At 36.6% G+C, this 72,089-nt stretch overlaps 2 protein-coding genes, 1 long non-coding RNA gene and 1 pseudogene across 3 annotated transcripts; 3 read left to right on the forward strand and 1 right to left on the reverse strand.

Annotated features, from left to right (window-relative positions):
• The first annotated feature begins 1,833 nt into the window (after positions 1–1,833).
• LOC137398126 (uncharacterized) lies at positions 1,834–6,607 on the forward strand (annotated as a pseudogene).
• A 67-nt stretch (positions 6,608–6,674) lies between these two features.
• On the forward strand, positions 6,675–7,187 carry LOC137398127 (uncharacterized). Its single transcript, XM_068084236.1, has one exon. It carries the CDS (start codon positions 6,675–6,677, stop codon positions 7,185–7,187), a length of 513 nt encoding a protein of 170 aa, XP_067940337.1.
• Positions 7,188–23,568: 16,381 nt separating this feature from the next.
• On the forward strand, positions 23,569–27,329 carry LOC137398843 (uncharacterized). Its single transcript, XR_010979024.1, has 2 exons — positions 23,569–23,658; positions 27,025–27,329. It is a non-coding gene; the product is annotated as an uncharacterized lncRNA (long non-coding RNA).
• A 36,732-nt stretch (positions 27,330–64,061) lies between these two features.
• LOC137398128 (general transcription factor II-I repeat domain-containing protein 2A-like) lies at positions 64,062–65,831 on the reverse strand. Its single transcript, XM_068084237.1, has one exon. It carries the CDS (start codon positions 65,829–65,831, stop codon positions 64,062–64,064), a length of 1,770 nt encoding a protein of 589 aa, XP_067940338.1.
• Positions 65,832–72,089: the final 6,258 nt, after the last annotated feature.

Consider the following 72,089-nt stretch of genomic DNA (forward strand, 5'->3'; position numbering starts at 1 on the left):
CGCCGATTACACTTCCCTGATAAGATCAAAACTTCACAGGCTCATCATATTTGGTCATGTTTAGTTCAGCATGATATTAGTCTATTTACCTAGCCAGGGTCTAGCTCTTTGGGTGGGTGGGCTATTTGCCTCCTCCTTTTCCCCTTTTCTCTTTTCCCCTTCTCACTTCTTCATGGAAAAAGGGGGAAGGGGAAAAAATAGAGGGGGGCAAATAAAGCCCTGATGGCTCATGATTTGTGTGCAACATTTCAAAGCTATTATAGTTTTAATCTATGGTGGTTATCAGATTGTAAAGTTTGCAAAATACGAAATCAACAAAAATAAACCAGTTCATACGATTTATACGTACCGCACTTATTATTGCTTGTATTAAAAATGACTGTAGAACAGCTTGATTGACCTGTTTACGAAGAAAATAAAACAGCCGCCTTTGCTTACGAGTCACCAAACAATTAACGGGTTTTCCAGGCCTTTACACTTGCCATGGTGATCGTTCGATAATCATCTTCTACTCATTTCTCCTATAAACTGTCATCAGACATTACTTCGAAACAACTACACAAAAGACTGTCTGACACCTGGCTCGATCAAGTCAGTTGCGTGTGTGCCATTGACGAACTAACATTATTCTAATGATATTATGTGGACAAGAAACTTAAATACATATTCTGGAGTATGGCAGAAGTATGTTTTGTGTTTAATTGTCTTTTATCTAATTTTTCTGGTGATAACATCTGATATCATGTAATTAACGTAACATTTTCTTATTCAGACAGCAATTTTGCCTTAAAGATTGTGAATCAATTTGTCTTTAAAAACATATCAGGTTTCACGGTTGGTAGGAAATAAAGTCAGTCAACAAAGATCTAACCATCGTTGTACTTTGGGAAGTACTCTAAATACGAATATACATCAAACGCATGATAAATAACTTCTAAAGTTCAAAGAACTTTAGAGTGAAACCTTAAACATACAACATACTGAGGTGTTCACATCATACAATTCTACGGAGCCTAAGCGCTATTCTATGGACGATACTGTTTATCGAAACTTATCACAGAAGTTATCGAAATACGGAACCTAAGTGCTATTTATGGACGATAACCCTCATCCAAAGCCACGGAAGTTATTGAATTCAATACTGAGCCTCAAACAAAACGCCTCAAAGTCTGAAGATTGAGTCTTGCTACACAACTGGTGACAATCGACGAACCGAGTTTGCGTTATAAATACGGACATCATCTGTCAACCAATCAAGGATAAGGAACAGACAGTTGATACAGATTTGGCTATGCAATACTTCACTCACGTTAATCATCAGCACCGCAAGACATCATAACACTTCGAGGCCGAAAGCCTGTCGCTTAAAAAGATTAACCCACACAACAAATATTGCTTGTCACTGTTCGCAAATAACAAACCAAGCAAGAGCGATACCTCTTAGCCGTCAAGCCGCATATCAGATAGTCAGCAACGAGGAAGTCATCACATTGCATCAGTCAGCTAAGTATACGTACTGTGTTGAAAGGTTTGCTTACTCAATCTAACTGACATTTCCTTGCTCGAACCAGGTGTGCGTTATAGTTAAACACTATTATAGTAAAGTAAATTTGGAGTTGTCACACATTTTGGATTTTTCTTTTGCAAACGATTATCATCATAATTTTGTTTAAAAATCAAAATGTTGTGTAAAACTGAACCGCGATCGAGCCAACTTAGCCAGAAAGCCTTGTGGTTTAAATCATTGTACTCATATTAAGAGTGTAGCAACAATATGGGCAAAAAGGCCTAAACAAGATTAGTAGCAATTATCAGTGGTTTAAATAGGTCACCATGGAAAGCGAAAGCCTTGAGGTACATGTAAATTCCAATTCCGATTTGAGCGAAAGTAGAGTAGAGGAAGAGCAGTTACAGTTAGATGAGGTAACTGAATCAAACGACCCTAGAACACAACGAGCGCTCACAAGAAGTCAAAAACTGACTGAGCACACTATTTTACAACTAGGCAGTGATTTTATCAATGAAATGGGTGGACAGTCTGAGAGTATGATAGACTTCCTAGACAAGTTCACAACAGCCGTTGAAAATGCCACCCATGTCATTGATATACCTGCTGTTGATGCCTTTGTTCACAACCTTGATTTGAAAGTCAAAGATATAGGCAATTTATATAATAAAATTATTAAAACAAATAAAAATGAAAAGATCCCCATCCATGAGCGACTCTTAAATGAATTTCAAGCGAATGTCAAGTCATTCAAAACCCAGATCCAGGAACAGTGCCAAGAGAGTGAAATCCTAGATGAAGAGAGGGCACTCGAAGATGCTAAAAAGAAAATGGAAGAAGAAATGCGAGCTTCTACAGTGAAAAGACAAAATCTCCTGGGAAAGATGGAATCATCATCAGTAAGAGTAAGTCGTTTGAGCAGTCCAAATCTCAGGGCTACAGCATCTTTGACTCCAAACACAGATAGATACGAATCGTCATCAGCACCAAGCGAAATCGACAGCATCAACCTGAGGGTAGCACAAGCCGAGCAATCACAAGATCAACAACCACAAGCTGAGCAATCACAAGCTCAACAACCACAAGCTCAACAACCACAAGCCGAGCAACCACCAACTGAGGAACCGCAAGTTGGAATTGGCACCAACCACATTCTCAAAACCTTCACCGATAACCTAGCAGAATCGTTCAATGCCAAAATAATCTCAATGACAGCTAGTGTGTCGGAGCCAAACAGGAAGTTCATTGAACCGAGCATCTTTTCTGGCAATACCCTCGAATTTGCAGATTGGGAGGTGGATATGGATGCCTTCGTTTCCGAGGAAGGACCAACAGACAAGGAGGCCTTGCGACACCTGAAGAAATTTGTTGCAGGCGAGGCTAAAAAGGCCATAATCGGTTTATTAACATACAGTAGCGATAACTCCTATCATGGAAGCTCGTAAAAATCTGCGAGCCCAATACAGTATAGAAGGCGGCATCGCAAGGATACTGTTGAAGAACCTGAAAAACTGGCCAAGCATACGCTTCGGAGACGGAAAAAAGATGAGAGTTTGGTGACTTTTTGGATCAAGTCAGAAGAAGCATGAACTCCACTGAAGGCCTACAGATCCTCAACACTGAGCTATACAACGAATGCATTTGCCAAAAGCTACCCGACAGTTCCAAGTTCTCTTGGACGCAGAGAGTATATAGAGCTAAGCGAACGAGAACAGGAAACTTGTCATTTTCTGATTTCACAGAGTTTGTTCTCGAGCAAGCGGACTGCTCCATGAGCAACATCATGCAATCACAGAGTAAGGATCAAAAGCAAGATCAGCCTAAAAGTAAGGACAGATATGAAGAGAGGACAAACAGAAGGGCTGCATCATATCGAACTGAACGAACAAAAAGAGAACCATTTTGCTACTTCTGCAATGGCATCGGCAAAGAACACTACACAAGGGACTGCAGAAAACTGGCCGAAAAATCACTAAAGGAAAGAAAAGACTTAGTACACAGGAAGGGATTGTGCTTCTCTTGTCTGAATGGTAAACATAGATCAAGCATCTGTAACCACAAGCAGACATGTTCTAAATGCCAGAGAATGCACCTGACTATGTTACATGATTTCGGCAGGAAGCCCACAGAAAAATTGGACTCACAACGAAACGCCAGCCAACAACCTACTACCAGCAACCAAGGCAAAGAACAAACAAAGACTAAGACATGCAATTCAACTGAAGTCTACGAACAATCTAGCTTCAGTATGATGGTACCAGTATATGTATCCGCTGGAAACAATGAAAAACTAGTGTATGCTCTCCTCGATACACTGTCCGACATCACCTTCATTGACAAGCAAACTGCAACGGAGATAGGAGCAAGTGGCATCCCCGACACCCTAGACCTAGAAACCATGTATGCCATAAGCCGATCATCGACATCGACGGATGAAAAACTGCAAATCAGAAGATACCTGACTGATGAAATTTCAACAATTGACGCAGTTGAACGACTAAAAAGAAAGGGCCACCCAGACAACATATCGACAGACGAGAAGTGCCGCAAGATACCACACTTAAGATCCCTTGCAAGGCATCTCCCACCAAAGCTGGATATCCTGATCAAACTGATGATAGGTAAAGACAGTCCAGAAATCATCACACCACTCCTGACAAAAATAGAAGCTGGGGAGACATCAGCTTGTAGGACGATGTTTGCATGGACACTATGCGGGGGTAAACTCAAAACCAAACTGGCAACAAGTTTTAAGACGGATGCCACACTCTTTCCCATAGTGGAAAAAGACTTTGAAGACCCTGGAGGTAAGCCCCTATCACAACAAGACATGCAATCTCTCAAAATCCTTGACGAAGGATTTCACCAAGATCTGGACGGGAGCTACGTCATGCCTCTGCCCTTCAAGTCATCATCAACACCAACACTGCCAAACAACAGGCATCAAGCAGAGCAGAGACTCAGACTGCTCAAAAACAAACTCTCGAAGGACTCTGCATATGAAGCAGACTACCGAAAATTTATGAACACACTATTCGAAAAGGGATTTGCGGAGGAAGTCCAAGTCTCGGAGATGGCAAGAGAAGATGGCAGGTGCTGGTATATACTACATTTTGGAGTGCTTCATCCAAAGAAGAGGAAATTACGTGTTGTTTTCGACGGGAGTGCAAAATACGTCAACACATGCCTCAACCATCACCTTCTCACTGGCCCAGATCAGCTCAATGACTTACTTGGTATCTTATGCAGATTTCGCACAAGGAAGGTCGCAGTAACGTGTGACGTAGAATCCATGTTTTATAATTTTCGGGTAAGTTAAAACTATAGGAACTTTCTAAGATTCGTATGTTATAGCGATGACTTATCGACAGTAAAAACCTTTCGCATGAGAGTCCATATATTTGGCGCAACCTCTTCACCAGGGATAGCCACCTTTGGTCTGAGGCGTCTGGCTGAAGACAACGTAGAAATATCTAAGAGTGCGGCAGAATTCCTCAAGGACAACTTCCACGTGAATGACGGAATATTCAGCGTGGAGGACATCACAACTGCCAAAGACTGTGAATTCAGCGAGGGAAATTTGCTCTAAAGGCAACCTTCGCCTACACAAGTACGTCAGTAATGAGCCCGCAGCTCTTGCCAATTTGCCAGAATCCGAGAAAGAGAAGGAAGCTATCTCATTTAACAGCATCATGCCAACACAAAGAACACTTGGAGTTAGTTGGTGTCTACAATGTGACCAGCTCTGCTTCACCAGCAATATCGATGCAAGACCATTCTCAAGACGCGGTATTCTCTCAACCGTAGCCCAGGTATATGATCCGATTGGTCTGGTTTTACCCTTTACCCTAATGGGAAAGAATGTGCTACAAGATGTCTGTTGCAAAGGGCTCGACTGGAATGAACAGATCGATCTAGATACTACTTCGTCATAGAAAGCCTGGACGCGACAACTCGCCACTATTCAGGATATTAGAGTTGATCGCTGCATAAAGCCAAAAGATTTCGGAACTATCGAACGCGCTGAATTTCATCACTTTGCGGACGCGAGTGAAGATGGTTATGGCGCATGCTCATACATCCGTCTTATCGATACCACAGATCGCATCCACTGCGCACTTGTCCTCTCAAAGGCTAGAGTGGCCCCCTGTACCGAATGACCATACCTCGTATGGAGCTTCAAGGTGCGGTGCTAGCTACCAAGCTTCAAGGGAAACTGCACAAAGAACTGAGGATGCCAATAGATACAGTGTTCTTCTGGACAGACAGCATGATTGTACTGGGCTATATCAGAAATGAAACATCAAGATTTACTCCATTTGTAGAAACAGAGCAACCCAAATTAGACACAGAACAAAGCCGACACTAAATCAACTGACAAACTCTCGCTGGTTTTCAGGCCCAGACTTCCTATGGAAAGAAAATCTTGACGACATCTTGCTCAATCAACCTACGCGCTTCAATGTTCCTGCATCAGATCCAGAACTGAGGAAAACTATTAGGGTGGATATGAACCAGGTTACCTACCCCATCAAAGTCGAAAACTTTTCAAAATGGGACAATCTCATCAGGGCAACAGCACAACTACACGCAGTCGCTAAACGAGCCAAGGATAAGCTGAAGCCAATCTCGAAACTTGAAAAAATGTCTAGAGAACATTACCAAAATGCAGAGGCTCTTCTCATCAGGCTTGATCAACAGAAGTACTTCCATTCAGAAATACTGGACATCCAACCACACGGAAAGGTAAGCAAAGGAAGTTGTCTCAGACAGCTGTCACCCTACTTACACGACCTAGAAATCCTAAGGATAGGCAGTAGAGCAAAATCCTCAACTATTCTCACAGACAAAGAGCTTCGACCCGCAATCATACATAAGAGCAGTCACCCAGCCACAGTACTGATAAGACACTTCCATGAGAAGGTCCACCATCAAGGGAGGATGTTTACAATCTGCAATCAGACAATCGGGTTTCTACAATATAGGTGCACAAGGCCTCATCATATTATTATTCAGAACCTGTGTAGGCTGCAAACGCCTAAGAGGTGCCCCCTTGCGTCAACAGATGGGATCCTTACCCAAAGAAAGAGTGGAACATAGCCCTCAATTCACCCATGTAGGGGTAGATACATTTTGACACTTCCTCGTCAAAGAAGGCAGGAAGGAGATGAAACGCTGGTGTATCATCTTCACCTGTATGTATTCCAGAGCGATCCACACCGAAGTCGTAAGTGACTTATCCACAGAGAGTTTCCTACAAGTGCTAAGGTGTCTTGAAAGCATACAAGGGCCTGTAGTTACAATTTTCTCTGATAACGGAACTATTTTCATGGGTTCTAAGACTATGCTCCAACCAAGAGTAACCTGCAAGACAAACACTCCCGGTGCTAGCCACCAGGGCGGCGTATGGGAACGGGGAATAAGAATGATTAGGAATGTATTTAACCAAATGAAAGGCAAGTTTTCCGCAAGGATGGACACCGCCGGACTACAGACCGCCATGAACGAAATCTGCAGCATAATCAACGGGAAACCACTGACCTGTTCAAATCTGAACAATCCCGATGAAGGAGTTATAACCCCGCATCATCTGATCCCCATGAAGCCTGTGTCAGTACCTACACATCAGGAGATATGTGAAGTGCCAGACAGCAAGGTCTACGGAAAAAAACATGTTTAAAAAGACGCAACGTTTCGCCGATGAATTCTGGCGCCACTGGCAGGACTACCTGACAAGGGTAGAGACCCGACAAAAATTGAGAATATCCATGCCAAAACCTTAAGGTGGGAGACGTTGTCACATTTGTTGATGAAAACACTTGGCATAGTCAGTGGAAGGTGGGAGCTGTCGACTCCGTGAACACAGGTAGAGATGGGTTGGTAAGATCCACTACTGTCAGAATCTCAAATTTAGAACAGATAACGCGTTCCGGCAAGCGGAAAGGGGAACCTAACATGCTTTACAGGCCCATACAGAAACTACTGCTATTGGTCAGGGTAAACTCCAAGTACTAACGTGCAGTGTTCTTAACCAAACGTAGGTTATTCTCTTCCTGGACAAATATTATCATAGTAGTACCAAACATCAATTATTTAGGCATACACAAATGCACTCAGTACAATTACATTATACTAGATTTAGATTTAACTTTAGATAGAACTAGTAAATTAAAAAAAAAATTTAGGTGGGAGAGTGTAAAGTTTGCAAAATACGAAATCAACAAAAATAAACCAGTTCATAGGATTCATGTGTACAGCACTTATTATTGCTTGTAATAAAAATGACTGTAGAACAGCTTGATTGACCTGTTTACAAAGACAATAAAACAGCTGCCTTTTCTCACAAGTCACCAAACATTTAATGGGTTTTCCAGGCCTTTACACTTGCCATGGTGGTCGTTCAATAATCATCTTCTACTCAATTCTCCTATAAACTGTCATCAGACATTATTTCGAAACAACTACACAAAAGACTGTCTGACACCTAGCTCGATCAAGTCAGTTGCGTGTGTGCCATTGACGAACTAGCATTATTCTAACGATATTACGTGGACAAGAAACTTAAATATATATTCATGGGTATGGCAGAGGTATTTTTGGTGTTTACCTGTCTTTTATCTAATTTTTCTGGTTATAATGTCCGACATCACGTAATTTACGTAACATTTTCTGATTCAGACAGCAATTTTGCCTTAAAGATTGTGAATCAAATTGTCTTCAAAAACATTTCAGGTTTCACGGTTGGTTGGAAATAAAATCACAGTCAACAAAGATCTAACCACTGTTGTACTTTGGGAAGTACTCTAAATACTAATATACACAAACGCATGATAAATAACTTTTAAAGTTCAAAGAACTTTATACGGATGTTATCTCATAATTGCTTTAGTTTACTGGATTATGTATCTAAACAGGATTTAATGTGGACATAAATGTGATTTTGTCACCTTCTTTTCGTTAGCTCCATTGTTAACAACAGTGCAGTCAAACTTAGGTACAATTCAATGACGTAACGTCATGCTATTCAAGTTTGACCAGGCAACAAATGGGAATAGCTATTATTGGCCAATCTAGGTTTATATACCCTATGACATTTGTGTATTCGCCTAATCTAACTTTCGCGTTTTCGCGGTGTCATCCTCTCGCAAAAATTTTATGTGCGAAACTAAATTATCGACCTTGCTCACACCATTCTACCGACGGTTCACATTTACGAGCTAGTCCCAAAGTGAAATTTTTTTATTATCGGTGAATCAGGCCCGAATTCCCTGGGGCAGCTGGCCATCTGAGCCGTCCCAACGTTTTAGGAACTTTCCGCGCCTAAGTACTGTCATACTCGGATAACTTCCCCTCGGATAAAATGTAACATTTCGTCTCAAACACACGGTTAACTCAAACAGATTTGCTTGGTCCGTTCCAACGCAATGATAAATTGCTTCAGATAACTCGACTTCAACATCTTTTATCCGAAAAGTTACTTGCCCAACGTCTATGGAAGCGGTTTTCATCGCTGTAGAATATCACTTATTCGAAGCCATAGAGACAAACATCAACTTTTAGTAGTTCTTAGGCGTCATTACTATCATCATCATTGGCAAAAGATTCTCGTTAACGACCTTTATAAAGGTTTGCAAAGTATCAAGTTTTACCAAACTTTGGCCATGTCCCATCGAAAGCGTGGAAACTTTCGTATGAACTTAAAATAAAATTGGCAAAATTGATCTTTGTTAAAACGCTCAAAAGAAAAAGATCTCTTTTTTCTGAGTTTTTTTAGCTGCGGTCAAGTTTTGCCTAATTTAATTTAAAAACGTCTTATCAGTAACATCACCTAAAACAAAACAAATCTCAATACATAGAAAAATGTTGATAAAATATGTTCTTAAATATACTTATCAAATTATTATGAGATTTAATGTTAAGATTATTATTCAATTTTGCAAAAATCTTTTTATTATTGTAAGATTTAATTAGAAGAATCATTGTTCGACTTTATAAGGTCAAAGTTTATAGTTTGCTACGGTGTGCGATATGCTACTGTTATTATCTTAAAGATTTTGTTGGTGGTACGATGACTGTGCTCAAAATCGCGATACTGCCAAGCCATTTTTAACATCTGCAAAATTAAGAATAAGTAACACACTCTGTAATAGATATACAGCTATTCACATGACAGCCATTGAAATCTCTTTGGATATTCCAATTCAACAGTTTTTGTATCTAAAACAAAATCTAGATAAATATTACAATTCTTTGGTATTGGATGCTATGAAACTTTAAAATGTAAACGAAATTAAGCATTGATTTTCATTTCGCAAACTTGAACACCAGTTTTTTCAGAACAATGTTTTAGCATTAAAAGATAGTGAACATGATGAACGTTAAGTATACTCGGTTTATCAACCATAAAATTTGCTGTCAACAAGCTAGAATTAAATCTTTTTGTGCAAAATAACTTTAGAATTTTTTACTTCTGCTAGTGTAGATACATGTAACTCCAAAACCTCATACACCCTACCCAACTCTTTCAATACTGCATTGAAATCTGACCGATTGATTATTCTGCCTGAAATAACTCAAACAAATTTTTTGAAAAACCGATATACTGCTAGTATTACCCCGAGTAGCAATATGCTAGCAATATCTCGAGAATAAAAACAGATATAGTTTTACTGTATAATGCATCTTATTCAGAACAAAATTTTCTACAAGATAAGCGGGGTGTTTCTTATCGCCATGACGATAACGATCTGGTTTTACCAATTTGAGAAAATAGAAATGTAAATGTTGAACCAAAAAACTATTTTTTAGTTGCATGTGACTGGCAACAAGGTTGTTTCATCAGAGACAAAATTTTATTAGCCTAGCTCAGGGTTGGCAACATTTTCAACTCAAAGAGCCATCTGGACCCGTCATCCACAGGACAGAACACAGTGGGAGCCACAAACCCCTTAAATAATTTTAAATATAAAATAAATAAATACTACATGTAACTTTTCTGTTTAGCTTATAATGATTTTATACGATGTTTACAGCACAAAACAAAAATTTGTGACATGTATAATGATTTACCTGCTGAGAAAACAAAATTACAGTGTTGCAAAAAGCAATAAAATAATTTTGGCAGTTTTATTGGCACCTAAATTGTTATAAGGTGTACTACTTGCATTAGTGTTGTTGTTTGTAAGTAGTTTTGTTGACGGCATTGAAGACTTAAGTGGCTGGCCAGCCTTACTAATTGTTTAACCCAGATCGTTGACATTATATCAGCAGGTATCTCGTAGCGATCAGGAACTCTGTTGCAATCTGGAACTCCGCGCAAATCCGATATTATGTTTGTCTATACTTTTATGTTCAAGTTAAAAGCATGTGACAATCGTGATAAAGTACTGTTAATTATAATAATAGAACATAAATAGTGACACATAACAAGCGACAATGTTTGATTTATCACCATAACTATGTGTATTTAAAACTATATCACAAAATCTAGTGAAGAAACTTCTATACTCTTATTAATTGCTTGGCATATAGTAGAAGGGGAAAAATTCCAAAGTCAGAGGGAGTCGCAGAAAGGGATGAAATAGCTATAGCTGTGCAATATGGGCTTTCTGCATATCGATATGATACGCGATAAAGATCGACGATACCGATATTCGATACGAGATTTCCATTACTAAAGAATAATGTTAGGTTTTGCAGTGACATAAATGAAGAGTGTATTGTAATAAAACCCATAGTTAAAAAACAACTAAATGTCATTGGAAATGGAAACAATCTACTCCAAACTGAAAACACCAAAACAAACTATAGCTTAACACAAATGACTACAACAAACTGAAAATCCAACTACAAATTTCTACCAATACGAAAAAGAATTTCGCGAGGGACAGTCGTAGCCGATTTCTAGCATTGCAGTGTAAAGCCCCAGTTCCAATGCTGACCTCAGCCTCAATGAAAAACTTTGCCACATCTGACGACTGTCTTGCTGCCACTTCTGGCTGTCCATCTAATTAGTTTTGACACCACAAGCAATAAATCATGCATAAACTGTGGTCAATATTTATTATATAATTATGAATAGTGGTTTATTAACATCATAAACAAATTGGTCATAAATATGCTGTATATCGATAAAAGCTTAACAATAAAATAAATAATAATCAATAATCGATAAAAGCTTGGCCATGTCGATATGGCATTAACATCCACCCGAATCGACAAGTCGATATACCGCTCAGGTATTGAAAGAGCTGCATGCGACTCCGGAGCCACAGGTTGCCAATCCCTTGTCTAACTAATGTGTAGGCTTTGTAATGAAGAGAAAAGTGAAACGCTATTGATAAGCCAAGATATCGGCTTATGGTCAGTACTTATATTACCATGAAAGCCGAAAGAGTTAACCATGGTTTCTGAGATCATGACCCATATACATATATTGTGTGATATGCAACATTTACAAGCTACCATATAGGCTATTCACAGATTTAGTATCCAGAATATTACCTCTTGTACCAGAGAATGCTGAGAAGGTGGTAAGCACATAGACTGAAAAAAAACTATTGTGTTACCATAAATGTGGCTACTGCATAGACAAAACCGACTAAACAGAGTTATCTCTTCTAGTGCACTATACTTGTTACATAAAACGCTGGGTCATGCACTAACTAGTGAATCCCTGCTCTACTATCAGGAAAATCATTAGCAGTAACTGTGATTCACATAATAATTAAAAGTAAACAACGCTCTTTCATAGTAAACCTCTAGGGTCAACTATATAACTTAATTGAAACTACATAAACTGAGTGCAAATTTTCTCCATCTAAATGATAAGCGGCTAGCAGCGTCACCCCCTAATAATCTAATGTTATATATGAGCTGGTGGCTAAAAAAATATCTAGATAGAGAGAGAGACACTTCAGCTGATTAATGCAAGTACACAACTGGACTATTATATTTATATCTAAGGAATAACAGAGATAACAACAGCAACTATGCTGCCCTGTAAAATGACCTGCATGTGACCAGCTGAAATCTGAAGGTATGAATTACAATAGAAAGGATCCTAATATACTACATGTGCACATGTTACATACCTCAAGGTGCTCTGTGCAAATTCTGGAGCAATCTGTGCAATATGACACGGCGTGGCGCTTGTTGAGCCCCTTCTTGACACAAGAGTCACAGAACTGCGCATCACCAAGATCTGGGAGCAAATCAGGAGACATTTTATACACTTTTCTAAAAATCAAAGTTGGCATATAACTTGAAATTCCTAAAATAATCTCATAAAATAATATTATATATATTAATGCAACAATCATGGATTGTTATGCATTACATTATATGTTTATTGAAGGTTGACTTGCAACAAAATTCACATTACAGTTATTTGGTATCAAAAGATTCACCATGTCATAAACTGTTGTGTTGTAAGTGCCAAATATGTAGAAATGTGATTACAAGCTCTTGAAAGCTTAAAAACTAAAAGCAGCCGTAGATTGGACTCTCTTTGCTTCTCTGACGTAGTCATGAGATTTGGTTATTGTCTTATCACATGATGTTCTTATGTGAATTGAAAGGCCAATAAAAAACTCAATATAAAGCTTATCGTAGTACTAGTTTATGACAAACACTTCGGGTTTTACCGAAGACCCCGTATCAAATATAGACGCTCACTACTTTACAGTTTTGTTGCGGCATTATTCAATCGTCAAGTCGTAATCTGATCATGTGACCCAATACTTCGCAAATAATTTTGCAGCACTTTTCGACTATCACAGGTGACTAACAGGCTCGTCATGATTATCAGACAATGATATGTACTCCTTCGAGGTAAGGTTAAAAAAATTAAACGAATTTTTACAGTAAGTTATAAGATATCACTGCTAAAAGTGACAGCGTTTTAATGACGATAATACAGACACGTAAGAACAATAGACATGGTTTTATTGAATGCATGAAGTACAGTCAAACATGGATAACTCACCCACGGAGAGCTCGATTACATGGTTAACTCGAACGGTTTCTTTGGTCCGTTCCCATGTAATGATAAATTGCTATAGATAACTCGACCTCAACTCTGTTAACTCGAACTGTTTTTTGCCCAACGCCTACCGAAACGGTTGTTATTGCTTTAGAAAATCACTTTATTCCAAGCCATAGAGGTAAACCTCAACTTTTCGTAATTTATAAGCGTCGTTATTACCACCATCGCCAAAATATTTTTGTCAACGACTTATGTAAAGGTTTGGTGAAATTTGATTTATACCAAACATCCGCTTAGCGAACGCCCTTCGGAAGCGAGGTAAAGTGAGGTAATCTTTACATGAACTTCAGAAAAGTCGGCAAAATTGATTGTGGGTAAAACGCTCAAAAGAAAAAGATGTCTTTTCTTTTGAGAATTTCAACATTGATCATTGATTTTCCAATGTCAATCTAAAAAACGTCCTGACAATAACATCACCTCAAACGACAAACCAGTCTCAAGTGATAGAAAACTCTCTATACTTTTTGATAAAAATGTTTTAAACTTTACATTAGAAGCATTTAATTAAAAACAAGCCATTTGTGCTTTTGATTTATATTATAGTTTGTATATGTACATGTATCTACTAATAAATAAGTAAATACATGGACTTGTGACAGTGCTCTGATAACTTGAACGCTCTGATAATTCGAACACTTTCGCTCGGTCCCGTGAAGTTCGAGTTATCCATGTTTGACTGTATATTTGTGAAAATATTTCGACGAATAAGGTTGAATGAAAGTGTAAACAGAAACCATCTTTCACAGCTACGTCACATTTGAGCCATTTTTTAAAGACAATCCAAACTACAGCGGTGGCTGCAATTAACTGTTCGTTTTTAGCTTTTAAGAGCTTGTCATCACATTTTCTCATATTTCGCACATACAACACAACAGAGTAAGATATGGTGAATATTTTGATATCAAATAACTGTAATGTGAATTTTGTTGCAAGTCAACATTTAAAGTACTTGCTCAAACAGATACGATAATAGAATAAAACTATTATGGGCAGTCAATTAATTTTTTAATTGACTTTAAATTTAAATTAATCAGATTAATTTGCCAAATAAATACTCTCGATTACCTATAATATATTCAGTAACCATCTTTCTTCCATCTGTTGACTATTACTGTAACAAAGCAATATGTATTGCCCGAATCATTCAATTAATTAAAGAATTGGTAAACAGCTAATTAGCTCAGTAGGTTAGAGTGCGAGTCTGATAATCTGAATGCCAGGTACTCAAACCCCATGTTGACTAACATTTTAGTCAACTCATCACTTAGGTGTACAAAATATAGAGTTTTATTGAAAGCTGGTATAACTAAAACAACTACGAAACCGAAATAACATGGTTTGACATTCAAAATGCACATAATTTCTGACAATTTAAGACGTTGCTTCAAAAGTCCGTTTAGTAGCGACGAATCTGTGAGACCTCTTCAACGCATGCCATATGAAACTGGTTTCAGATTGAAGTTGTAATGGAACTTGTAGACTGTCTAAATAAATTATAAAAATTAACTCAATTAAAAAAATTAAATCTGCATGAACCATTTATGAATCGTCCATTAAAAAGTGGGGAAATTCTCAATTATCCAAACAAAAAGTATACAATGCTGCAGGACAGGTGTCATTCAGCTTTTTTTTTATGAACTTTCAACACATCGCAATTGTTTCTATTGTCAGTTGTTTGGGGTAATTCAAACAAAGTAAATGCTAACTTACTATAAACATGTGACGTACCGAACAACCTGTCCTACCAGCTATTTTCCCTGAAGAGTGAAATTATTGGGAGAAAAACTTCAACAAGAATAGCCATTTAATGTGTTAACAGGACCAACAGAAAAATGTTGATTTTTCCAGTTGAGTCTAACATGTTAAATATTATCAATGTTAACATGACAGTATTGTTGAGTATTACTTACCTGCAACTATGCAGACCACATCGGAAAATTCTAGTCTCTTTGTAGTGTGACGTAAGGCATGGCATGCAGTTTATGTGTCCACATGGCAGCTTCTTCGGATCGACTATTTTATCATTCATTAAACCACAAAACTCGCATTCGGTGTCATCTGATGCAGAAGCCATTGCTTCAATGAAACATTTACTTAATGAAACACCAGAATACAAGATAATTTAAAAGTAGAAACATTTTTAACTTTTATTCCTCAAAATTAAATCTGTAATGTAATGTTATAATAAAAATATATGCACACAAATGAACAGTGGATCCATGCAGAAAACTGGCACACTTCAATACTACTGTCTGAGCGTATTCAAAAGTTCCTGCTAAATGCACTAGAAAACTATTTTATGTTTCACAGAAAGGAGCCAGAATTGAAACAATTCAAACTGGTTTTCAAACACTTGAAGGTTGACTGGCAACACATTTAACATTACAGGTGTTTGGTATCAAAAGGTTCATCATGTATGACTCTGCTGTGTTGTGAGCTTGTGAAAATATGTGGAAAAATGCACAGTTAATCGTAGCCACCACAAAAACGCCGTAGATTGAAATCCCTCTCAAATACAGCTCAAATGGGACGTAGTTGAACACGAATTGCTTCTGTTTGCACTTTCATCGAACCTCATTCATCTAAATATTTTCACAAATATGGTTTACGCATTCAATAAAACAGTGTCTATTGTCCTTACACGTCTATTTCATCTTCATTTTAATCCAGTCACTTTGAGCACTGATATCTCAAAGCCTCGCCTGAAAATTAGTTTAATTTTTTAACCTTAGCTCGAAAGAGCGCATATCATCCTCTGATAAACATGAGGAGCCTGTTGGTCACCTGTGACAGTCAAAAAATGATGCAGAAATTGTTTACGCCAGTTGGCAGGAAGTATGGGTCACATGATCAGATTACAACAAGATATATATATATATTCGAATCTGTCCAATACGCCCGAGGGCATTATATGAACATAAAATTTGAGATAAAATGATTGATAAGAACGCTAAAACCTAATTTGTTGCAACACCAAGATCGTATTAAAAACTGAGGGAGTCGTCAACGCCCTGACCCACAACATTCGGTGCCATTCTATTATAAAAAGAGTGCTTATATTGGTCTATCCTAAAATGTGGGTGGACTACTCCATGACGGGTTTGGTGGGATGGGTTAAAAGAGATATAGTTATTGAGGTCTAGTTCGTATAGACCAAACTCAATTCTTTTTAAAAATTTCAAATCCAAATCTTCTCTTCTATCTTTTAGTTCCTGGATGTTATTTACACGCATGCACTCTGTGACACTATCCATAGGTCCGAGTCTGAAAATCCATCGAACCCCCCCCCCCCCCCCCCCCCCCCCCCCCGTCTTTGAATTGTTTCTAATTTGTCAGTTAAGCCTTTTCCGTGCGGTGACCATACCTGACAGGCATATTCGAGTAATGGTCGAACAATTGTGTTATAGGCGACAATTTTTGTTGATATTGTTGTATGGAAATACTTCGAAAACAAGATACCAGCAGGGAATGTAAAGAGACATTAAAAGATTAAACATCAATCTTGGAAACTGCTGCGTCAACACCACGTCAAGACCGCCAAAGGAATTTGGGATACAATTACATCTACCAACCATGACAAAGCACAACCAAAGATAACTGAGCTTACCCTGAGTCAGCACTTTTCCATTACATAACACAGCGCCAATCAATGTTATGCAATCCCAGTTTCAAGACACAGATATAGCGCTAATCAGATGACGGCTCAGAGACAGCGTTCCCTCCAGTAGACTTACTCCTACAACACAAAGATATAATACGAACATTATACGTACCGTCCTCAGGCTATCCTGATGCCTATAAAAGCTAACAATTTTTAGTAGCTCATCCTCTTTTGACAGTGACAACTTGTAGACGTACAAGCCGAGCTTAAGGGCAGATACAGCTGTTGGCGTAAGAGATTATTTCACTTAGTTTCATTGATTGCTATCTATCTTATATTTTAGAATTTTGCTACTTGTGTATTAGGCTTTGGTTCATAATAATAAAAGATATTTTGATTGCTATACCAAACATCTGAGAGTTAACATAGTTGAGGCTTGTACAAAGATCTGGGTCAAGTTCCATACTCATACTATTAGCAACCATTGAATAAACAATTAGGTTTACCTAGCCTAATTAACCACAACAAGCATAGTCTAGATTGAAGTAGAACTTGTGGTTATTAATCATTGATGTTAGTGTGGTATTCAAGTAAGTCAAATTACCTGAAAAACCATATAACATTTTTGGTGGAGGTGCCTTATCGGTCACCAACCTTTCGCATAGCTAAGTGGGTATCCCTCAAACGCTTTTAAATCTTTCGTAACACTTTCATAATATTTCGTAGCGCTTACCATAGATCTAACATCTCCATCTCTATTCATATCTGGTTGCTTGACTATCTAGAATATTTTATTTTGGTCACTATATTCTACTGGGCAGGTAGATAATTAACATATCTATTGTGGGACTAATTACAAAGTCCATGTTAGCTGAGGTTTGGTGACTAATCTAGGTATATCTTTTAGCCAAAGCATAACCTTTCGTAACACCTTCATTATACTTGCGCAGCGCTTAATTACAGCCTATATTGGGATTGGCCACCTACTTACATACTACTCATAGGCTTGAGGATCCTAATCTATTTTAAAGAAAATCTGAGGTCAGATTTACATTTGCCTAGGAGAAAACAACTAATTCATAATTTCTGACTGTTTCGGTTTGCAGGGAAATTACAATTACATATACGCGTTCATTTTATAATTTCTGACTGTTTCGGTTTGCAGGGGAATTATACATACCTTTATCTACCTTTCTGACTGTTTCGGTTTGCAGGGAAAGCATAGATCTGTTTAAACAATTTAATAAGCCGCGCGCCTTCACTTTACATTGCCATAGTGTCCATAATTTCTGACTGTTTCGGTTTGCAGGGAAATTACAATTACATAGCCGCGTGCCTTTCATAATTTCTGACTGTTTCGGTTTGCAGGGAAATTATAGCCGCGTGCCTATAACTTCTGACTGTTTCGGTTTGCAGGGAAGTTATACATACATAGTTCACAGCTGAGCACTGTTATCACTATACTATATGCTTCTGACTGTTTCGCTCCAGGGCAAACATAGATCAGAACTTCATACACGTACAATTTCACACATTTCTTAGGACACTCACTACCTTATCTACCTTTCTGACTGTTTCGGTTTGCAGGGAAAGCATAGATCTATTTATACATTGGCAACTTCTTATGTACGTGCAATTCTGCAGATTCATCCAGTCACACGCTCACACTCATTCTACCTATAACTTCTGACTGTTTCGGTTTGCAGGGAAGTTATACATATTAGTGACTGTAGATACACAAGAGCTCTAGGTTATTACACCTAACATTTACATACGTATAAGGCCTAACAATAATAATACACCGGTTATAAATAATTTACACCAGCTTGACTTATAGACAAGCACACTACCATCAGAAACTTAAAACTCGAGTATAAACTTTCAGTTAAATAATAATATAGTGCACAAACTACACAACTCTAGACATATTTCAGACAAGATACTGAACTGACAACTGCTAACTTATAACAGCGATTGACTGCATTTATATGCTTACAGTACTAATCCTGTACATTTTATTACGCTGTTTACTTTTATATAAACGTGACAGACTCATACTTGCGGTTGAGCTCCAACCATTTGGAAAACAACCCTCTCTATATAGAATAACTTTCTTGTTGACAGACATAATAGACTATCTTTTCTTCGTTACTTACTCGATACTTGTCTTAACATAAACACGATTTAATAATTAAACCCCTGTCAACTACTTACATATGAGAGTAACTATAAAATATAGAGCTTATTACTCGTAGGTTGCATGTTAACTAAGTTTGTTGTAGCAGACTAGAACCTACACAACCCAGCACATACACACACCTCTCACTACAACCAGGAGCCAAACCAGCAGCAACGAGAAAATATCCAAAAGGAGCAGCCAAAGCCGGCATTGAACTACTCCTACAGTTTGGATACGCTAGCCCAAGGCACAACAGCCAGGCCATAAGATGCCGAAAAAGAAAGCAACATCTCCTAAGATGGACAGGGCACCAAGGATGGCTGATGGGCAGCTGCTATTCCCACCACCTCGAACAGGACCACCTGTCATCAGTGTAGTACCTAACACTGATAGCATAGAGCCATACAAGGAAGGAGATAATTTTGAAGATTACCTCGATCGATGGGAAATATTGATGGCTCAATACAACTACGACAACAGACAGCTAGCACAAGCCCTACCTGCTAAACTCGTTGGACCAGCATGGGAGTCCTATAGGAACGTCATAAAGCTTAAGCCAGCTTACGCGATAGATTACAACTCCTTGAAGAAGGAGCTGATATCTGCTTTTCAAGTCGATCAACCACTCCGAGAGAAGCACTTATGGAACATCACCCAAGGGAAGAAGTCAATTAACAATTTCTATTCCGAGATTGTGGCTGCAGGTCGATCAGTATTTAAAGATTTACCGGAAGTGAATCGTGACCAGGTAATAAAATCCGCATTCATAGGAGGCCTGAAGGAAAGCTATCAGAGATCGATCCTGAAACAAGAAAACATCACTTTACAAGAAGCTCTAAAGAAAGCAAGAAACCTGGAAGCCATAGATATAGCAGTGACAAGAAATAAGACGATGAGTGTTAACCAAGTAGACACTGACTCCCTCGCACCATTAACAAGACAATTACAAGGATTAACCATGATAGTGAACGATCAGGCAAGACAAATAGAAGAAAATGAAGCAGAACTTTCGAGAAGAGAGAAACCATCAAGGAACTACAGAGTGGAAGATTTTGAATATTACGAATAGCCACAGTTCTCACCTACACAAATGGAACAAAATTTTGGATTAAACGGATTCTTTTTCAAGAATTAGCTTCACTCGGACTACGATTAAACGGAACAATACTAGACGAAATTTCACGAAAAATTTCTTCAACAACACGACACATATATTGGACTTTTGACAAGGCTATAGAGGAAGTAAAAAAAAAAGTTCACTAAAAAGAGTACATCTTCCATCAACACGACTAACCATCACATACTAATCATTTCTACACAGCATATCTGAGAAGAATAACTCACCACGTCAGAGATAACAGCGTTCAAAATAAGAAACAACGGAGAAAGTAATGGCATGCTTAAGGAGGCATCTTTATCCTTGGCATGCTATCTAAGAATGCTTACGGAATGCGAAAGTCAAACGCCAAATTAACACCGCGTACAGTCAAGCGATACCAAAGAACTTATCATTGAAGCTAGCCAGCCTACTAACAGCTCATGCCGATATACAAGCTCCGCCCATTTTCCAAATTCAACGGCTACACAAATTTTCCAAGCGACTACCGGACAAGATCGAATATTACTCACTTGCGGTGCGCCTATAATCAACCCAAAGACTGAAACCATCAAACAATGACAGCAACGTAAGTATGCGTTGCTGCTACTAGCCTTTGGCTAGTAGCAGTAGCCTTTGGCTAGTAGCGCTTGCAATAATAATTATTCACGCTCTGACTCTAATAGTAACTGATCACTAGTAACTTGTCATAATGCTCACCACATGCTAACATCTATATTTCCTTGACAGGTACAGCGTGCCGTATCGTTTTCTAATCTCAGATAGTGGCTGATTCATTACCTAATTTAATTAAACACACCATGGTTCACCCAACTTTGAGATGGAAATCTAACTTTAGCCACTGTAAGAAAATTGGCGTGCTCACTTCATGTAATGAAAATTGACTTTTGAATTTTTTAGGATAGACTTTATTGTGAAATAGACACGGCACATACCAGAAAACGAACTCATTTAAAACTGTTAACTTTTATTATGACTTTCTATTTTTTAGGATAAGACAGGTTAGTGATGAACACAGATGCTTGGATTTTCTTTCTGTAGGTAGCTCCAGCATTGGAGAATGAAAAGGTTCTTACACACAACTGAGTCATGCATATTACAATATTTATTTTGAGATTTTAGAATTCCCAAAGGCACGCCAATTTTCTTTCTGCAATGTTATTTGAAGTTTCTATTTCAAGATTTAGCTTTCTTTCCTGGCCATGAGACCAACGACTACTCGCCACTTACAACCACCCATACATACCGACATACGGGAGGACCCGTCTACTTTGCCAAGGGAGACGCAATACAAACACCAGTACAATAATACGCGATCTCGAAAGGACAATTGACACTCGCATATATCACAAGGCAAACTAACAACCATTTATTTCTACTACTAACACATACCTTAATGCTCTGAAAAAAAAAATTTTTTTTTTGCTTTAACACCTTTATGGTTTTGGTTTTACGAATTATTATATAATTTGTTTTATTATTAACTCGGGTATATGGGTTTTAAACATCTTAATTCTAACTATAATTTTATAACTTCATTTTATATATTCTGCTTATTTTACTACCGTTACGCCAACAGCAACGTTACTACGGAATACCGATATGAGGACATATCGTTCTTTAACAGCGGGAGAAATGTTGTATGGAAATACTTCGAAAACAAGATACCAGCAGGGAATGTAAAGAGACATTAAAAGATTAAACATCAATCTTGGAAACTGCTGCGTCAACACCACGTCAAGACCGCCAAAGGAATTTGGGATACAATTACATCTACCAACCATGACAAAGCACAACCAAAGATAACTGAGCTTACCCTGAGTCAGCACTTTTCCATTACATAACACAGCGCCAATCAATGTTATGCAATCCCAGTTTCAAGACACAGATATAGCGCTAATCAGATGACGGCTCAGAGACAGCGTTCCCTCCAGTAGACTTACTCCTACAACACAAAGATATAATACGAACATTATACGTACCGTCCTCAGGCTATCCTGATGCCTATAAAAGCTAACAATTTTTAGTAGCTCATCCTCTTTTGACAGTGACAACTTGTAGACGTACAAGCCGAGCTTAAGGGCAGATACAGCTGTTGGCGTAAGAGATTATTTCACTTAGTTTCATTGATTGCTATCTATCTTATATTTTAGAATTTTGCTACTTGTGTATTAGGCTTTGGTTCATAATAATAAAAGATATTTTGATTGCTATACCAAACATCTGAGAGTTAACATAGTTGAGGCTTGTACAAAGATCTGGGTCAAGTTCCATACTCATACTATTAGCAACCATTGAATAAACAATTAGGTTTACCTAGCCTAATTAACCACAACAAGCATAGTCTAGATTGAAGTAGAACTTGTGGTTATTAATCATTGATGTTAGTGTGGTATTCAAGTAAGTCAAATTACCTGAAAAACCATATAACAATATGCTTAGACCAAGCTGAAACAAAACTGTAAAGTAGCGAGCATCTATACTTGACAATGACTATCCAGTAAAACACAAAGTGTTCGTCATAGACTAGTGCTACGAGCCGTTTTATATTGAACACTTTATTGGCCAATCAATTCATTCATTCAATTCAAGACATCTGAAGGCAATTTATCAGTTAAAAACATGTAAGAATTACTAATGCAAACGCTGTGTGTGGAATAGTTAATTTCTGAATGTGAGACAAATTATTGTGCCATGTTCTTTACTAATAATGCATTATAGAAATACTTTATGAGCAAAAATGATACGCACACTTGACAAATCTTTTACTACAGTTCGATCATATGGCAAACGTAGAAAAACATAATGTGATGATTTAAAGATATAAGCTGAGAAACGTGATCCATTGTGGCCACAAGCTCGACTCAGTGTAACTAAATTACGTAGCTCAGCAACGCAATGAAACGTAATATTTACCTAATAATACCTTTAACTCAAGTTGACAGCAACAGAAAACGTAAATGTTCTTGAACGAGAAAATCACCGGAGTAGCGTATCCGCTCTGATGTGCACAGCTCGGTTTATGGTGATTTCGCCGAAATTCTATTAGTCGAAATACGCATTTGCCGATAGGCCATTTGTCGAAATTGAAGCCTTTCGTCGAAAAGTGTAGCTTTGATCGAAAACTTAGGCTATTGGTCGAAAACTCAGGTGGTTTAGTCGAAAATAATACTATTGGACAAAAACAATAATAATTCTAATATTATTAGTAAGTTTTTACCTGTTAGTTAAGTTTATCTTCAACTTAGTGTTAGTTTAGTTTTAAAATTTGTGTACTAGCTCCATCAGCTAAACATATGCTATGCTATAACTGCTGTATCAGAGAATACTTCGCATACACACTTGTGATATGCATTCAACTGATTTTTTATGAAGTTTTGCGACATTTGGGTGTAATAATTTATACATGTACAACGTATTGCATGCTTCTTTACTACATGATAAAATTTGTTAGAGTTTGTTAAAAGCTATCACCACTTTATCGACACGGAAGTACATTTGTTTCACAGGCTACATTTAGTGAAGTATTTTGAAAGTGTATCCTAATTTTAGAGTAATGGCTATACATTTTTGTTCAGAATTATAGCACAATGGTAGTGGTATAATACAAGTTTTTTATGTGCAACTGTGTTATAATCCTGTATACTTTCTAAGCTTGTGGATTTATTCATCAGTATATCTGTGCAACCACCCTAATCAATTGCATACATGCATGTGTATAAGATATGCCTATATGCATATTGTACAAGTATGCTTGTAACTGCATAATTAATATTCATAGAAGTGCATTGATTTATTGTAGCTATGTCTCCAAAAAGTTAATGTTGCAATTTTACAGAGTAGTGCTTTGGAATCTTTCGTAAGAGCTATTTGGAATATTTGTTCATATAATTGTTAAGATTCAACTCTCAAAGTTTTAGATTAAAATTGTAGTAACAGCATTCAAAAATAAATATAAATCAATAAAATTGATTTATTAAATAGTTTATTCAGTAGTGAATGACCTGTAAAAATTAATATATGGCATAATTCATAATATTATTAAGAACAGCAATGACAAATAGCTAAAAATAACAATTATTGATACAATGCCATAATACATCATCAAATTCTATGTTGGAAAATAAAACAAAATATAGGTAGTAAAAGTAGCGCAATCAAAATCCATCAAATGTTGGTGTGAGATTTTTGGCTGCTTTGATAAACTTTGAAAGTGAAATTGCTTTGTTTTTCAAGCTGTTCCATAAATTTTCTAATTCTTTCTATATTTTGTGCTTTGTGTCTGTTTTCTTAGTTGCTGCTAATTTTCTAACATTTGTGCTACATAGTTTATATTTTCTGCTTCACTATGTAGGATGGACAAAAGTAAATACATATTAGGGTGTGGATGCGGTAGCAGCCCATTTAGTTTTCTGTGTCATCCTTCTAAGTCGTTGTTGGTTCTAATTTTTAAACCAAAAACACACTAGTCTTTTGGGCTCTACCCTTGATTATTGGCACTTTACCAAAATCTTTCAAAGTAGTCCAGTAAGCTGAACATTCTATAGTCATGTTTCTCTATGTCTCTTTCTGCTCTAATACATATATAATTAAACACCTCTGTTACAATGTTGGCGGGTACCAGCGCTAAGGCATACAACATAGTAACCAGTTCTCTCACTTTACCATTCTTATTACGATAGCTCTTTGATAGTCTGTAGTTTTTCATATTCCGGTAGATCGATTGGTAAAAGTGAAAATGACAACCTCTCATCCCTAGCTCTTTCCCAAACACTTCATGGACTGCTTTCCACAGTGCTAAAATGGAGAAAAATATTCTATTTATATTCATTGGCATTGTATTGAGAATCACCATTGTTACCATTGACAAAACCCAAATCGTTGTACTAATCACAGATGCGTCCAGTTACACAACATGGTGATACTGAGACAGCTTAATGTTTTACAAAATTAAAAATTTTCTTTAATGTTTGAAAATGTGTACATGATATTTTGAAGTGGGACATATAACCGCTTAATTTTTGTGACAAATTTAATTTGGAGTGGACATAGCAAACCTATTTTACATCATGAAACATTTCAATGTTAACGCCCGTGTAATTAAATGTTCATTCCAGATATTAGTATTAACAAATACTTACTTATCCAATTCATAGTCAGCCATTGCATATTTGGCATTCAAACCAGGTGCTAGCCATTCTTTAATGTCTTTCAATACCTGAAAAGAAATTATGGCACTAATAACACAATGAGATAGCATTTAAAGAGGGAGGGTTGGGTGAAAATCGACTCTTGTAATACAAATATTCTATAAAGATTTGTACCCGAACATAATCCAATTTTCTTCTTTTTGACATTAATACGTATAAAAGTGGCACTTGTTTGCTGAAGCATCCCTGTCTTATGAAGGCGTTTATCGTTAGCAGCTGCTCAAAAGGCCTTTTCACGCACTTGAAGGTTCCATCCAAATACCGAGTTTTAGATTTCTTTAGTTGATCTAGCTGAGTGTCAGTGGAAAATATTAAGTGCCTTTCGCCATCAGTTTAAATGTCCGCCCGCGAGAAGTTTTTTGGTATGGCATCAAGTATAAGCTAAAAATATTTTAGATACTGCTTTGATATTTGTGTCACAGGTGGATTACCATATAAGATGTTTAGATTACCAACCTCTATTGCAAAGTTAAAGCACAAGTGAAGTTAGGTTTTCCAAGCAGCAGTACACTCAATAAGATTATAATCAACTTTTTTTTAATTTTATCTTATCTTAATTCCGTATTATCTTAATAGCCGGTTATCTTAATTCAGTATTTAAATTATGTATGATAAACTTCTAGGCTGACTCACCTCGAAATCTTTTGATTTCGGATGTTTTGGTCTGTTTCCCTCTCTTATTTTATTGGCCATCGTAATTAAATTTTGTCTTGAAAGACTACTGGTGGTTGCACATTTTGTCATAAATTCTTTCAAGTTGTAGTCTACTATCGAGGTAGCACTTGAGAAAAGTTTCAGTTTTGTTTCATCTTTAATCTATAATATCAGTCAGAGTCATGTACAGCTTTTTTATAGGCTAATATTTAGTATGAAAAGCTTCAGCCAAACATTACATTAAATAAGTTTTGAGGATTATTAATGAGATTGAGTGCTTCTAACATTACTTCTCTTACCTGAGTTATTAAAGCAGTTCGCTCTTGTAGGTATTCTTGTGATAAACACGTGTGTAAGCCGGATGCATTGTATGCAGATTCAAAACTGTCACTCTGGGTAACTTTGGCTCTGCATTCTTTTCGTTTGCTACAAATCCAATAGACTATCTTTCTACCATCCATTTTTCTGTAAATTTTATTGACGACATAGCTGTACCCATTTAATGACACAAGTATATCTCCTTGCTGCTTGCTCCCAGCTGGATAAAGCTTATAGTTCACCACACTAGAAAAGTAAATGTAAGTTATGGTTATCTTTCTATAAACCAACACCAGAATCGCAAACATCTGAGACGAGATAACGGCTTTGCATTACCACCATGAACATATAACACATGGGAATGATACATGGTGTTTTTATTTCTGTTTCAGTTCTGCTCTTCGTTGATTTCTCGGATGTTTTTGGTACCACCTGATAGCACGACTACATAGATGTTCATCTCAATCGATGCTGGACCATAATTCCATAGTTTGAATCGATATAGAAGTTTTGTGCCTTCAGACATTTTTCTTTTATATATAATTGATAAGTGAATCCCACATATATTATTGTGTAGTTAGTATATGAGAACCACTCATTGTCGTATTGATAATTTATTAAAGAAGCGATAGATTTTTCTGTCATATTTATTGTATGGTTAGTGCTAATAATAATTATATTTATATTGACTTACGTATCATCAATGTCACTTTTGTTAAAGTCATTAGGTCCTGGATCAAGATGCATAATTGATGATGAGGAATTTGACCCGCTATAAACAAATAATATTATCATATTGTATGCTGCGCTATCAAAACATGTATTAATAATTATGAAAGAGGTACGCTTAATAATTTTATTAATAAACTTTATCTTCAACACAAAGAAAAGAGCCAGCTATTAATAGATTTTGGCTCAAACCACTGGAAAGTCATTCCAGGGTTTACACTTTCCCCTTGTTTGAGTTTGTTGAGCATTTGAAACCAATGCTCAACAACTCTTAACACTTTCTCTATATTTATCTTTTTTACAAACTATAAAAATGTGTTAGGTTTTGTTAAATGAAAGCAATAGAGTTGAAATATACAAAGTTTTAATTGCATATTTAAGCTGCTTGCAAAATCTGAATAAAAATGATACACACTATCGAGTTACTCAGTTTTAGTGATTTTCAGTATTGCAGTCTTAAATGAAACATAACATATGTTCTACTGTTTGGCTGTAACTTTAACTGAATTTATCTCAAATTTTGTGAGCTACCATGGGAATACATTATTTTTACAGTGTTTATGTTCATGGTAAATCAGCATATTACATCTCAAAGATTTTCTGCTCAAGGCTACAGTCATGACTACCTTACAGCCTCAATGCCGCACCCACATGACGTGTGCGTGCGACACGACACAGCATGCGACATGACATAACATCCCATACAATGTATAAGATGTTTTAATTTACAATGTATACATACTAAAATATATTTGTATATATATTTATGTTCTGGTAATATAATCTTGTACTGTGAAGTCAAATCACACATATATAATAGTTAGGGTTGTGACCATTACAAAAACTATTACAGTAGATTGATAAGTCCTTATAGATGACAAGATGTAAAATAAGTTGCAATAACATTGCAGGAATGCAGTAGTGAGCATTTCACAACCATGCAATGTATATGCATTGAGTACTTTTACTATCACAGCATACATGGAGTACAGCTGCTGCTATTTCCTTATGTTCAGTAAGTATTATTGATGCAAGGGAGAATCGCCTACTGCAAATTGTGCAGCTGTAGATGCAATAAGATTGTTGCTAGTACACATTGACTCAACACAATTTTAATGAGCCACAACCCTAATAATCGTATTAACTAGCAACTACCAAAATCAGAAGATATGGCAGTACTGTAATCGGTTTGTTTGTACTTAGAGTTGTGCTCTCTTAAAAACAACATTTTTCGCGAAAGTGTTTGATTATTTCGACCAATAGTCTTAGACTTCGACAAATAGTCTATGAATTCGGCAAATAGTCTTAAATTTCGACTAATAGTCTATGAATTCGGCAAATAGTCTTATATTTCGATTAATAGTCTACGAATTCGACAAATAGCCTGTCGGCAACAACGGTTTCGACCATTAGTTTTTCGACTAAATCTCTATTTCCCCACAGCTCACTCCGCATTAGAAAATTGCTACGAGTCACTTAGTTACCTGTAATTTGTAATAAAGGAAATGAAGTGTGACAGATAATCGCTACGTTAATTACGTCCGTGAGCCGAAAGTTAACAGCCAACAAATACAAACACATTACGTACTGCATTTGTAAGCTTTCAGTCTTCATTATTTGATTAAGACTCAAGATTTCAAATAAAATATCATCTAACCTACGTTTATTTTATAACATTCGTCATCTTATGAACTTTTATACTGCCTGACTATATTACTATAATTTTATCCATTCCTATCTTATATATGGCCTGCATGTGTTTTACTCTACAACACCTGTCAAATATACCAACACACTATTTATTTTACAAAAAAAGCTTTACGACTTATATGCAAAGACCTAAACATACCCCATAAAAAACCATCACTTACCACCTACCAACTTAATAACAAGCACTACCGGTGTTCTTCCCTTACCTTAGCTATCACATTACTTCACCTGCCTCACTGCTCATTCAATACTCTAGGATAACTGCGCTGAATATCTCAGCTATAGCTTTCAAACCGTAAACCATAGTCACAAAACCAGAAACAGATTCAAATTACCTAGTGCCATACACAGACCTGCCAACCCGAGAGTGGGGCAATGCGTGAGATTTGGTTTTGGGGCAATTGATGTATCAATGATAGTATATATAAAATTGCAGAAATTAGGGCAAAAATCTCACGCATTTCTCACGCATTTTCATTTTTTCTTTGGGGTGATTGCGTGAGTCTCACGCCCAATGCGTGAGAGTTGGCAGGTATGGCCATACACCACAACAAACTCAACAATAACCTGCTAAATTCATTTAATAATCTCTGCATTCATTTAAGAACTTTTCCTTTGCAATCTTTTAAAACAAAACTCAAACTACACCTACTAATCCTTTGACCAATAATACCATTCACCATATAGCCTTACCTATTTTAACCATTTCATATTACACTTTGTTTTCATGACTAGAAAACTGTTGTCATATATTTGTATTCTATTTTCACTGAGCTATTATTTGTCCACTTTTTGTTTAAACAATACTGATATCAATCCTCAAGCTTGCGTTCTACAAGTTTTATGCATTCAGTTCTAATATTATTATATTAGTTAGACTATTCACTAGTTTTTTAGTTAGACTATAGTTTCTTTGTGGTCTTTTTTTATTTTTTTGTTGTACACCGCTTTTTAGTTAGTTTACTTGCCGTGGTACCTTGTGGAAAACATATTGTAAAATATGACTATTGATTACCACAAGAAATATTGCTCATATATAAGACATGTACTTGGGTGTAGACTATGCGGATTATATAACGTTGATCATTAGGTAGCGTCATTTTGCCGTCGTACGAAAAGTGTTATACCAACGGAGCTTGTATTTTGCGCGTCTTGTGAGCGTAGTCACGTTAGTGCCATTACGAACTAGTCGTATTTCTCGCCGTTTAGTAGATAGCTTACATTATTTTATTCTTACAACACAGACCTGCATGCATATATTTGTGCAAAAAGTGAGGTAATTAGTGGTAAGGTTGATAGACCAAACAGATATTACCAAGTTTAAAAGGCTGGTAGTGTTATGATGGAGTGTGCGAATGTTTAATTACTCAAACTAACCAAGGAATGAGAATTCCTCCGTTTTTTCGAGACGTCTTTTTATCGTTGTTTGTCATCTTTACTGACAACTGGTATCGTACAAGCACGCAGCTTCTGCAATTATTTATTGCAAACAATGCTATTGTTTGCATTTCTTATTGTAGTATCAAAACAACACCAAAAAAGACTATCAATTACGATAATGACTATTGTTTTCTACAATTATGGCGGCTTTGTCGTGGACAAGCCCATGTGCAAACAGGGTGATGACGTCAAAAAACTGATGGATCACATAAATGAACCGACCCACGCTCTACCATAACACAGATTACTAATATTAGAGCTAGCTTGCAGCAAGAGTTTATCTTTTTATTTACTTATTCTTACATATAAGACAACTTGTTACTACCATTTTAATTGAAGAAACATTTGAAGGAACGATTATTACATTTGCTGTTGAATAAATAAAAAAGATGAAATATTGCAAGAAATCTGAATATAGCTTCTATAGCTTCTATTATATATATATATATATATATATATAAGCTATAGAATCTGCCAAACAGCAGCTAGTAGAACTCTTGGCACGACCGAAGCGGTACACCAAAAAGCGGGATAACAAGAGAATGAATAAACTGTTCATCAATAATTCATCTAGAGTGTATTCCCAGTTCAATGGTGAACTGCAGAGGCCAATGTCAGTTTCTCCCCGATCCAGCAATTCAAAGTTCTGGAAGGACATCTGGGAGAAACAGACTACTCATAACTCCATTGTAGATTGGCTGAGGAGGCTCAAAGAGAGCCACCAACACACTGTGGCTCAGCAAGGACTCATCATCAGCGAAGTGGACATCAAGTGCGGAGTGCAGCGTATGAGGAACTGGGCAGCACCTGGCCAGGACATGATTCAAGCCTTCTGGTTGAAAAAATTGACATCACTTCACACTATAATGGCTAAGCAGATGGAATACTTAATAGAACAAGGTGACCATCCAGAATGGCTGACCAAAGGACGAGCTGTACTCCTGATAAAAGATCCAAAGTAGGGGCCGATTCCTAAAGATTATCGACCAATAGCGTGCTTGCCTACCACCTGGAAACTGTTCTCAGGAATAGTGGCAGACAAACTGGAAGAGCCCGTGAGTCACTCCATGACAAATGCTCAAAAAAAAAATTGGGCCCAACATCCGAGGAGCCAAACATCAGTTACTGGTGGATCGGGCAGTCTGTCAAGACAGCAGGAGAAAGCATACCTATCATGCGATGGCTTGGATTGACTACAAAAAGGCCTATGACTCAATTCCCCATAGTTGAATACTTGAGTGCCTCAATATGTACAATGTTCATCCTGTTCTTGTGGCATTCATCAAAATGTCAATGACCAAATGGAAGACGGAACTGGAGGCTAATGGCAAAAAGATGGCGAGTGTAGAAATTAGGCGAGGCATCTATCAAGGTGACTTCTTATAACCGCTGCTCTTCTGCATATGCATAAACCCTCTAAGCAATATGCTGGAGAATACTCAATATGGGTACCAGTTTAGGAGTGGCACCAAGGTAAACTACCTCTTCTAGATAGACGACATCAAACTGTACGCTAACAAAGAAAGGGACATTGATTCGCTAATACACCTCACTCAGGTATCCAACAAGGACATCGGAATGACCTTCTGAATTGAGAAATTTGGAAGGCTAATTCTTAGGAATGTCCATTCTTTGCTCACAGATGGCCTAAGAATGCTAAATGGAACTATCAAAGATATAGAAGCTGGGTACAAGTACTTGAGGATTATGCAGAGCAACATCAACCACGAAGCTGAGGTACGTCACAAAGCCATTACTGAATACAAGAAACGCTTTCGGCAGGTCCTACGAAGGCATTTCAATGTCAAGAACCATGTCATGGCAATAAATACCTATGCACTGCCAGTAATAAGATAGCCAGCTGGCATAATAAAGTGGACTGAGGAGGCCATCAAGGAAACGGATATAGCAACTCGCAAACTGCTGACCATGCATGGAGCACTCTACCCAAAAGCTGATCCTGCTAGATTGTATCTCGATAAGAAAGATGGCGGTAAGGGAATTAAAACTGTACAGCAGACAGCGAAAGAGAAAGAACAGAGCATCAAAGCCTATGTAGCCTCCATGGCCACTTCAGATAAGCTGCTAGCTGAATTTCAATCATCTGCTCTGACAATGGAGCTTCGAAGTAATGATAAGGAAACTGATTGGCACATGAAACCTTTTCACGGTGCTCACCACTGACAAATATCTAAAGTTGGCTATCTTGACCAGACATATATGTGGCTGAACAACGGAAAGCTAACGGCCAACACAGAGTCGCTAATCAATGCAGCCCAGGAGCAAGTGCTCCCAACAAGGGAACTCCAAACAAAAACATATCACACTAGAGATGATCCTAGATGCAGAGTGGGCAAAGACTCATCTGAGACCATCCAACACATCATCAGTGGACGCAAGCAGCTAGCAGGCAACGCAGACACTGAGCGGCATAATCATGTCGCAGGTGTTGTGTATAGAAGTCTATGTGATGAGTATGGCCTTAATAAACCGCAACACTGGTGGGAAGCTCCTGGTAAGGTCAATGAAAATGACCGCGCTAAAATCCTCTGGGACTTCTACATCTGGACTGACGAGCATGTCTTAGCAAACCTACCAGATATGGTGGTGTTGGACAAGGAGAACAAGAGGGCTACCATAATAGGTATAGCAGTACCCAATGACTACAATATAGCCAGCACAGAAAAAGAAAAGGTAAAGAAATATCTCCCTCTTGGAGAAGAGATTGAAAAATGCTGGGATGCAAGAACAACGGTAATCCTAGTAGTCATTGGGGCACTGGGCGCAATGACACCGGCGCATAAAATGGGGCTTGCCCAAATACCGACATCAATCAACTCAGGGGAGTTGCAGAAAAGTGTGTTATTGGAAACAGGTAAAATCTTGAGGCGAGTGCTCAAACTCCCAGGGCTCTGGTAACAGCCTCGAGTTAGAGCATAAATTACCACCCATACGGGTTAACCGGGGTGAGGAAACAATAATATATAGCAGGGGGCTGTATATAGCAACCATGGCATACCAGGTCATTGCAACCAGTATCAAGAGGTTGTGATACTTATCTAGATTTCTGTATGCATATCTAAAATTATGCTGAATTTAAAAAATCTAAACAGATTTTAGCTGGTTGTCATAGAATTAGATGTTTATGTATAAGAAAATGTAAGCATATTACATAATTTTGCTGATATTAAAAACGGCTTGGCGGTACCGCAAAATTAGGCACAGTCGTAGTACCATCAACAAATATTTTAGAAAAGAAATAACAGTAACATATTGCACACCATCGGTCACTATACACTTCAATCTTGTAATTTCTATTGATTATTCTTATAACTGAATCTTATAAAATCGAATAATTGTTCATACAATTAACTATTGTAAGAATTTTGTAACAATTGTTAGAAAACTATCATCGTCATTTCCTTTACTTTCACTGCTTTGAACATCAGTTGGAATACCACAGAAGTCATTATAAGTATCCAAAATGTCAGAGTCTGGTTGAACCGGCAAAAAGAAACAAATACTTTTCAGTACTTTTACATTAATTATATATTGTATTGTTATAAATCGGTAAAAAAAGAATAGTCAGAAAAATATCAACGCCATTTCCTTTGCTTTCACTGTTTTGGACATCGGTTGGAATACCAAAGTATACATTATAACTGTCCAAAATGTTACAGTCCAGTAGAATCGGCAAAACAACTATTGTTTTTCAGGACTTCAACGTTAATTACAGAAACCTTGGGCAATTGGACAATGCGATAGGCTGGTGAAATGTGCAAGCTTGTCTTCAAGACATGCACACGACTTACTAGTTCTACTCTCTGTCGCACCGCCTTATTGGTGTTTTTTAGGCTGGTCTTAATTTTGATTACAATAGGCTAGGTAATTTTTTATTTCGATTTTAGGCCAAATTGATCTGCCTATTTATGTATAATCCGATCAGATGGGTTAGATTTAAGCTATTTTGGTAACCTTTCAAAGACTTGGTAGCATACTTAAATTGGTTTATATGTGTTCTGTATCATTATCATACTTAAAGAATAGAGAAAGCATAATATTTTTATGCTTTATTATTTATCTTGAGGTGTTGACTGATGTTCTAAAAAAAGAATCAAGGAGATTGACCAACCAGAAGCTGAGACATAGCCAGCCAAACACAGGTCTACCAAAAAACATAAGTGTTTTGGTAATCATCAATATATGATGTAAGAAATCGACTTGTGTGCCATTGGTCAATTAAGCCAACTAATGCGCTTTCCGATAACAATCACGGCGTTTTAATTGGTTTAATCCTTGGAAGTATAGAACAATCAAATTGGGCCTAACAATCATTGCTCTGAGAATTCCGAACCAGTCCCTCAGACGTGTAGATTAGTTTTAGAATAAAATCATTACACGCATCTATTATTTCGCAACATTCTGCTATCACTTTCCACAAATTATATTAGTTACATCATTTATTCTATACGCAGTTATATTATTACTTTGTATAATATGCATTATGATTATTATATTAATCATAAAAAATAATCATAAATAAGATAATAGATCAATGGAAAAATCAAATCAAAAGTTATCATTTTCTTGTCTTACAACAAGAGCAGCACGGTCAAGTTATTCTTTTTTAAGATTATGGCTGTTGTGAACTTACAGTCTGTTAATAGTGACGATAATCATGAAAATCAACTAAATGCTGCAGTAGATACACAATAGAAAAGTGATGAATGAACAAAAATTCACATTCTCATTTCTTATTCTAAACGAACTGCAATCGCGGATGTCGCATATAGACTATACACGCGCCGTTCGTTGAACAGAGGATCTTCGGAGCATATCCGTGGAGATCGAGTTAAAATTTGAAGCGCAATAGTCAAAATCTGCTCTTCTGTTTTGAAAAATCACGGCTAGGAGTTGTGGGCAAATGCCTTTACCACACAATGTTTGCTTGATTTTTCTGAGAAACCAGAGCTATTCTTTACTATCGCGAGAAGCGTTTCACACCTCATAGCCAAAACAATCATTATACGTAACGACGGTAAGGGTGCACAACTCCGGCACATGAACATTAAGTCGATTTTATACATCACAGTTTTCGGGATTTACGAATGGTTTTCCTCTGATTCTTTATTAGTTAGACCTGTGTTTGGCTGGCTATATCTCAGCTTCTAGTGAGTCAATCTTCTTGATTCTTTTTTAGAACATCAGTCATGATGTTCAACACCTCAAGATAACTAATAAAGCATAATAATATTATGCGTTCTCTATTCTTTAAACGACTTTACACAACAATGGTTACATTTATTGAAGAGATTTCGGTACCAAGCTTTGGTCATGACCGATAAAGGATAATTTTTTAAGAATTGTGTGCACTTATGCATTTATCACAATTCTCCCAAACAATCGCTTTGCTCGTGTTTGGTCATGGGATTATTATTATTACATACTAGTAGCATAGTTGTCACATTCGCTGATGAAGTGCAGAGAAAAAAAGCGTAGAAAATTATTATACATACCCTTATTCTAAACTGCCATAGAGTGCTTTCTTGGCGCAGGTTTGGACTCTTGAGACAAATGTAGTGAGTTCGAACCCCTACAACGTAATTATTTTACACCAATATCAAAAAATATCGCAGCTGTCCAGTTTTCAAAATTCTGCGCCAGAGAAGCAGCTGTTAAAAAAATTGTTAAATAAGCTAAAGGTTGCGAGTTTGAAACTCTGTACAGCGCAACTTTTTTAAAAACCAATATTGAGAAACAACGCTTGTCAAGCTTGCCTGATAGTGGGCCATGCACCTACAAGAACATATGCAATATGCACTAATTCGATGATGGTGATTGGCCGTAGCGATGGTTTGATGTATATTTTGCTTCACGGCAGTTGCTGCAAGACTAGTATTTGATCGCTTTCGTGATCACATTGTATAATGAGAACGCTTTACCTTGAACTATTCGCTAATGTAAACGTTGATGGGTTTGTGATAGTTTGAACAATGTTTGGACAGACAATCACTTTTGATCGTGTGATTAATACCGACATACGGGGTGATATACATAGTGTGAATCAGTTTTGAAGCTGTGCTATGTGACTTACGGTATGCAAGGGGTAAAATGAGGGCATGAAGTCTAAATTAACACATAACTAACTCTATCATAAAGTATCAGTATTATATATATGAGTAGACAGTAAGTACTAGAGAAGTTGTCTACACTATATAATCATATGATTATACATATGTCACAATGTAGTGACAGCAGATGAATATATTAATTACTTATCAACAGAAAACAAATAATCTTTAAGTGGCAGCGATGTCTTTATCATATCTATTTTGTTGAATTCTGAAAATATTACCAACTTTTCTAGTTTGATCCGGTTTGAGACCGTTTAAACAGGATATTGTCCAACCCTAACTGTTTCATCAATTTTGGGCTCATACCAATCCCATCCTATTACAGCATACCAATCACGACGTAGCTAATCAGAGCAAACTCTCTAATAGATGTTTTTAAATCTTTCAACTTTCTTATAGACTAGTTAAATACCCAACGTTGCCCAGGTGATAAAAAGGTTTTGGGCAGAAAATTTATTTGTATTTACCATATACCAACATTTACCATTCTAAATTTCAAAATACATATCATGAGAAATGTCTTTTATGTTGAAAATAAAGTTGAAATAAACTGAAAAGAAAAAACAAAAACTGTAAAAGTTCTTGAACTTTGACAAACAACTGCAACTATTAAACTTCATATTATGAAGAAAATATTTTCTGCAGATGAGAGGAATTAAAAGAAATAAATCGACTATAAAAAGGTTAAAATTGAAATGTGAAATAGTTAGCAAGCAAAAACTAAATTGAGTCTGCTTTGCTACGATTACAATGAAAGATAATTTGGTAATGATGTAGTTAATATGACCTGAAAAAACAAAATGAAAATTTTGAATATGTTGAATTAATAATAACATTTCTTGCATAGAACTGTGGGTGGTGTGTGGTTTCGTGTGAGGTGCAGTCCGCGTGTTTCTGTTGGTAAATTTAATTGCTACCACTGGATATTCCAATGTCAGATTTTGAGATTGTATATATAATATATATATATATATATACAATCTCATTTATATATTCATATATTATATATACATATATATATACTGATTTGAAAGTAACCAAAGTGTGTCGATCTTTACTCAGTTGATACTTACATCAATTCATCAATACATTGACTGTTTGTCGCTCATACTGGTTTTTGTAAACATACATGCATTACTGTTAAGTTATCTCCCTACAGTGCGCTCCCTGCCTATGTATCGATAATATTTTTATTTTTATCGTTCAGTTATGTTGAAATTTCCTGCTAGGTTTTGCAAAACTTTTAATTTAATCCTGATCTGATGCAGTAAAAACTTGCATTTTACTACCTACCGTAAAACCTCCATTTATAGTTGCCACTATAGAAAAAGAGTTGAAAAAAACAGTGCCACCATTTAACTAAAAGTCACTTTTATTCGACCACCACTTTTAACTTCTTTGATCTTTACGAACCCATAATAAAAGGTGATCAGTAGAAAAGTGTCCACAAACTGGTACTAATAAACGAATACTGACTCGTTGACATGAATAATAATTAATTATTTCATTGTTTTCATGGTTTTAGTGACAGTGTACTTGGAAACATCGTTTATTACAATGATCAAAATCGCAATCTTGGTCAACCATAATAAATTTCAACGTAACTAAAAACTAAATCTGATCCATTGTTTTCAGAAACATATGTAGTGTGGTTTAAAAACTGACCTGAAGACTTTGAAGCGTTTTAATGAACAATGGGAATTCTTTTGCGGAACCTCATATTATGTAATAACAACCATTGCTATGGCGTATCAAAGTCCGTATTGTAGCTCAAAAGCATTTACAGCTTTTCTTACACTTTTAAAGTGACACTTCTGAAATAATTAATAATTGTATCCCGCTAATATATTTTTATTTAAAGTGTTTGGTTTTTCAACTCAATCTGTTATTTAGAGATCCTGGAAAAAACGATCTGGCAGAAATGCTGAGAATTAGTGCCCATTAATTAGCATCTCTTCACTTCTTTTTCATTCAGAATTTATCTTTCCAAAATTCTGACCAGCTGATCTAAAAATACAGCACCATTTGAACATTACCTTGACACATTAAAGTGTCACTATAAAAGAAGGGTTATAATTTGCAGCACTATGGCATGTAAATAGATGATTTACGGTACATGTGTGTCATTGAATTTCTACTATATATTCTGATGTTAATATGACATTATCAAATACTTATGATTGATGTGTATCTTTCAACAAGCTTTTGTTTTCTGTCAGCTTTTTTCCTCCTTCTCTGGAACTTGAAGTATAATCTTAGACTAATACAATAGTATGAGTAATGTTGGACGCTTTGACATTTTTTAGAATTTAACCCTCATCTGTTTTTTTTTTCACTAGTCAGGCTTTCTAACCATGAAGCCAGGAGACTGCTTTCTTGAAATCACCAGTAAATACATAAAGGTGTGCACAGAACACAGACTACCTAAACAATAAATTATGATGGTGTGAGTAGCTGATCTTATCTCCTTGATAGTGCATGGCTTTATAGATTAATTTAGTGAATATCTTTTAAAAGCTTCTTTCCCTTTCCGTCTTTATTTATTTGCTGGCTGAGAGCTCTTGCAGAGACTAAATTGTCTACCTACTGTATTTAGACACAAGAAGTAACTTGGAGTAACAAGGAGCAAATCTTTGGCTTGCTAAAAACCTGCTGTAGAAAATGGGTAAAACACAGTTTAAATTTGTTCAATTTGCGAATGGTTGTACGATTGAGGCAACCAACCAGAGCAAATTGAGTAAAGTTGCATTTTTCAAGGCATTAGCCCTACGAGGTAGCAGCTGCAATACGACCAATGAAAACTGAGCGCAGCTCATTTTAACTGCGATGAAGTGTTGTCAATTTTAATTGTGAAATATCTTAGCTGTCAGATTACCTAAAACATCAAAGTCAATTGCAAATAATAGAACAATATCAATACTTTCTGATAAAATATATTAAAATGGTGTGCAAGTTCTTTTCTGATTTTTAATACAAATGGAAATATCTCTCTTTGCTAGAAATAAATCATGAGCTGACAACTTCTGTTGAATCAAGCTTCGTTAAAACTTTTCAAGTGTTCTTTGTTTATAGAGTACAGCCACTTGTGAGGAGGCCGACCCACATACAGTGATTACTATAGCATATGTACCTAGTGATACTTGTCAGCTACCACCGGACACAGTACTGCGCAAGAATAACCAAAGATCATGGCAAAAATAGACAGAAAATATGTAGTATTTATATAACGATGTTGTGAAAGGAATGAGAATAGATTCTAGTGCGTAAAGCGATTGAGACGAAACCTGTTTATTATTGTAAACAATAGGGTCTTTACTATAATAGGAGTTGTCTCTGTATGTTTGAAGCCATGCTAAGAACCTTTGAAAAAATATGTTATAAAATATGCATAATAGGAGTTGTCTCTGTCTGTTTGAAGCTATGCTAAGAACCTTTGGAAAAATATGTTATAAAATATAGGCTATTTTTATATGAATGTTGTAAAGGGAAAGAGAATAGATACCAGCAGGCCTGTATTCACTGGTTGCAAGTTGGAGCGGCTAATGTTAGGCGACTAGTTATGAACACCTGAAGGTGTTGACGGGGGTGGTGTAAGCCTCCAACAGACTTATCTTATGTAGGGCCTCAGCCGGGCCTCCTAGGCCTACCCGGAAATTATCATCTGTGGCAAAATATTCTTGTTAACAACTTTATAAAGGTTTGCAAAATATTAAGTTTTACCAAACATCCGCTTGGCCATGTACCATCGAAAGTGTGGAAACCTCCGTATAAACTTAAATTAAAATCGGCAAAATTAATCTTTGTTAAAACGCTCAAAAGAAAAAGATGTCTTTTTTTCTGAGCGTTTTAACTGCGGTCAAGTTTTGCCTATTTTAATTTAAAAACGTCTCGTCAATCGCATCACCTAAAACAAAACAAATCTCAAAAAATAGAACAATGTTGATACTTTCCGATAATTTTTTTTAAAACTTCACTCTTCTGACGTGGCTCTTGTTATTGTATTGTTTATTGTTATTGTTGTTTATTTGGCTCTTGTTATTGTTATTTCGATTGAGAAGGAAAATATGTGCAAAATGACATCACTGATTGCTATCATTGCTACAGTTGATATCTGCTGTTATACGTTCAAGTCTCAGTGTTATGAGTCTTTATTTCATTACCTCTGCAACTACAGATATCACAATTGAACTTTTGCCTGATCGGACAGTTTTAACTGTGATAAAATCTTCTTAATTTTACTCTAGAAATATCCTGGTGGTCAGGTCACCTCAAACATAAAAAACAACCACAATTGAAAAAATACTAATACTTTCATAAAATAGATGTTCATCAAGTTTATCATTAAACAGCAAACACACAGGCTATGATTGCTAAGAAGATGTCATACTCAATCTTTGATGTTGTTTACACAAAACTAGCCAATCAGTGTGCTTTTCCAAAAGGTCCGCTTATAATAAAAAAGGCTCAACATTAACCATTGCCAAACATTTTTATGTAAGTGTGATCATTTTATTCATTTCAAGTAGCTTTAGTTACACCAAGTATCAGTACATAGAGCAGTTATACCAAGGTCATGTGACGTCTGCTGATTATATCCAGTACATATTTCAACAAGCTAGGTGTCCAAGTGAGTGATAGATATACTGAGCCCTGTTTGCTATAACTTATGGTTAATGCTTCTATGTTAAAAATATTGCTTATGCTTAGGTAATTATCGAGAAACTTTATATTTTGAGTTGTTGGTAAATAATTTTACTATAAAAGATAACATGATAACATTGTAAGATTTTACCCACAAGATTTACCGTTGAGATAACTTCAGCTGGTTTCCTTTTACAATGGTTTATTATTTATGCTAATTTACCAGCTATTCACTAATACTCACTAATTATTAACAGTAACAACTACTAGTTGATATATTTTAGTAAATTGAAATTATGGCATAGACCCAGTAGATTTCATCCTAACAATAACTTGTAGACATTGGTTGTTTTGCTTGAATCCCACTAATCAAGGCTGTTTTGCTTGAAATCAACAAGTAATCAAAAATAATTTACCTAAATCTTGGTTGGTCAATAAATATAAAAAAAAAACATTTTACGGCTGACTAAGATTTGTTAAAGAAAACAGGTAAAATTCAGTTTGAGTTTATTAAATTAACAAATTGCAATTAAATTTCAAGTGATTGTATGATTGAGACAACCAATCAGAGCAGATCAAGTGTGACTGCATCTTCCGAGGCAGTACAAGTTAGCAGCTGCTAATAACCGATGAGAGATGAGCCATGCGCATTTTAACCACGATAGATTTTTTTTATTCAAATTATGAAATCCTGGCAGTCAGATCACCTGAAACATCAAAAACAGTCGCAAATGATAGGAAAAAACTGATAATTTCTGTTTAATTTCTAATAGTTTGACAGCATCAAACACTTCCAACACTTTCTGATAAAATATACCTACATTTTGTGGAAGTTCATCTCAAGTTTTTAACACTGATGAAAAGGAGTTGTCTTTCAGAGCTAAACCATGAGCTGACAACTTCTGTTTGATCAAACTTAGATTTTCAAGTGTTTTTGTGTTTGTAGACTGAAGCCGCATGTGAGGAGGCCTGTCACCTCACATGTGGCTTTACTGATATAAAGGAGTTGTTTTCTAGAGCTAAGTCATGAGCTGACAACTTCTGTTGAATCAAACTTTGTTAGAGGTTTTCACGTGTCCGTTTGTTTGTAAAGTAAAGCCGCATGTGAGTAAAGCCCGCCAACCTACAGTGATTACTATAGCATATGTACCATATGGCCTCGTGGGTGCCTGGCACACTATCAGGATAGTTTGACAGAATCAAACACTCCCCAACACTTTCTGATAAAATCTACCAACATTTTGTGCAAGTTCATCTCAAGCTTTTAACACTGATGAAAAGGAGTTGTCTTCCAGAGCTAAGTCATGAGCTGACAACTTCTGTTGAATCAAACTTCGTTATAGATTTTCAAGTGTTTTTGTGTTTGTAGAGTAAAGCAGCATGTGAGGAGGCCTGCCTAGCTACAGTGATTAATACAGTATATGTACTAGTTGAAACTTGTCAGCTGCCAGCTGGCAAGGTCGTGCAGGAATAACTTGAGATCACGGGGAAATATAGACAGATTATATGCAGTATTAATATACCGATATACTGAGGTTGTGAAAGGAATGCAAATATATTCTAGGGTGTAAAGTGATTGAAATGAGAACTGTTGAGTAATGTAAACAATTCAATCCTTACTATAATAGGAGTTGTCTCTGTCTGTCTGAAGCTATGTTAAGAACGTTAGAAAAAAGATTCTTCACACGGCATTCGAAACTAGATATTCAGCTTCTCAAATAAGCTTGCTACCATCTGTGTCACTCGATCACTTGGTTGTATTTTGGAATAATTGTGCGTATACTTTTTGCACGTCGACAACCTCTCGTGGTACACGGGACTGTCAGTGTACCAGTTTGTGATCAGCCCTTCATATCTGTTTCTGATTTTATAGCCCATTCTCAAGAAAATTATGAATCATATCTATTCACCATTCCAGTATGAACAATAGTTGCATTTGTCTTGTATATATTAATTTCCTTGTTCATTGCTTGGGCTGGTTTATGCAATGTGAATGGAAGAGTGGACTGTATATTTAAATGTAACTACGGTTAAGAAGTTTAGATAAAAGATTGATTCATGCGGGGTTTGAACTTGTGACATTGCATCTGGTTGACCAATACTCTAACTTATCTTGTTGAAGGCTGTAAAATTATTGTAATGATGCACTTAGCATGGCTAAAAACAGATAGACTCACATCTTGATCTGTCACTGTTATCAAGGCCTCACTGCTCACCAAACGCGATGTTTGTAATCTAGTTTTTTGTCCCTATGTTAGAAGGATTTTTACTGTTCTTTTCCTATTTGTATTGGCATCAGCTGATGTTGTGTTTATGTTTTCAGTGTTACCCGTCTCTGTTGACATGTACATCTAGTTTATTTTGTATTTGCCTATGATTGTTGGAAAAAAAACTTTAAATATAGCCTGAGATACATTGCTATATTGTACGTTTCAAATACTCTAAAGAGTTTGTAGAAAGAGTAAAATTTGCGCCATTGTTTTTCTCTTACTGTTGTGTAAACATATGTTAGTAACGAATGCTGATGATTGGATAAATAAGATGACGTATGTTTATCACTTTTAAACATAAACAACTGTTAGGTACGTCATTTTAAGGGAAGTCTGAATGTTTTAACTGCTTTAAGTTTTGTGTCGATTTTAATCTTGAAATATCCTGGTACTCAGATCACCTAAAACAAAAAACAAAATCTCACAGGATGGAAGAATATCTATACTTTCTGATATATTCTACTAGAAATTGATGTGATCACATTTTTAAAGATCAGAGATTTTTGAGTTTTAGTTTATTCTAACACCTCGGCAGCTGTATTAGCTGAGTGGTCAAGAGTGCCTGACAAGCGAATAACAAGTTGTAGATTGGTGTCACCAATTTTCAGTTGTAGGGCCTTTAGACCACCAGAAAGGTGGTAAGAAGTACATCTTATCACACATTGCTGTAGTTGTAAAAAGAGATCTACTAAAACATGGTATAGTAACAAGTAGTCTTGTTGGGACAAATTTTGATTTTGTAGGAAAATTTTTGTTTCCAATAGCTATAACAATGATTCACTTTTTATTGCTGTAGTTTGGCAAATTCAAATACAGCCATTAAATCACGGAAAAATCACCAAATTGAGGATATATGGCCAATAAATAGCAGCTGTGGCCTTGTGGTCTAGCACGCTTGACCTACAAACAACAGATTGTGATGTCAAAAAGTGATCTAAAAGTGGCACTGCTGGTAACAACAATGGTAATTTTACTTTAAATTACTGCAACTTGGTAGGTCTCAAGCATTGGAGGTTTTCTTGCTGCTGGGTTCATGCATGTTCAGATAAGCAGGTTTGTTCACCAATGCTCTGAAAGGTGAACTTCCATTAAATTTCACTTGGTTTCAATAGAAACTTTTGAATTTTTCTATTATTTGCGATTGTTTTTCACGCTTGATGCGTCCTGACTTCGAAGATGTTTCAAAATTAACTATACCAAACTTGATCATTGCAGTTAAAATAATCAGAAGATAAATACATTCTAAATGACATCACTAATTGCTATTGTTGAGACAGTTGATATCGGCTTTTACATTGAAGTTGCTGTGCTACATGTTTCTATGTTGTTGATCTCTTTACTACTATAGACATTATACTGACACTTTCAAATGATCGGAACATTTTAACCGCTATCAAGTTTTGTAGATTTTCATTATGAAATATCATTAAAGTCAGGTCACCGCAAATGTCTAAAATAATAACAAAACAAAACACCGATGTTTTCTGATAAAATATACTAAAATTTTGTGTAAGTTGATCTTTAAACTGGCAGCCATATTGGGTCTCCACCAGCATATTACTTAGAGAGTTTAAGTATATGCAGAGGAGCAGCAGTGATAAGGTGTCACCTTGATAGATGCCTCAGTTGATTCTGACCTTAGTCAGCTTTTTACCATTGGAGGCCAGCTCTGTTTTCGGTGGGTCAATAACATCTTTATGATCTCTACAACTGCATGGAAAAAATTCTACAGCCTTATTCGCTCAATGATCCAACTCTGGGGAATTGAGTCATAGACTTTTTTGTAGTCAATTCAGGCCATAGAAAGATTTTGTGTTGGGTCAAAATTATTAGAATCAAGAGAAATATAAGTTTACTTTTTATTAGAGCTGATATAGTTCTACATATATATTTTACTTTGAGGTATTTAAACTAAGCATTGTGAATCATTGTAGATATTGCAGACTTGTTATGAAATTATAATTCTTCCATAATTACTCTAGTAAATGATTTACTATGTGATTTGTATTTATTTGACATGTTGATTAATATAATTGCAGTTACTTGACATTCAGAATGTAGTTTAGCTAGCCATAGGGAGTATAAATGGAGGGAAAAATTAATGCCACAAGTTGGTCTTGAACTCACATAATTACAGAACTTAGAGGACATATAATTTTTATACTCCTTTCTTTTATAGGTCACTGAAGGCATGTGAAAAGAACGGTCAGATCTGATGAATAGGACATTTGATTCCCAAAAGAGAAATGACTGACTTGTGTTTAATCAAATGTGTTTAATTACTACTTCAAATAGCTTGTTGTTATCTAATAAATTAACACTTTTGTACATTTAATAAAAGTTAACTCGTGTTATTAATGTACATGTATAATTGTATACTTTTTTTGCTTTAGTAATTTAGGGTCAAACATAGACTGTAGAAAGCAATTTATCAAATATGCTTCTGTTTGTTTTGATCATTTCATAAGTAGATACACGAGATATATCAAAAGCAAGATGCCCAAACCCCTGGTTAAGAAAGGTCCCTAGCTCGTCCCTTATTGCTAGCTCTCAGTTTTTAGGTTACTACGTAATGTAGGAATGTCTCTATAATCATGAGCCTAGTTATGCACTTTACCGATAGGACTGATTGGGGAGGCAACTGTTATTAACCATTTCCTGCATTTCTGAAACTGACTCTAGTACTGGTATCAAGAACTAACAAGGAAATAATCTTTTCACTATTGCTTTCTAGTAGTAACCAAGTTTCACCCATTCTCTTACTTATGTTTTAATCTAGTTTGTGATGAAGATGTTATATAACAGGAGTAGCTGTGTGTGTTAAACTCTACCTTCTGTAAAATATAATTATTGTGTTTTTCAAGCTGATTAGCAGACTTCACTATCAAACAAGTTTGTCAGCTGACATATAATAAAGGTGATGGTACCTTTACTCTCGTCTCCAGCGACTAACTAGTTAACACATTCCTTCCCATAATAAATGGATAGATACGCTGGTTGCTGTTTAAGGTCTCTGATAATATGTTAGCGCCTTCATGAAAATCATACAGTGGCTACATGCTGACCAGTTAACAATATCTGTTCTGGCTGTATATTAGTCAATGTAGTTACTAGTAGCACTTACTATAATCTATTGGTAAGTTCTTTAGTTTGTTAAGTAGGGTTCTCTGTCGACCACTAATACTATCTAACATGAGAATTTACGATGATAATTCGGAGTTATCTTTTCTTTGTCAATATCTATGTTGAGCTAACACAGTAATTATTCAATTAGACTATTATATTACCATATCTATCAGAAGAAGACAAGCATGTAAATTAATATAACATTTTAGCACTGCACAAATATGGTTGTTACACACGTTGCTGGACTTTTACACCAAATATTGACTTTCTTTAGTAGACTTGGCAAGCTTCCAGACGGCAATGCCACAATAAATTCAGCTCTATACAAGCTTCCATGTTATACGCGCCACAGTCGTGTGTCAATCAACAAGCTTTCTTTTAGTAGAGTTGGCAAACTTCCAAAAATTCAATTTGCTGCGAAGAACAGTTTTGTCTTGATTAATACTTATTTATCGCTATCATTCTTGGTTACTATTTAGGAATTTAGGAAAACTTATAATTGACTAGCTCTGTGAACTGACCTTTTAACCTTTCCTACAGACAGACAAGTCTCCAGTAAACAGATTGAGTAAATGAGTGTATCTATTCTCATACTGATTGTTCATGATGAAGACTATGTTATAACATACTACATGTGCTAATAATCATATGCACTTATGTCTGTTTTCTGTAACCTGCAGTTTTTCTTATCTACCTGCAAACATTCACAACATTCAGTATAGCAGGGCAATTCTATTAGACGCTTTATAACTTTTCTAATTGCTTGTTACCAGCTTTCTTCTAGTAGGTTTGGCAAGCTTCCAGGTTTCGTTGGATTTTGTTTCTATGGATGTTTATCAAGGAAAGTTTGAAGAGCTCTCTGACCTTTCACCTATTGACATATTCCACTGCCCTGCTATGATAGTCTCACATTTTCTGCACAAAGACAATATAATTTGTTACAAACCTTTAAATTTAAAAAACACCGAGTAAAATATCTAAACATGTATAAAAATGAGACATTCTGGTCTACAAATGCCTGAACCCAGCCTCAAATATACCAGAATTCAAACAGCCCAACACATAAAATCAAACATACATATTTAGGCACTATGAGGATGCATGTAGTTGTCAACATGGCTACAAATACCATGATATGTACACAAATGCATGTATATATACTTATACACTCCAACACTATGGTGTATGTACTCTGATTGCTTAGCAGGCAGAGAGTCATATACAAGTAGAAACACACATGTTATACTCACACATATTCAGATGCATGCAGACATATGTACATATAGTAAGGATTACAGACAGTCATCAAGAACATCTAGTAATATAATAATCACTAGTAATAATAGAAGGAATCAACATGTTTATAATCAACTCTCTCTAGTTATTAGTTATGTCATCTTGTAGATGGTGACATCTTCATTGTTGTGTTTAGGAACCAGGAGGGTGGATTCATACACTTCTAAAGAGGGCACATTACCTCCCGCTATATCATCGTGCACCATCTGAGAGACTATATTCCCTACAATATATAATAATAAATACACAGTCAGACTCCCACAGATGTATATTAGCTACACATGGACACTGCTGTCAGTCAGGTCTTCCAGTTAAAATAGAAGAAACATGGAGGCAGCACACAATTTGACAGGAAATTACATGATAAATTTCAGAGCTGCAGATGATTGGCTTTCTCATAGCACAATAATAGCCATGGTTACAGAGAATGTTGAATGAAGGGGTTAATAAAGTAATAGATATATTATTTTTTTATGAGGCTTACAACCATTTTTTGAAAGTGATTTTTTTCTATTTAGCGTACATTAGGAACTCGGTCTACCATCAGCAGGAGTTCTGTCTATCATGCAGTTTTACAATTCACATTTAAAATGCTGCAAACACTGTATATGGCCAGGTTTTTGCAAGCCGAAGAACAAATGCTTCTTGGAGCTCAGTCTATAATAGAATAAAATGTGAGTCAAGGGCTTCCATTAACAAATTACAAAATACTTTTCATTGCAATATCATCCTGCAATATGAACTCAGTCTATAATATGGTATTATATATGGTACATTCAGTGTAAGCACAGCTTATGATGCAGTATTATATTATATATTACACTATTATATTAGCCATACATACCTTTTAAAGTGTTTTGTTTGAAAAAATAGGAGCTCAGTCTATCATGAACTATTTAATATGCTAGAAATATATGGTTACCCTCTGTGTAGCCATTTAGATATTTTAATTAAAATATATCCCTATAATATAACAATATATATTATAATGACCCTGCATCATACTAATAACTAACCAGTAGTAGAATTAATGATGTAAATAGTCTTGTTGTTGTATGCAGCCAGTAGAATGTACTCCCCATAGCTGACCAACCCTTGAGGGTCCTCCACTTCAGTGAGGGTCCACATTACTCCCTGGGTGGTCCGGTCTATTTTAAAGACTTTGGAAGGTCTGTAGGATGATATTATGAGAGAGTTGTTATCAGGGGCGCACATTCTGACACTATAGCTATCAGCGAGAAGAGGACAGGGAATATGATGTAGAACTTGACCATCTAAAGAGTACGTAGTGATTCTGGTGTTGGATGGGTCTGTGATAAGAACCTTGTCTTCAATTATCACCAGCGTGTCAGAGTAGTAGTCATGATAAGTATGCTTCCAGCTGGTGATCAACTTCCCTGACATGCTGTAGACACCAACTATACGAGGACTGGTACAGGACAATGTGTAAATTCTTTCCTTGTAACAAGTGACAGAATCTACTTCAGCGGAGGTGGAGATGAACTTGTTGGTGATCTTATTATCAATATCTACTCTGCTGACTGTGTTATCATATAGTCCAATATAAGTATTACCCTTATAGTGGCAGATGGAGTAGGGACGGGCTGGTAGTTGTATGGAGGACAGTTTGGAGAGGGACTTAGGGAGTTGAACAGGTGGAGCTTTTTGTTCTTCAATGATGATATCATGAGAGGAAGCAACTTCTAATTCGATATCTCTCCTCTCACCTGCAGTATACAGAGTGTACATGTGACTAGCAACAGTTATTAAATATTATACACAGATATATTGTACTTGAGAGAAAGATATTAGCTCATAGTAGTCAGGATTCCTGTTGTATCACCATCTTCACACTGCTTTGTATGTAACTATAAAGTTATGTTCATGAATTGTCCTTTTCCTTGCATGACAAGTAGAGTAAGGAAAGGATAATTTATCCAATAAGAAATAACTCAACAGTCAGCCCATGTGACAGCGCTGCCATACTGTACATCTATAAACTAATAATTAGTTATATAATACTAATATCAACTGCTATCAGCAGTATCCTATATTAACCATTGTTATATGAATTACTTGGAGTTATGCCAACCTGGCTCTTTTACCTAGCAATTTCTCACCTAAACACCAGACTATTAACTATTAGTATGGTTAAAGGTGCTTTAGTATTCCAAAAAACAACGATAATTTTTATGTGAATATACAGTCATGGAAACTCATCCTGTAAACGTTGGTTTGACAGCGCAAGGTTAACAAATATGGAGGCTGCGCATAACTGACAACGAGGCTATGAGACTTATAGATATTTGTAATATAAAACGTATTTCAAATCTCTCACTACTACGCCAAAATCACTATTTTGACCAAATTCATTCAAGCATATTTTCTGAAAATAGATATACCGTTAGTATTCACGCAATATCTTGTGAATCAATGCAGATATTGTTTTATTTTAAAATGCATTTTATTCAAAAAACAAGATTCAGTACGAGATGATTATAAAATCATCTAGTGAATCTTGCAAAATCTCTTAAGGTAGGGCCACACGAGACAAAATTCTCACGAAATCGGCGAAATTTGAACGAAACGATTCGTACGAATTGATATTTGGACGAAGTCATCCATCGTTGGTTGCGCACGATGAACGAATCCAGAATTGGACGAAACGTCAGAAATTCCTACGAATCGTTGTTTGATTGGTCGGTCGAAAGGTTAGTTGAATGTTGAAGGTCGTTTTCTTTTGCGCATGTTTGGTCAGATCTAAAAAAGATAACGATTTACGAGTTTCTTGCCAACAGTTCCTAACTCGGTTTGAAAACTGCGTACTGTGTTGGCGATTATATGTAATCAGTAGTACCATGGCCGTAATGCATTTTTTTAATAGAAATATAACTGTTTTGTAGCTAGACTAATATTTGCTGAAAAGTCAGGTTCCAATATGTATTTAATAGAAATATAACTGTTTTGTAGCTAGGCTAATAATTGCTGAAAATTCAAGTTCAAATTTGTATTGTAATTAGAAGAAAAAGTAAATTGGTTTTGTGGGCAAGCCAAAACCTGCTGTAGTCATACAAAATAACCGTTTTGCAATGTAGTACATACGTAATAGTTCGTAATAATATTATCAATGTACAAGCTCTATTCAAAGGTATACTAAAAACCATTTACAACAACAGCCTACTACAACTACTCAGTGCAACTAGCATTAGCAGTTTTGTAGTTGCGTAGAAACGACCTTATTAACGCGCAGTTATATTGTAGCCCCCGAAATTAATTTACGTGTACATTCCGCAACCGATTTTAGGAATTAGGAATTGCGACTAGAAACTCACAAATCGTTATCTTTTAGATCAATACATAGATCAACACGTAGATCTGACTCACGTGTTTGTACTGAAGCAAATGATTGAAACGGAATCGGCTTCAATTTATCACCGCGTTATGATTGGCTAGTTGAAAGTTAGTTTCGTACGAATCCGTGGTGGGGAAACTCCGTGTGGCAGGTCAGAAATTTCGTACGAATGGAATTTCCCAGATTAGTTGAAATTACACGGTCTGTGTGGCCCGGCCTTTAAGCTTCCTTTGAATAAAACAAACGTGGTGAATTTCTTACTGCCATGACGACGGCGATCTGGTTTTTCTGTGTTGAAAAATAAGTAGAAATGGAATTGCTCAGCCAAAACATTTTGATTGGCTACCCGTGATTGGCAACCAGTTTGCTTTGTTGGAGGCAAAACTTGATAGGTCGAGTTAATTTGTAGGCTTCGTAATGAATAGAAAAGTGAAACCCTACTGACAACTCGACTCATCGACTCACGGTCTGTACTTCTACTACCGCGAAAGCCGATACATCGGCTTGTGGTACCAAAATAGTTAAAGCACATAAATTACATAATTTTCTTATTAGATATTTCAATACATCAGAGTCTTGGCTTTCGAATGAGCCTATATTCAATACACAAAGAATAATATAACTATGAAAAACAGGGCGTCAAAAGTATGTCCTGCAAAAAGAAAACACTTGGTTCAGGTTCTCAAAATGTGATGTCACAATTATTATTTAGCCTTAGGTAGTCGATCCCTTTCACTGCCATTGAGGCTGCGCTTTTCTGTGACAATCAGTGCTGTTAAACTCAGAGAGCGCTAATAATAAACTAGGATTCTAAATAATCAACAACGCCCGGGATCGTGCTAACCCTGACCAATACAAACACATGTCCTGGGTTAATTAATTATGCTTCAATAAATGTACTGTCACTGATAAAGGTAATGAAATCACATCAATTAAAATGTGACCTGTGGTTGCGAGGCCCTAGGACTATATGCAAATCGCACTTTCGCGAGATTGAGCAAAGCTTGAAACTAATTAGTCTCAGTTGCAACCCTCAACATCACAATAAATTGAGAGGGCTAGACTAGCCCGGCATAATATCTTCGGGAAAACATAGTATGATGCTTGGAATCTGAGTTATCTATTATACATAGAAATAATCTGTACATGGAGAACTAAGGACACTGATTCCTCTGTCATCGTCATTGGTTCTCTGGCGTTGTCCTATTTTCGCCTGACACTAGCGTCATTATCGTAGTCAATAAGTATAAGTGGTAAGCAATAGAATAGGCGGTAAGAGCACACAACACCGCATATAAAATTGTGACATCACAATTTCAGAGCCTATGCCAGTAAAAATTTATGCGGTAGAGCTCTGGGGAAATCCTATAAACACCAAACAATGTATGTCACACTATGGCAAACAATACCTAATTCGAAAGCCAAGACTCTGATGTATTGATGAATACAATAAAAAAATTATGTAATTTATGTGCTTTAAACACTGGACCTGAAACTAATGAGCAGTTCTAACCACTACATTAATTTGTCCAGCAATTTATACTAAGAATATCTCAACTATCGATATGTTAAAAAATTAAAATCACAGAAGGCTGAAAAAAACTTCCAACATCAGAAATAAAGAAGGGGTGGCTCATCATATACAGTAGCTCTAAGGCTATGAACCGAACAGTTCTGCTCAGGAACAGTCTAAATCATTAAAAAGTCAATAAAAGTAGTAGTTTTATAGTCTTTATATCTTTGTACTTAGTCAAAAAAACTTGGTATTTGTTAATAGCTTTGGCAATAATGGTTTATTAGAGTCATTCATGAGCCATCAATAGAGTAATCCTCTTTTTATTTTAGTACAGTAGAAAGTGACGGGTGGCAGTTAACTCTAAGACCACAGATAAAACATGGGCTTAATGATCGCATGCACTTATGGATGTATTTTTGATATCTCACACCAGCAACCCACCAGGGCATATGCTTCAAAATCAAGGCTTCCATGCCAGTAGCAACCTGATATGTATTTTGATGTCAGAGCTAAGCAAATTTTCTCTTTTCTAGCCAAAATTTTCAGATTCTAATTACAAGCTTTACAAGAATTAAAAAGGACATAAATTTTATTCAAAATACTAAAAATGTACAAAACAAACATGTAGTACAGTACATGCAGTACAGTGTGGTCACCCCTCAATGATGCTAGAAAATGTATACATCTATTTTCAGTTATTCATACCTATCTGCTTTAACTGTAGCTGGTCCGTGAGTTTGAGCTTTGGCAAATGCTCCTGGGTAATTTTGTCAAGCTGGGCCTTCAACTCCTTGAATCCTCTCACAATCGCTGCCTAAACATATAGTTGCCCTGATAGAATCGATAAAAGAAGGACAAAGAGATGTTATCTGTAAGTTGATATACTTACAGTCAGTGTATCTATGGGACAACTGCCAATGCTGAATATAAGCCCTGACAAGTGGTACCTGGTGAACATGACTGATTGTAGGTAAAGCAAGGATGGTAAGGCTGAGAGTGTAGACTAAGCAATGGAAACATACAAGTAAGGAGAGCTAGTAGACAGCTCACGATGTATGGTACATTAGTAATAGCAAGTTCATAGACTCAGATGCATTGAAGGAAGAAAAGGAACAGCCAGCTGATAGTATGAGGTCAGTAGGTCATGAGCAATAAGTCTAGGAGTCTTATAAAGTAGATAAATCCAACTCAGTAGATCAAAATATTGTATGCAGCAGATATGCTGACACATAGACACGGATCCACTGCATGAAACTGACAAGTACAGAAATCGATGTAAATACATGTACAAACACAACTTTCTATCCATGATCAATAATATATATGCATATCAATACAACCACCTCAAACACCTCAAGTACATTACCACACAAGTACTGGTACATACATGTTCACCAACATATTCACAAACACTCACATACAGTTAGTACAATAGTTCATTCACATTACTGAACTCCTGGATAACAACACTGCTTAATAACTTACTGGGGGATGACTCTTGGTCCCAGTTTCAAGCAGCTCTTGATGGGTTCTCAGGCTATTCCACTGCTTGAGCAACACATCTTCGACAAAATCAGCAATTTTAGTTTGTGATTTCTGGCGGTTTTCTAGCACCTGTCTCTCAAGTGTGTCATATTTGACTTTAACCACATTTAGCTGTAACAGAAAATAGTAAATGGAAATAATAGAAAAGCTAATAATCAGGAGTTGTAGCCTCCTTGTCATACTAACACAATTGCTTGAGTATCACGGCAACTACTTGGGTAAACCTGAAGAAGAAGAGGAGATAAGTTAAAACAAAAACATAACATCCTTCAGTAGCTAAACAGTGCATAATAGAGTATAGGCTCCTTTTTACTGAAATAAAAAGATATTAGACAGAAAATTGTGCCATAAATCCCAATTAGAGACATTATAAGGTGGGATGTTTACTCTATAATTAAAAATTATCAGATTCGACCAAGATCTTGGTGTCCGCAAAAGTCAGCGTGTCTGCTTTTGCTGCAACCAGTCATTCAAAATGATGGTTTCATAAAACACCAGTTGGTTTCAGTGAATACCAGATGAATTACTCCTAGTATATGCTGCTTTTGCAGTTTCCTAACATATTTATTAATAAGTATCTAAAAATATTCTGTCAATAGAGTCCATATTAGTTACCTTAATAGAGTAACTGATAGATTTTAGGTACTGGTTTTACTAGCATGAAACCTTGTAACTAGAATAATAATTACAAACCTGACTCTCTCTGGTTTTACGAATAAGCTGAAGCATGCTTTCTGTTTCAGCATCATAGTCCGACTGAACTTTGGATACCTTCTTGAAGAGTTTTTCATATTCTTCATCCTTCTTTGTACTCTCTACTGTTATCATAGTACTCAGGAGAGAGGCAGCCAGATCTTCCAGCAACTGGAAGTCATGTGGTACACCTGTGTAATATTATCTTAAGTGTTAGTAAGAAACAAATCAAACAGAAAGTATGAATATGATACAAACCACAAGATGTTAGACAGAATGCAGATGTTTGTGTAGCATCATCTATACCAAACTTTGATCTCTACCTGCTGACTATATGTGTTGAAATAAGTTTAGCTAAAGGATGTATAAACATAGTGTTTTCCTGTGCTAATCCAGAGACTTGAAACAGTTCAGGGAGGTTCAACACAACTAACCACTTTTCCATGTAATAAATGTTATAAGACCGATAAAGCTCCTCAATCAAATGATCTTCCCCGGCAGTGTTATAACTGCAAAAGGTGGGTACATTAAACTTCTTAAATGAGGAGAAGAAATGGAACAGACTGAAAAAAACATAGGAGTAACGGTAAAATTCTACTACATGTAAGTTGTCAGGCGAGTGTGTGATATCTGTCTTTGACCTTCATTGTAGTCAATTTTCATCAAAAAACTTGCAATATAAAGTGAATATTTTAGCAACTGTTTCTAATAGTTTTATTAGTTACGAAAGTGTTTGTCGGAATATTTCAGTTATATTTTAAAACAGCCGAGGTTTAGTTACAAGTTAGCTTATTTTTATTTCAAGCAATTTGTGTTTCTTCATAAAATACACTAACTGATTATCAGCCAGCCAATCATGACAAGGCAGCAGATGTAAATATGAAGCACTCTTTACATATGCTAATAGAATGGTGTTCACTAGCATCAGTTACAGCAAAACCTCAGACAAATTTGCATACTATAGAGTGCCCTGGGGTTACGATGCCACTGGTCTTTGAATTTTTTGCCCAACAATGTAGAACACAATGATTTTTTGCTTTTTACATACAAAATATCTTCAGCCATATGTTATTAATGAAAATTTCTTTACAAATTCAAATTTGTCAGTCAATGTGCTGATTATGTCAGAATAATACTAGTGTTCACTAATAACAGCAGCAGCAAGATCCCCCCATGCTGGTGAGTTCACTGATAGGTTACAGTGTTAACTCAATAAGCTTACCATTATCACATCTGGTTGAATCTGCTACACACTTCATACAGCTGATGGTATGGCAGACCTTGCATCCCACCACTAGCGGCTGATTCTCATGCTTTGTACAGATATCTGGCAGATGGGGGCATTCCTTTGATAAATACTGAGCCATAGGAATTGTATGATGGTCTCCAAGTACATCATCATGTTGCTAAAATAAAGCCAAACATGTTATGACAAGATACCAGGCTATAGACACTGGTGCGATGGTCATCAATTAACCAATCGAGTTGCTAGAATAAAAAAATATGTGGTTGCCATAGAATTCCTATCATTGTAATTTTATATTGGTGACAGGCTTTTATTATTATAAATTAACATTTGAGGATATTGAAGGATAATTCTGGATTCTCTGGGCAAAGTAAAGAAACAGTTGCGACTCAGATAAGACAATGTGATATATATTTGTAAACTATAATAAAGCATATTCACTATTCATAGCTTTGATAGCTAGATGTATAATATCCACCTTTGTATCAATGAATAATGGGAAGAAAATACAGAAAAATATAAATACAAAAAACACAAACATACAAAAGACTATCGTGCATAATTTGTGTTGCAGCTGAAGTTACACAAATTACAAACATAATGTTATCATCTCTAGTATAACATTACTCATATATCACATATAACACATTACTCAGTAGGTATACTAGTATACCAACTGCCTATTATAATCATGTTTAAATGGAATAGCAGAACAAGCGCTAACTAGTGAATCTCCCGCTCCACTATCAGGATAACCATTAGGAGTAACTTTGATTTATAAAACTAGAAATTCCACTGTCATACAGCCCACGACCAAAGCGATATTGGAAAAAAGAAAGGGTACTGATGGTTGATAAATGCAATTTTAGCAGTCGAATGACACTGCAGAGCAATAGGATAACTGCAATGGTAGCTGTAATGTACTGGGTGTGGGTGTTATTATATACAACAAACAACAATAATGAAAGAAAATATTATATGTTTATATCTCTCTTCCTGCAATAGGAGAAATGCAATATTGGCCAATATTAGAAGTAGAATGCACTGATATTATTAGAATAACCAAGATTATTAATATAGTAATAATATGAAACCAATGCACAATTTGGTTTACATTTCAAAACATCATAGCTAACAATATCAAAAAGTGATATTTATTATACAGATTTTTTGAAAATCTATTTAAAAAAGTGTTTGGTCATGACTAACAGCAATAATGAAATGAAAAGATTATATGTTTATATCTCTCCCCCTGCAATAGGAGAAGTAAAATGCACTGATATTATTAGAATAACCAATATTGTTAATATAGTAATACAGTAATAATAGAAAATCAATGAACAATTTTGTTTACATTTAAAAACGTCATAGCTAAAAATATCAAGAAGTATCAAAAATAATATTTAAACTTAGTAATAGTAATACAGTAATAACAGACCTGCCAACCCAAGAGTGGGGCAATGTGTGAGATTTGGTTTTGGGGCAATTGATGTATCAATGATAGTATATATAAAATTGGGGCAAAAGTCCCACGCATTTTCATTTTTTCTTTGGGGTGATTGCGTGAGTCTCATGCCCAATGCGTGAGATTTGGCAGGTATGAGTAATAATAGAAAACCAATGCGCAATTTTGTTTACATTTCAAAACGTCATAGCTAACAATATCAAGAAGTATCAAGAAGAATATCCAAACTTATATTTAAATATCATAATCTCATAAAAATCGTTAGAAAAAAATATCATCGTCATATCCTTTACTTACACTGCGTTGGACATCAGTTCGAATACCAAAGTACTCAAATGTGTCTGAAATGTCAGTTAATTTGAAATCGGCAAAAATGAAACGATTTCAGTACTCCTACGTTAATCACCGAAACCTTCGACAATGCTATAGACTGGTGAAAAGTGCAAGTTATTTTTTCGTGAAATGCACACGATTTAATCGTTCTATTCTTTGTCGCTCGGCGTTTCAATTTTCGGTCTTAACTTTTATAAAGGTGAGGCTTGACAAGTTTTAATTACGACTTTTGTCCAAATAAATCTGTCTATTTGTGTATAATCCGATCCGATGGGTAAGTTTTAAGATAATAACGGCGGTTTACAAAGACTTGGTAACATATTCAAATAGGTTTGTATGTGTTTTGTATCATTATTATATTTTAATGACTCTACAAAACGATGGTTAAATTTGTTGATGAAATTTTGATTCAAGGGTTCGTCTCATTGTTGATGAATAATTTTCGGGAGTTGTGTGCACATGTGCATTTATCATAAATCTCCCAACCAATCGCTTCTCTCTGTTTGGTCGCGGGATAACTACATAGAAAAGGCTCTTTCGTAGTAAACCTCTAGTGATCAACTATATGACTTAGTTGAAACTGCATAGCCTATGTGCAAATTTTCTCCTACTAAATAATAAGCGTATAGCAGGTCACCCCCAATAATCTAATGTGGCATATGAGCTGGTGGCTAGAGTAAATATTTACAGAGAGACATTGCAGCCTCTTAATACAAGTAAACAACTGGACTATTATATTTATATCTAAAGAATAACAGAGCTAACAACAGGAAGTATGCTTATCTGTAAAATGACCTTCGTGTGGCCAGCTGAAATCTGAAGGTACAAATGGTAATGGCAAATAACCTAATATACTACATGTGCATATGTTACATACCTCAAGGTGCTTCATGCAAAACTTTCTGGAGCAATCTGTGCAATATGACACAGCCTGACGCTTGTTTTGACCCTTCTTGACACAAGTGTCACAGAATTGTGCAGCATCAAAATCAGGTAGCATTTCAGGAGACATTTTATACACTTTGCTAAAAACCAGAGATGGCATAAAACAGAACATTCCAAAAATAGTATAATAAAATAACATTATAAATATTGTCACAGCAATATATGTGACCTCTCATGTGAAAATCAACCAAAATGAGGGATTTTCAGATTTTGAGTTAGTAACACAGCCAGATGCAGAATTTTGTGGAGCATTTAAAGCATTTTGAATTTTTGAGTTAGCTTAAGTAGTTCATGAGATATTGCGACTTTTTTGGAAGGCACGTCAGCCAAAACTCCCAAAATCTGAAATTGAGAAAATCGCGAATAAAAACGCGACGCACAGAAATAGGTTGTTTACGTTAGGTTCTCCCTGGATTCGGCCATTTGTATTTCACTGAATGAGGTGAAACTTGGTCTATAGGGTAAGTAAACATGCTGAAACAGCTGGTGTACATCATTTTAAGGTCAGGACAACGGAAGACTGGTAAACCCTGCTCTCAAATTGAAAAAATTTGTCATTTTTACGCATCCGTACTTTACACTAACCGCACATTAGGAATAAGATGAGAAGCTCCTAGGTATATCATCACTAACCGATAGGCTTCAGGATTTAACATCACATCTGAAATCCATACTGAGGTTTATTTTGCCAAAACACTGAGTGTAAAAAACACAAGGGGTATCAGACCCAAAACCACGATTACATTCCTACACACATCTGACTCAGAAAAAGGCTAAAATTCATGCTATGGTCACGTTCTACGTCTTTTACCATGAGGCTTCAGGCAAACTAAACCCTCAGTGCCAAGACGGCAACATTCTCGAATGTTAGTATGCATGTATTCTTGGCGGTCATAGTCTAAACCTTCAGGTTTTATCACATTCGGCAGTCCATTGATACCTTTGAGTCTTACTTCATGGCTGGGAAGTCTAGATACGTCTGAACTTTTCCTAGACAAAACAAAAACATGGCTGGGCATCAAAGTGACCCTGGTAGCATGGCTAGCAAACAGTACACACAACAATCTATGAGAATAACCTGTCATCGTACCGGGGTAAGCTTGGCTGATAGAAAACTTGTGAAAGCTCTTAATTCCTTTAATTTAGAATTAAATCCTTAAGTTCCTTTAAATTAAAATTAAACTCCTTTAATTTAGAATTTCCTTTAATTCATAATTAATTTAGAAAAAAATCTAAAGAATGAGCTAATGTGGTGATTGGCAACGGATTCTGACTTTGACACACTTCTACGAGTAATAGACTTAGTGGCCTAGTGATCGTGTGACGTAGGGATTGGTTGCTCATGCCATAGGATTAATGTCAGCAGGCAAAAGAGTAAACACACAAGCATTGACCCATTGAATAAGTCATGTGGCAACTGGCAATCAATTATGAGTGAAAACACACCTAACTCAGGCCAGTGAGTACGACTGATCCCTGAGTCATGTATTGTATGATGTAATTTTATGTGACTCAGGGAGGCATACACTGGGCCAGCAACTAGTAGGCTACTACACCTATAATACTATTACTACCAAAAATGAACAGGGTTGATCAGAAAAAATTCAATAAGACCCACCATGATTATTTAAAGTTGCGTCTAGGCTTTTTTCTGATCTTCTCCTTATGCTCGAAAGGTTATGTGTTGTTTCCACCATCCATACAAGTAGAAATTCGGCCCATGATAATCAAATCTAACTCGGTCTTTGAAATTCCTTTATTTTAAGTCAGCTGACTGAAAATCAGAGTTCTATCAAATTTGTTGATGCAGTCCCACTTGCAACTGAAGCTAATAGGTTCATCAGGCACCATAGGATGAGTTGGTAAGCTGGCAGCAGGTGATTCTGAGTCATTAACCCGAGTACTATACGAGTGAATAACAGTTAATCCTTTGATAGGTTCAACATCGTCTTCTTCATTGTTAATAAATTCGGGCATCCAAGCTTGCAGGTCATCAGTAACCTGAAAATCTGTATCTCTAGACATTGTTTCTCTATATTCAGCATCAATATCATCGAGCAATGTGCTAATTTCTTCAGATTCATCAGATTAAAAAAAATTCGAAGTTTTAGAATCTTCACGAGGCACCATTTTGATGACGTCACGATCGCATAGCAACGACTTCGATCGCAAAATTTTGGCATAAGGAGCCAATGAAATTACTTTTTGACTTCAGAAATGAATTCCTCACACTCTGATTGGTCTAGGGTAAAATAATAAACAAAGTAGCCATGTGCTCCCAAAAAACCTAATTCAAACTTCGAAGCTACAATACTAACGATAGTGAATGCCGACTTTTGGTCGATTTTCAAGCGAGAGGTCACATATTATGTTATCCTATAAGTTTATTAGGCGCTTGCTCCAATAGATATGCTATCATAATAAAACTATAAGCTTATTTATTTTCAAATCAGATCAATTTGCTAATGAAATAGTCTCAATTATCTATAATATTATTAACCATCTTTCGTCCATCTGTTGGCTATTACTGTAACAAAGCAATATTTATTCCTTGATTGGTACTATTATTTAAGGATTGGGTAGGCAGCTGATTAGCTCAGTTGGTTAGAGTGTCAGCCTGATAATCAGCATGTCAGGTACTCAAGATCCATGTTGACTTGTAGACATGTAGACATTTTAGTCATCTCATAACTTGTGTGTACATAATTTCGAGATTGACTAAAAGTTGGCATATTTAAAACTGCTGCAAAACAAAATAAAAAGCAAATTTCTAAAAAAGCTGATTTCAGATTAAAGTTACAATGGAAATTGTGGTATGCCCAAAAAAAATTATTGAAAAAACTCATTTTGACAAATCAAATTTGCATAAATCCTTTCTCAATTGTTTGATAAAAATTTGTATAAACGGAGAGCATAATAGCTATCTTCAGCTTTCCTTTATCAATTTTCAACACATCTCGTTTGTCTCTGTTGTCAGTCATTTGGGCCTGTTGAAAGCAAGTAAATGCTAATTTACCAAAAGCACACAAAGTAGCAGACAACCTGTTCTACCAATCAATGTCCTTGAAGAGTACAATGATCAGAGGCAGAACTTCAACAACAATCACTTTTTGAAGTGTTAACTCTCTCACGTGTTAAATATTTTTAATGTTAACATGACAGTATTGTTGAATATTACTTACCCGCAACTTTGCAGACCACACCATAAAATATTGCTCTCTTTGTAGTGTGACATGAGGCAAGGCATGCAGTTTATGTGCCCACATGGCAGCTTCTTCGGATCAACTATTTTATCATTTTTTAGACCACAAAACTCGCATTCGATGTCCTCTGATGCAGAAGCCATTGCTTCAAAGAAATACCAAGAATACAAGATTATTTAAGAGTTCAAATATTTATAACTTCTATTCCTTAAAATTATATCTTCAGCGTTGTATTATAAAACTGCAATGCACACAAATGAGAGCATTGTATCTAGGCAGAAAACTGGCACACATCAATGCTATAGTCTAAATTTATTAGAAAGCTCATGTTTATTGCGATGGAAAACTATCAATAGTTCTAATGAAAAATGCCAGAATTGAAACAGTTCATACCAGTTTTCTAATAATTAAATAATAGTATTTTAATATTATTTTTATTTACAATAACAATAAAAACATTTCATTTTTATCAATAAAATCAGATGTTTTATAATTAAAAATACAGTTTTGAAGACTACTGAGGAAAGCTAGCATCTGTGACAATAGAAGGAGACTCCCAAGGTGAAACAAAGATGTATAAATTACCAATAAGAATGTCGTAGACTGGGTAACATCTAAATGCGAGACAAATTTGTGATGTTTGTTACTTGTAATACATTAAAAATTTATATTAAAATCTCATAAAATGCACAGAGTCATAAAGATTCACAGTAAAAATAGGATTGCTACTAGTAGTACAAACTGAGCCGGTCTCGACTAGTCAGTCTATAGTTAAGAGGTTGGTGATTGATTCACCAAAACAGTGATTGACATTTATTGACCTCAGTTTTACGCAATAGCATGACATGAAGACACAACTTGCTCAAAAAGTACAGAACTTCTGAAAAAAACTTGTGTCATCTAAAATATTCTATAAAAAAGTTGCACTCACGTCTTTAGAACGATGTTGATGAACAACTCCAAATTTATTGTTCACGCTCTCTTATGTACTGCGCTAATATACCCCTAGGCAGCGTCAGTGGTTTGTCAGTAAAGCCAAGCTTTGTTCCTCAACGTGAATTAGCTAGTGGTGCATTTATTTTAACACTTCAACAAGGCTGCAACAAAGCATTCAGTTCTTTCAATATTACAATGCATTCTTGGCAACTGGCAATGCTATCCGCATGGTCTGTGAGCAAAATCGATACACGCACTTTACAAATTTTCGGCCATCTGTCAAAATAGACCAACATCACGTGAAGATGTAAGGAGATAAGCTGAGAAACTACGATCTATTGTGGCAACGACCTAGATTGACTCATTATATTTAACTTATGTGACATAACAACGTAATCAAATGTAATACTCACTGATACAACCTTTAACTCGAGATAATTGCAACGAAAACGTAACTGCGCTTGAACGAGGAAGTCAACGGTAGGCGTATCCCTTTGTGCGCGCATTCCAATCCGCACTAGCAAATTGCGACCATTTATTTCAACAATGCTTAATAAGGGAAAGGAAGAGTGACAAATACGTTTCTAGTAGTTTCGATAGTTGCGCCAGTACGTATTCCGATGTTCTATAGCAGCGGTGCTCAACCTTTTTAGACATGTGATCTACTTTTATATTTGCCTGCCTTCAAAGATCGACTAGTCTAGCGAAGCCCCGAAACAAAAAATTAAAAACAAACTTGAGCCTGTAGTGGTGAGCCTATCACCTTTATTAAGTTCCACATATATGCTTATATAATGCAGTGATCCAGTAAGTAACATAATTTTAAAGGAAAAACATTCATTCTCTACCTTAGTGAGAAACCTGGCACTGGGAGGATGCAGCTAGTTTCTTATAGTCAGGGTAGTAGCAGGTTGTTGCAAGCCTCATACACGCCAGTAGGTGGTCATCTGTCATGGTGGATCTGTATTTTGATTTTATTATCTTCATGTAAGAAAATGCAGATTCACACAGGTAGGTTGATCCAAAGCAGGCTGATAAATTAAAAGCACATCTTCTTATGTTTGGATACTTCTCCTCTAACAACAATCCCCACAATTTTTCCCTCTCAGTGGTTGCCCTGGATTTCATCTCTATGTCATTTTGAAGGGAGACTATTTCATTTTCCAATGCAGTTGTATCCAGCTGAAAGAGTGCTCCCATTTTGAAGGCAATGTCCTCCACATCTATGTCTGTGGCAAATGGGAAACACATATATGTGGCAACAGGCTCAACTGATGCAAAGTCATTGAAGCGCTTGTCAAACTCTGATGAAATGCTTTGCACCTGCTGAATGTAATGTGCACTATTGAGTTCTGCAGAGGTTTTGCCCTGACGCGCAAGTTCGGAGTTCATGTGTTGAAAGTAGCGCAAGTCCTGGCGTTCAAGCTTGGTTGAGATCAGCTGTAACTTGCGTTTAAATGCGTTCACAGAGCTGATCATGTTAATTACATTTTTGTTTTTTCCCTGCAGCTCTAAATTCAGCTCATTCAGAAGAGCAGTAATGTCAGTAAGGAAAGCCAAATCCATGAGCCACTGTTCATTTTCAAGCTGTGCATATTCCGCATGTTTAGATTGTTTGAGAAACTCTTTTACATCAGGCAATAGCTCTCTGAATCTTTCCAAAAATCTACCTCTGCTCAACCACCTCACATCTGTATGAAGCAGCAGATCTGTGTGTTCTGCGTCAGCCTCTTCCATATGAGCGCGGAAAAGTCTCCTCTGTAGGCTCCTTGCTCGAACTGAACAAACAATCTTCATGACAATATCCATCACCTCCTGCATGTTTAATACTTTCCCACATAAAGCCTGCTGGTGGATGATGCAATGATAATGAATAAAGTCTGGAAAAGTGTCATTCTGTTTGCAATGAGCTATAAACCCATTACTACAGCCCACCATAGCGGGTGCCCCATCGGTTGTAATGGAAACAAGCTTACCTAGCGGCAGTTGGATTTTGTTAACGAACTCCATGAATGCTTGAAATATGTCTTCACCTCGTGTATGTCCTTTAAGAGGCAAGATGCAAAGCAGCTCCTCTTTTGCAGTCATGTTATCGAACATCATTCTTATGAAAAGGCACAACTGTGCCACATCCACAGAGTCTGTTGACTCATCAAACTGAAGTGAAAAACACTCACACATGGCAATATCTCTCTGCAACTGGGCTGTGACGTTCTTCTCTATTTCCTCACATCGCCTTGTCATCGTACTTCTCGATAACTGAACGTCTTTGATTGCGGACATGATTTCATCTTTGTTTTTAAAATCCACAAACAATGAATCAGCAGCTTCCATAAATGCTTCCTTGACCATTGCTCCATCTTGAAATGGTTTCTTATGCTTGGCAAGATGTTGGCAAACTCGATATGATGCTATCTTAGCTGCTTTGCCTCTCGTATTTGGCCTGGTAAAAATAGACTGCTGTGCAGCTAGTTGCGATTTCAATTCCTTTAATTTTATTTTCCTTAATTCACTTTGGGCAGGAAAATCATTCTCGTACCTTTTATGCATGGTTGTGAAATGCCTTTCGAGGTTACCCTTCTTAGGAAGCGAGATGATGGCTTGGCAGATGAGGCACATGCATTTAGAGTTGGAAATGACAAAGAAATAATCCTCTTCCCATTCCTTGTGGAAGTGATAGGTTTTTTGTCATTTCAGATTTGTCTTAACACTCATTTATGGGTTTATGTTTTTATTCAAAAAGAAAAAACGAGATCGACTGCTAGCAGAAAGCTGCATAACATTTTAACAAAAGTTATTTTGGGTGCATGAAGAACTATACACGGTTTTGTATCGAGTGCGGACCTATCGGCTTTTTCTGCGGTCCTGTGCTGGGAACTTATGAATGGCGTTCACGTGTATTTTTGTTGGTCTTGAAATACACAATCAAACACGACTATACATAAACAACGATAATAGGTAAATAATGTTATTATTAAAACTACTTTTTTAGTGCAGTAGTTTAGTAAAGTGCTGTGCAGCAATAGTAGTTGCTGCTAGTTAGTGAATAATTATTATTTTATGTTGTAATTATATGTTATCCTAAAATCATCCCGCGATCGACTGCCAAGCACTTGAAGATCGACTGGTAGATCGCGATCGACTGGTTGGGCACCCCTGTTCTATAGCTATTGGGTAGGAGCAAACAACTACAACATTTATAGGCTTTCCGTTTCTATCGAGCGCACATACATCGCGTGTGCAGACTGGAGATTATATAAGATCGTTAGGTAGCATTAATTATTTCACTGAATGGAGAGTGTAAGGATATCAGTGAGGCGTGAATTTTCACGTCATGTTAGCGTTGTCATGTTAGTGCCATCTTAAATGTTAACACTCAACAGAATTCACAATGCAGCTATTTGGTATCACAAGAATAACCATGTTGTTATATTGCTGGGGGAGCGATTAAGCACTCACCGTGAACTCCTGATCACAAGAGGCTGTCAGCTTGGTCTCCAGTCACTATATAGCGATGGGGGGTCACGTGTCTCCTAGACGTCTAAGCCGTAGCCTAATAGCTGTCTAAGCCGTAGCTTCCAGTAGCTATAACTTCTAGTAGTCTATTTAGCCTGTGGTTCTTTATTCCTGAACGTGTTACAATATGAATATATAACATGCCCTTTTTTTCAAGACTACACCGCTTAATCTAAAATCCAAATACGAACTCTAATTCCAATATACTCAAATTTACCCAAGTGCAAACACTGTTAGCAGAACACATAATCTCTCAAGAGGTGCGTTAAATTCAATGAAGCAGCGTTATCAAGCCAAGCAGGTTAGATAATCACAAAAGCTTCAAATCATAGTTACCGTTTCGAAGATGAGATAAATATCTCTCTACTCGCCCAATATTCTGTTTACTCGTCTTTTCTTCAGTCATCAGTTATCGCAAATTTAACAGTTTTAATCGCACCCCAATCCATCTCAATCTACCTCATCTCCATTTAGCAAATCACCTTCCTCCATACTGGCAGTATCCCCATACCAATCGGCCTTCTCATGTTCCTCCTCCAGTGCCTCCGGGTTATCTGAAACTTTTGGCTCAGAACCAGCAAGCTGGTCGTCATTGCCACTCTGAACTTTTGGCTCAGAACCAGCAAGCTGGTCGTCATTGCCACTCTGAACTTTTGGCTCAGAACCAGCAAGCTGGTGGCCGTTGCCCCTATGAACTTTTGGCTCAGAACCAGCAAGCTGGTCGTCGTTGCCACTCTTTTCGGAACTTTCAGGTTGGACCTCCTCTTTGGGTTCCTCAACCTTACTCTCCTCACAACTAGCATCTCTGCTAGGGACTACTCTCACAACGGAGGTTTCAGGTTGGATCTCCTCTTTGGATTCCTCAACCTTACTCTCCTTACTAGTAGTCGTTACGGAACTCGCGCTCCTTGCACTCCTCCTCTGAGCCCTCTTTTGCTTTACAGCAGCCAAGTGCAACAGAGCCTCTCTATACTCCTTTTCACTCTCAATCTCCTCCTCCAACTCTCTCTCGTCCTTCTCTATAGCAGACAATGCGCGCTTGTACTGCTCCTCTACTTGTCTCCTCGTATGCAAGAGCATAGCTTTCCTCTGCTCGATGGCAGCCTCGGTCGAAACAGACTCCGACTCCATCTCTTCTACAAAACTATCCATCTTAGCAACAAAGGGTAAACTTGAACTAGGCTTCTTCAACTTAGAATCCGGTCCCCTATTGTTACTCTCCTCTACCCTACGCTTAATACCCGCTGCAATATCTCTATAGGAAGACCCACCAAGAGTACATCCTTCAAGTCCATGGTCTAACTTCCCACAAAATCTACACAATGTCTTCTTGCAATCCACCGCAAAATGTCCTTGACCTTTACAATTATAACAAATAAATCCAGGACACTGAGCAGCATAATGGTCTCTAAAGCTTTTGCAGACAACACACTTAATGTTACCTGGCTTACCGTACACTTCTTTCTTACCTTCGCTCTCGTTCTTACCCGACTCACTCCCCTTCTGCTTACTAAACACTGTGTTACCTTCTGAATCCCTCGTCACCTTCACACCTCCACCCCTGCTTCTACCTGCACCGCCGCTCTCGGCACCACCACCTCCCGGCGAATCGCCAGCACTCTTCATAAGTGATAGAGAAGTAAGATTGGTCTGATATCAATCTGAAACTATAAACAAGGTCATTTATAATATTCCATACCATATTTCTTAGGTGGTTTACTAACTCAACCTGAGCTAGTGACAACAGGTTCTCTACTAAGAGGCACAAATTTACTTCTAGAATCTCTTCTAGGCAAATCATTACTATCTCCTGGAACGAGTCTATTTTCAACAACAGAGGTTTCCTCCTTGTGTTCACTGATGCCAGGAGTTTCCTCCACGTGCTCAGCCACACCAGGAGTTTCCGCCCCTTGTTCAAGGATCTCTAAATCGGGGATCATATTCTTCTGACTTTCAGATAAACCGTTGGCATTTTTTACTATTTCAGAGTTGCCCTCTTTTGAGGAGTAGCTATCCAAGGAAAGACAATTTTCCTCAGAAGAGTCAGACGATGTGTTCTCGTCATCAGAATTCAACAAAAACAAATGTTTTCTATTTCTGCGTATTTCACTCATGCCTACATTGACCCAGTAACTTTCAGGGGATTTATCCTTTCTCAAAACTATGCCTCTTGAACCTACATCAGTAGGAGCTTTTACATAAACCATTTGACCAGGTTTTAACTCGTCTAACTTTGAAACTCTATACTTTTTATCCCACCGTTTCTTAATTTTCTTTTTACGTCTAATTTCATTTTCTTCAAACAGTTCATAGTCTACATCACTTTCATATGGGAAGCCCAAGTTTGATCTAATAGCTCGACCAAAAATCAGATCACTTGGCGTATATCCTGAAGCCAAAGGTGTAGTCCTATACGCAGACAAAGCCACATCTTTATCTCGGCTTTTCTCCCATAATCCTTTAACAATTTTTACGGCGCTTTCTGCTAAACCATTAGAACAAGGATACCGGGGGCTACTAGTAGTTAGAATAAAGCCCATTTTCTCTCCAAAGTTTCTAAATTCTTTACTAGCATAACAAATTCCATTATCAGACCTGATAACGTTGGGTATACCAAATCGAGAAAACAGATACTTGAGTACTCGAATTATCTCTCTTGCAGTTTGAGATTCTATATGCAGACATTCTATCCACTTCGAATAATAGTCTATAGCTATCAGATAATATTCGTTATCAAACACAAGTATATCTGAACCTATCACCTCCCATGGTTTAGAAGGCATTTCTGCTTCATACATGGGCTGGTGTTTAACTTGACCATGCATAATGCAAACATTACATCTACTTATATAATCTGCAATCTCCTTACTATAACCAGGCCACCAAAAATGACGCTGAGCTCGTCTGCGACATTTCGTTATGCCTTGATGACCTTCATGACAAATTTCCAAATACTGCAGTCTTAATGACTTGGGAATATACAGCCTAGAGTCATATAACAATATATTATTATAAATACTTAATCTTTCTCTAGATCCATATAAACCTATCAGTTCTTTACTAGAACCATCCATTTCAGATGGCCAACCAGAATATAAATACTCTATACACTTGAGAGCATCTGAATCTTTACTAACCTCTTCTCTTAGTTTCTCTTCTTTAACGTCCCCATATGCAGAAGAGGAAACTATCGAGTTAACATAAGCTTCAACCTTATTACAAACAGCTTTACTTACCTCATCACAAACAGCACCACTGTTCGGACGGCTAAGCAAATCAGCAATGAACATATCTTTCCCAGGAGTGTGGAAAATATCATAATCATATCTCATTAGTCTTAACTTAAAACATTGTACTCTTACAGGTAGTTTAGACAAATCCTTTTCACCTAAAATCGCAATTAAAGGCTTATGGTCCGTCTCTATTTCAAATTTTCTACCAACTAAATAGTAATCAAACTTCTCACATGCCCATGTCGTAGCTAAAGCTTCCTTTTCGACCATGGCATATCTACCTTCAGTTTCAGTCATTTTTCTAGAAGCGTATTCTACAGGTTGCCACGCACCTTCCTCGTTATACTGCAGCAAAACTGCACCTAGGGCATTTTTACTAGCATCAGCAGAAACTCTATGTTTAGCATTTATCTTGAAAGTACATAATACTGGACTATTAGAAATTTCTTTCTTAACAGTTTCAAAAGCTTCTTGTTGGTCAGGACCCCAATACCATTCCGATTTACTACCCGTTACTCCATAAATCGCAGTACATAAACCAGCTAACCTTTTATTAAACTTCATCAAATAATTAACCATTCCGGTAAATCTCCTGGCCTCCTTTTTGCTCCTCGGAGGCTTCATTTCAACTATAGCTTTTATTTTACCTGGGTCTGGTTTAATACCAGCACTGCTAACCAAATGTCCTAAAAACCTCACCTCGGTACATCAAAATTCACATTTTTCTTTCCTCAAAGTCATCCCAGACTTCTCAATTCTATTTAAAACTTTATGTAAACGTTGCCAATGTTCGGTTACAGTTTTACCGTAAACTAAAATGTCGTCCATCAAACATACAATTCCGTCTAAGCCTTTTAATATCTTTTCCATTTCCCTCTGAAAAAATTCAGGGGCTGAAGATATCCCAAAAGGCATTCTCTTAAAGCAAAATCTACCCCATGGGGTTACAAAAGTTGTCAATTCTTTGCATTTCTTATCAAGTCTAACTTGCCAAAATCCAGAGTTAGCATCAAGTTTGGAAAACATAACTCCTTTTGCTAGTTTACTCAACATGTCTGATATCCTAGGTAAAGGATATACTTCCCTTCTAACACATTTATTCAAATTGGTCAAATCTACACACATTCTAATCTTACCACCTTGTTTTGGAACGATGGTAAGACCAGAACACCAATCAGTTGCTTTTTCTATAGGTTCTATAACCTTACTTTCCAACATTTTATCAATTTCTTTTTTAGCTTTTTCACGCAAGCCTGCTGCAATAGGCCTAGGCGCGTACAATCTAACGGGTTCAGCATTCCTATTTATGTCAATACTAAAAATACCAGGCATTGTTCCTAGTCCCTCGAATGTTTTAGGAAATTCCTTCAAAGGGTCAAATTCATTAGCACACAAAGCATTAATAACTGCTAACAAATTCAACTTCTTAATCTCGGGCATACCTAAAAGATTTCTTCTAGAACCTTTAAGTATGTAAACAGAAGTATCAATAGCTCTGTAAGTACTTTTAATAGCTACATCAGCTACTCCTAAAACATTCAATCTATTTCCATCAGCTACATTCAAAATTTGCTCGGGTTCTTTTAAATTCAAACCAAGCTTTCTACTAGCTTTTTCAGTCATAGTGGACACATCAGCTCCTGTGTCAAAAGTAAATTCCATATCCTTACCATTTACAGATAAATTTCTGAAAAATTTCTCGTCTAGTCAGCTGCTATTACTAGACTCAGAAAACCTTACTCTGGGAGTAGGACTTCTTCTACCTTCACTACTTCCACTACATTTCGTACCTATCTCTCCTTTGACTCCTACGTACCTTGCAGTCCTTAATTGTGTGCCCTTTGGCAGCACAAAAAAAGCATCTTACCTCTGGACAAAATCTGATTTCATGTCCTCTCACCCCACAACCATAGCATTTATCTGCCCCTGGAGATGGATACCGTCTAGAATTTTTGCTAGATCTATCATCATATCTCCTCGGGGAATACCTGTCTCTACTTCTCCTACGCCATTCAAGTGGTCTCTCTCTAACAGAATCCCTAGATGAACTACTATAGTCTCTAGAGCTTCTAATTTTACTATAGTCTTTATCGTATCTACTTGACTTCCTATCCTTACCATACCCTCT

This window comes from Watersipora subatra, chromosome 6 (genome assembly GCF_963576615.1).
Source record: "Watersipora subatra chromosome 6, tzWatSuba1.1, whole genome shotgun sequence".
Lineage (NCBI taxonomy): Eukaryota > Metazoa > Bryozoa > Gymnolaemata > Cheilostomatida > Watersiporidae > Watersipora > Watersipora subatra.

Coding starts and splice junctions, on each gene's coding strand:
- LOC137398128 (XM_068084237.1), bottom strand. CDS start 65,831: ATGTGCCTCATCTGCCAAGCCATCATCTCGCTTCCTAAGAAGGGTAAC.
- LOC137398127 (XM_068084236.1), top strand. CDS start 6,675: ATGAAACGCTGGTGTATCATCTTCACCTGTATGTATTCCAGAGCGATC.